Source organism: Malania oleifera, chromosome 12 (assembly GCF_029873635.1).
Source record: "Malania oleifera isolate guangnan ecotype guangnan chromosome 12, ASM2987363v1, whole genome shotgun sequence".
Lineage (NCBI taxonomy): Eukaryota > Viridiplantae > Streptophyta > Magnoliopsida > Santalales > Ximeniaceae > Malania > Malania oleifera.
This window is the reverse complement of record NC_080428.1, coordinates 69,981,911-70,053,999: the sequence shown is the minus strand read 5'-3', so window position 1 is coordinate 70,053,999 and position 72,089 is coordinate 69,981,911. Positions and strand designations below refer to the sequence as shown.

General features: G+C 36.0%; 1 protein-coding gene and 1 long non-coding RNA gene across 2 annotated transcripts in view; both read left to right on the top strand.

Moving 5' to 3' along the window:
- LOC131144573 (uncharacterized) overlaps nt 1-519 on the top strand; it is a 1,726-nt gene extending 1,207 nt beyond the window's left edge. The window contains exon 3 of the long non-coding RNA XR_009133843.1: nt 1-519. This exon is cut by the window's left edge and continues 43 nt beyond it. This is a non-coding gene — a long non-coding RNA (uncharacterized LOC131144573).
- A 36,187-nt stretch (nt 520-36,706) lies between these two features.
- Nucleotides 36,707-69,743, top strand: LOC131144547 (alpha-amylase 3, chloroplastic). Its single transcript, XM_058093249.1, has 13 exons — nt 36,707-37,085; nt 37,325-37,455; nt 37,670-37,724; nt 37,812-37,934; nt 38,096-38,216; nt 38,893-39,248; nt 46,833-47,473; nt 50,149-50,338; nt 55,780-55,886; nt 57,933-58,182; nt 59,149-59,271; nt 65,224-65,391; nt 69,064-69,743. Exons 1-13 carry the CDS (start codon nt 36,732-36,734, stop codon nt 69,220-69,222), a joined length of 2,778 nt encoding a protein of 925 aa, XP_057949232.1. The 5' UTR covers nt 36,707-36,731; the 3' UTR covers nt 69,223-69,743.
- Nucleotides 69,744-72,089: the final 2,346 nt, after the last annotated feature.

Below are 72,089 nucleotides of genomic sequence, written 5' to 3'. Positions count from 1 at the left end.
CAGGTGTGTGCAGAACACACAATAGGTACCGTCCAGCAAAAAACGCCTAGCTCACTAAAGTTTGCTCCACACGCAGAACAAAAGGGGCTGGCGAGTTCAAATCAAAACATGGACCGGAAAGTTCCAACCAAAACATTCTCTCATCTACATTTCCAGATCTGCCATAACATGTGTTAATAATGTCGAAAGAACTTGTGTGCGTATGAGTTTGTTTTGATGATTTCCAAAACACCAGTGTTAATGTCGAAATTATTGGATGAGAAGCTTCATAAAAAGCTGTGATAGAAACATTAATAGGAGCTGGGATAGATGCTGTGATAGGAGTAGTGATAGAAGTTGTGATAGATAGATATGCTTCATAAGAAACATTGATGGATGACTCGCCAGAAATTTCAATGAGTTACTTTGGTAAAATATCTTCTGGTTATCAGTCATTATTTGGAAAATGATTATCGCTTGGATTAAATATGTTTTATTGCTTATTCTATAAATTTAACATTAAAACGCTGCTCATTTGAATTGTTGACTTCCACTTTCTCTTGCAACTCAAGATTATTCATGGAAATTTAGTTGTCCCGAAAGCAGGCTGAGCTGATGATTCGATTATCAAGAATTCTGTCCGTCGGGCATTAAATTAAGGCCAGCTGTTGTTCAAACGTTGATCATGCTTAATATATAAATATATAGTTGAAATCGCCCAGCTTATGCAGAGGGCAGAATATATACATACTTTGGGCAAGGCGTTCTCTGATTCTACACTCCAAGAGCTTTATTTCTATTGCACCTCTGTTTTGATTGAGCATAATTGTAACCGCAAGACGAGTAAAATGAAAGGTTCACTGGGTTTTTTGTGGCTTATTTGGAATTTGAGGCCTACCATATAGGTCTGTGTGTATTTTAAAGCCCAGTTGTACTTATTTGGAATTTGAGGCTCACCGTGGGTTTGTGCTATTTTATAAGCCTAGTTGGGCATGTTATGAATTTGAGGCCCATAAAGGACTACTCTTAAAAGGTTAAAAAGGGAAAGTTGGTAATCCTCCAAGTGATAATTTTTTAAAAAACCTATATTAACTTTTGAGTGTCATTCATTTAAAATTTAAATCTTCGTTATGCTCCAATTTGTAACATAATGCCTAAAATACTTTGAAAAATAAAAATAAAAAAATTCCATATGGTTCCCCTTCTCAACCCTTTGTTTTCTAATCTCTTCACCTTCCAACATTTTAACTCCTTATTCTTTTCATCTTCCCCTTATCATAGTATAAAAAACTCACACTTCTTCTTTTTTGTTCTCAAGTTATGATGACCTACTCATCTACTCATATGCGTATGGACATGTGTGATAATTTGATTAAAAGCTAACATTGTACAAAAAAATATTAATGATACATGAAATCAGGCAAACTCTTTGTTAGTTGATCTCTAATTTTTCCTTTCCTTTTCTTTAACTGTTAGATTGTATTCATTTACGTTGCGAATATATATAGCTCAAATGCGAATATATGTATATATATATAGATCAAACTCGATCCTTTTCTCTCCTTCCTATTCCTTCCTTTGGGTCGATAAATAGTGGATGAAACATTAAGAAACAAAAGGTAATTAAAATAATTAAGACCTAATAGAACACGCTAATTCTTACTTTTGTTTAAAGGGAATACATCTATTTATGTTGTCCTCAATATGTTGGGGGAGTCTAGAAGTACTTTAATTCAGCAATTCATGATCCTAACATTAGAATTGCTTGCAATCTCTTAACTATTTTTTTTAATAGGCATTTTATAAATAACCACATACTTCTAAATTTTGTTCTAGAAATCAATTTCAAGACAAGGCTATTTAATATCTTTGTGTAAGAATTTTATACCTTTGGGAAGAAGTTCTATTTTACACATGGAATTGATGAAATGAGCAAACTCAGGATGAAAATATGAAAGGACTGTTTTTTTTAATCTTATTGTGCTAATTATATTCTTTTTTAGGACTAAGTTCTTGCTTGTAATGATAATATTACTTTCTAGATATTAAGCGTATAGAGTAGTAGCTAAAAATTTGGTTAAAAAGTTGATATGGTTATGTGTAAATCAACTATAATTCACGAAATTTTTGGTCTTTATAAAGATCCAATTAATTACGAATATATATAATGATTAATCATATAAATTGTCAAAATTTCATTTTATAGCATAAATTGTTATTATCAATACTACAAATTTGCATCTTATTGTGCTAATAATATTATATAATTTACAAAGAGTTTGATTCTTCTAATCCCAAGAAAATATTAATTATTGTTTTTAAGATATTCATAAACTATATTATTGGGGCTTGCATCAAATTTTACGATTTATTTGGTTAGATCTAAGTGTTAACATGTCACCCTATGATTTATTTGGGAAATTTTTTAGGAAAAAAAAAAAAAAAAACTACAAAAGGCTCCAAACTTGACCTCTATTTTAAGATTTTAAACTATTTCAAAATTTTCTTACATTCAAATTTGACATTACTCAATCACTCTAGTGTGGGAGCAATACTGAAAATAAATAAATAAATATGAACTTCACCTTATAGCGCATTCAAGTGCGATTCAATTTTTCACAATCCAATAGGGCAATTATCCACACTAAACACAACATAGTTGTGCCTGTAATTTGAAATGATTTCATATAAATATAAATCTAGATCAATTAATGGTTTAAAGAATGAATCGCTAAACCAAATTATGTCCATTCGTAAGTGCATGCAATACAAGAGTGGTTTAAAATCACTCTCTTTTTAGTGGTCTCAAGTTCGCGTCTAGGAACGTCGCAACAGGTTGGCGACTCTGTTGGGGACTTGAGAGTCGAGCCAATGATTAATCGAAGATTATCCTTGAATTCGAATTCAATAAGCCTTCTAAGTACTTCCTTTCATTTTGTATAATTTGAATACACACATATGTTATGAACAATATAGAATTAACTGTAAATACTTGGTTTACTTTGAAAAGGCATGTGAATACTTGTGAATATTTTCCATGTCAAACATATGATTGGTTGTGAATGACTTGTCAAGCATGTGAATGATTGTGAATAATCTGACAAGCATGTGGTTAGTTATACATACTTCTAAGCATGTAATTATTTGTGAAAGCATGTGATTAACTATACATACTTTTAACCATGTGAATATGTTGCTTGGAAAAATGTGTGGATGAATGTGGGGTGGAGGAATTAAGTTAAAATTGGAGAAATTCACACACTCTCACTCTCTGTACCCGGGCCTTACCTACTAAGATTAGATAAGAGTGTAATAGAGTTCGTCCTTTTGTACGTAGCTAAAGCTTGATGGGACTTGTGAACCACTCCACTCAGTTCAGGTTTGGTCCAGACCTCTGTGAGGGAAGATGAAATTTTAATCTGGGGACCTTTTGTAGTAGGGATTAAAGCCTAACAACACATAATCATCTGAAGCTCTTTGCCTAGGATAGGGCCCTAGAGAATCCTATGTATGAACCCACCTCGGGTTGGGATAGAAGCTCCATCCTTCTCAGCGTGATCTCGTGCTTGTACTTTGAGTAGTATGATATTATCATTGACATATTGCATCCATGTAGGCATTTCATTCACTTTACCAAGGTTCCGGAAAAGACCGGATTCATTCATGGAGGATACAATAGTTTACTGGGAGACTGAGTCCACAGTATGGTCATACTCCGAAAGTCAGCAGGAACAATGGGGTGATATCATGAACAAAGAGTCAGTGGTGAAGCTGCCAGCCAAAGTCTATATATACACCCGATTGAACCCTCTAGATGAGTTGAAAATTATCTGGAAAGGATGGACACCACAGTGCCATTTGGAATTCTTTCAATTATACAACCATATCGATTTCCTATTACATATATTAATGAATCCTCAGATGGTGAAAGCATTGGTAGACTTCTAAAATCCCCCGTATGTATGATTTACAATAAATGGAATAGACATGGCTCCGATGATGCTACTACATCTAATGAAACAACGATCACCGTACTAGACCTATGTACCTGATCCTAGAACGTCCTTAGCAAGAGTGTTGTATAATGTTGTCGGGATCAAGATTCAAAGGACTACAGAGGAAAATAAAAAAGTCACTTGGAAATGCTTGAAAGCGCTGCTAGAAAAGGAGAAAGGTAAAGAGGCTCAGTTGCATTTGTTAGCTCTCGCCATATACGACGTGATCATATTTCCTCAAGAGTTGGGCACCATGATCCTAGAATATCATTGAAGTCTAGAATTTGATATATATATATTTTATCACATCATGGTGATCAATAATAACCCCATTAGTCATTAAGTGTGGATCTTGCTAATGCCTAATGCGTTGGGATTGGATCATAGGATTATAGGAAAAATAAGTAGAAATAATTGCGAAATAAGGATGACCTTGTTCTTGATGAGGTTATCCTACATAATTATTATTTAATTACTTTATTAATGATATTCACTGCACATCAAAATATATTTATTCTATTTTTGTGCCATTTGAAATCCGTGAAACGACCTGCTTCAAATTTCAAAATTCAAATCATCAAATTAATAAGATAATTATGATAAATAGGGATTAATATTTTTCAAGGCCAACTGTTTTGAGGCTAACTAAGAATAAAAAAAACTTGTTGATTTTTTTCTAGGCCATCAAATAAAAGAACACAAAAATTAAATGGTGATTGGAAGTTTGGTACACATAAATGAAATGAAATATGGAAGAATGAAATCAAATTTATTACTTAATTTGGTCTCCCTCTTTATTCAAATTTTCATTTTAATTTATTTTTATCCAATTCCATTCCACCATAATCGCTTAGAATTGCTAGACTTGGAAAATGATAACCCTTGAAAGTAATTTGCATCGCAAAATATTCCACAATTACTTGAGTTGTTCGTGAATTACTTGATTTATTTATAATACAATAACAATTTTGTAAGAAAATGCTCAAAGTGCATTGAATAACTTCTTTAAATTTTGTATGCATGGGATCATCCATGAAACTTGAAGTACAAAATTGTGAGAGAGAAAAAAATTAATAGCTAAATAGTAAACTTTTTCTAAAAAAATTAATAATTAAATAATAAATTTTTCCTATAAAAGGAAAAGTACAATGGTCAATCCCACTTGGTAAATTAGAAATCTATAAGCCCAAATTTTGTTAAACTAATCTTAGTTTTATTCATATGGTTTTTGTTAATGTGACATTTTATCTAAGCAATGCTTTAAATTTTGAGACTAATTTGATGCCATTGCAAACTTTTTTTTAAAAAAAAAATTAAAGATCCTTGATGTTAGACCCTCTAGCGAGAGCAATCAGCTCTAACTCAATAAAGAGGAGGAGAGATCCACGCTAGTGTCTTAAACGCTTGGAGTGATATACGTGAGCACTTTATGATTCATGAGCGATTTACGCCCCCGCGCCATAAAGACAATTCAACTCAAGGGTTAACCCATGTCACTATAAAAAGGGAGGGCGTATAAACAAGCGAAGGTACCTCATTCGTGACACACATTTACTATTGCATTCAACTTCTGTGAAGCATTTCCTTTACTTAAGCATCAGAGTGATCCTCTGGAACACACCTTGAGTCCTCCAAGCCTGTTTTGCTTTTACTCTTTTCAGGTCATCGAAAGTCGGAGAGCAGTCTTGCAGGTCATTACCATTTTATCCCGCAACATTATCGGTATAGGTTATTTAAATATATCTTATTCATTAACAATGCAATGGTTTGTTTTTTACCACCACCGGAAAAAAAAAAAAAAAAAGTTTTCACTCTTTATTTTATTCCTTTGCACAGATAAAATCTGTTCATTCAATCCACAAATTGTTTTAGTACAAACCAAGAATGATTCATCCATCACGTGTCGTGCTCATTGTTTTGTATTTACGACTCAAAATATGGAAAAAAAGATATGTAAAAATTAAAATTAATAATAATTGAGTTTTTTGCATGAGAATGAGAGGCATGCCCAAAACATCTTGAAAGTCAATCTTAAGTATTAAATTCCAAAAAGGTTAATACATTAAATATCAAAGATATATGTATTTGTATAAAAGGCACACTTTTTGCATCATTTTACTTGTAGTTTACGCATTTCGTGTGTGTGAGATTTTTTTATATAGAAGGAATGTCATAAAATATGAATTAATTTGTGAAACTCTTGAACTTCAACCTTTTCAAAATAATACAGAGTTGTATTTTAAATCTTCAAAATAATTTTAATTTTGTAATAGTATAGCTTTCTCTCGTCATCATATACATAATGAATTCAAGTGAGCAACATTTTTTTTTTTTCGGTTTTTGCTATTTTTGAATGACCAACCAATTGTTTACAATTTTTATTTATATTTTCTTAAAAATTTTTAAAAAATATGTGTAATTTATTTACATTTTTTTTCAAAAAATGGAAATTATGATTCAACCCTCGAGGGTTAAAAATGCTCACCTTACACTTTTTCTTCTAATACATTATTTAAAATATTTTACAAAATTTATGGATGTTTTATTTTAGTTTTATTCTAAATTCGCATGATAATTTTCTTTTAATTATTAACTTGAAAGATTTGTGAACAAGATGTTAAATGCATAAAATTAAATCTGGCACTAAGATAACACATTATCACGACAAAAAATGTTTATGATTTAATTATCAAATAAAATTGAAAGTTTTGATTCAATGCTTTGGTAAATCAAAAATTATGCAAACTCATCAACTAATTGACAATTCAGTTGACCAATGGTACGATTCGATCATTTTACCTAAATTGTTTCTCATAATATTATCATTTTTTAAAATAAAAATAATTTTTTAGATTTTGATTTAATGTGTGCAGTCACACTGTATTTATTATAATCACCCCAAAATATATGTACAAATTGCTCGTCACTTTAAGATACATTAATTTATATATCAATTCAATTTAGGTAATTATTCATTCATGAATATTAAAAATTATAAAATAAATAAATAAAATTAGAATTGAACAAGTTAGTAAATAAAAATTTTAATTCGGTTTAGTTTTAGATATTTTTGAACAATCATAATAACAAGTAAAAGTCATAAATTCATAATATTCAACAGTCCATTTTTAATTTTTTGCCACGCATTTAGGCATGGTAAATTAATTAGCCGGTAAAAAAGGAAAAAAAAATTTGCAGAGTCGAGTAAAAAGGCTTCCTTTTATATTTATTAATAATTTTGTAAGGAGGGATCAAAAGAAGTTCGCATTCACAGAGGGAATAATTTGGGGAGACGGGGCGGAATTGGCAGACCACTGGAATGGTACAATTCCTTAATATATATTAGCAGTACCATTCCCACACAGGAACAGCTCTCAATGGACACCTCATCTGCCCATGTGCCAACTCAGAATGCTCAAGAATAATTTCAGTTATACATACACGTGTAAAGGTTACATTCGCTGTGGCTGAAATCTGTTGCAACAATATTCTATTTTTTGTTATATATATCCTGTAGCCTGCAGCAATGTAACCGAGCGCAGAGAATTCAATACAATTCTGTTTCATTTTCCTTTCTCTTCCGTTTTCTGTTTCCACTGCTGTTTTATCACTCTCTACCCTCTCTTCCATCGCTGCATCAGTGAAAACCCTACATTGCAAAGGATTTCCCCCATTACCCCCGGAGGAAGACCAGGCCATCTTCTTTGAAGTGTGCTAGCTCCAAAGCTGCTCTCCCATGGTTGGAGCTTCTGCAACTTCAAGCCTCCTTCGCTTCGCACCGTCAGAGCCAGCTCTACCAAAAGGTATGGATTCAATAATTTGATGCCTGAGCTGCTCAGTTTGGTTTATAACTCCTCTGCAAGTATCACATGCACTTTTTTTTCCCCCAGGAATATGCAATAGAGACGCCCTTGACGAAATGGCAATGACAGCCCTCTAAACAAGGCACAACGGGCAGCACATCCGGGTGAGAAGTACTTCCAGGAGCTTTTCACAACCTTACAAAAGAACAAGGCTTTGAATAGAAGAACATGATTACTTCATTTCACCCCCGGGGCAGAAACAACCCTCAAACTCGACTTGGAGTGAGAGATCTGTGCACGGTGTTGATGAATAGTACCACGAACAGTGTTAAGAAATGACGGGCGACCTGACCTCCAAAGGGATCTGAGTGGGCAGCGGCGGCGGGGGGGCCTGCCCTGAGTCCAGGACAGGCGACGGCCCGTTCGCGTGACTCGGCGGGTGAACTGGACCCGCGTCTGTCTCTCTCCAACTGAGTGTTTCTCGACCTCCATGGGCAACTTACCGGGGATATAGCCAGCGATCGTCTCCCACCGGCACGGCGTTCCTGCGGGAATCAGCAGAAGTTCATTCTGAAAGGCCGGTCCTCCGCGAGACTCCACATGGAGTACTGCCTCCGCAAATCTGGTGTTGTTCCATGTGGAGTCAGTACTCCATGTGGAGTCTCGCGGAGGATCGGCCCTTTCAGAATGGACTTCTGCTGTTTTCCGCCTGAACGCGTGCCGGTGGGAGACCATCCCTGGCTATCTTCCCGGTAAGTCCCCATGGAGGTTAAGAAACACGGAGCGAGACAGCAGCGGGTCCAGTCCACCCGCCGAGTCACACAAACGGGCCGTCGCCTGTGCTGGACTCAGGGCCGTCGCTGCCGCAGCCCACTCAGATCCCTTTGGAGGTCAGGTCGCCCGTCATTTCTTAACCATGTAGAAATGTGTTAAAAAAACAGGTGAGTGCAGAACACACAATAGGTACTGTCCAGCAAAAAACGCCTAGCTCACTAAAGTTTGCTCCACACGCAGAACAAAAGGGGCTGGCGAGTTCAAATCGAAACATGGACCGGAAAGTTCCAACCAAAACATTCTCTCATCTTCATTTCCAGATCTGATATGAATCATGCCATAACATGTGTTAATAATGTTGAAAGAACTTGTGTGCGTATGAGTTTGTTTTGATGATTTCCAGAACACCAGTGTTAATGTCGAAATTATTGGATGAGAAGCTTCATAAAAAGCTGTGATAGAAACATTAATAGGAGCTGGGATAGATGCTGTGATAGGAGTAGTGATAGAAGTTGTGATAGATAGATATGCTTCATAAGAAACATTGATGGATGACTCGCCAGAAATTTTAATGAGTTACTTTGGTAAAATATCTTCTGGTTATCAGTCATTATTTGGAAAATGATTATCGCTTGGATTAAATATGTTTTATTGCTTATTCTATAAATTTAACATTAAAACGCTGCTCATTTGAATTGTTGACTTCCACTTTCTCTTGCAACTCAAGATTATTCATGGAAATTTAGTTGTCCCGAAAGCAGGCTGAGCTGATGATCCGATTATCAAGAATTCTGTCCGTCGGGCATTAAATTAAGGCCAGCTGTTGTTCAAACGTTGATCATGCTTAATATATAAATATATAGTTGAAATCGTCCAGCTTATGCAGAGGGCAGAATGCGTTCTCTGATTCTACACTCCAAGAGCTTTATTTCTATTGCATCTCTTTTTTGATTGAGCATAATTGTAACCACAAGACAAGTATTTAGAGAAGAAAATGCCACAAGGGGTAACCAAAATAAATTATGCAATTAACAAATCATGTTGCCTAGAATGCACAAAATGTCATAATTAGAAATTTATGACTAAAAGATGATAGATCAGTTAATTACTTCTCACACTTCAATTTCTTTAATATATTGTGACTTATTGTAATTGTTGGGCAAAAAAACCCAATAAACCTGCATTTTTCTATATCATCATACTAAATCAATATTTATTTAAATATATTTTAGAAAATAAATATTGAACACTAAAGTGGAGAAAAACGCTTATATATATGTTAATATATATATATAGGCACCCAATTTTGTCCGACCATTATATCGCAAAACCTTAGGTTTTTTACATTCATTCTTTTTAATCTAATTCTGGTATCATCTAAGATGCTTGCCTAGACGTTATTGATTATTTCAATCTCACGGCTTAAAATGAAAGATTCACTGGGTTTTTTGTGGCTTATTTGGAATTTGAGGCTCACTGTGGGTTTGTGCTATTTTGTAAGCCTAGTTGGGCAATGTTATGAATTTGAGGCCCATACGCGACCTAATTTTAATTTCAAAGCCTCTAATATTAGTGTAGCCCATTCACTACAAAATCCCCTTTGCAAGGCAGCCCCTCTTTTCCCCACCTACTCTACTCTATAGCCACAAAACCCTCTTAAGGTTTTTGCCTAGATCTCTCATTTTGATAATTTCAGTCTTATCGCCTGAAATGAAAGCTTCATTGGGTTTTTTTGCGCAAATTGTTTACATTCTCTATTGTGTTATAAATACATTATTCATATATATATATATATATATATATGTATGTATGTATCTATATATATAACTATTCTTAAAAGGTTAAAAAGGGAAAGTTGGTAATCCTCCAAGTGATAATTTTTAAAAAAATCTATATTAACTTTTGAGTGTCATTCATTAAGAATTTAAATCTCCATTATGCTTCAATTTGTAACATAATGCCTAAACCTTTTTTAAGAAAAAATTTATTTCATATGGTTCTATTTTCAACCCTTTGTTTTCTAACACTCCGCTTTGCTATCTATCTGCATTTGTAATCCAACTTTTGTATTACGTATATCACTCTGCCATTGTTGCCTCCTCCTCCCCCATCCCGATTTCCTCTTCAAATTTTTTTTTCTAATACATAATTATCAGATTAATTATTTTTTATAAATGTTAATATATATATATATATATATATATAATCACTGTTGTTGCCAATATTATTGTTAATTACTGTTAGTTGCGGAAGGCCAACACCGACAGAGGCTCTTTCCAAATTATTCTCGGGAACAATTCTCAATATTCGGGGGAAGGATTCCCCGTCACACTATTTCCTCAGAATACTAACGGTGATCAAGAGGGAGGGTCGCTGTCAGCCCATACCGCCGTGTGCTCATTTTCCATGATTAAAAAAAAAAAAAAGGGTCGCAAATACCCGTCACCGTCACCGTCACCGGCTGGCGGCATGCACGTAACGAAAACGGCAAATGGGCCTTGAGTCCCTGCTACGCAGAGAAAGCGTAGACAGAAAGAAAAACAGAGCGAGAGAGAGAGAGAGGCAGTGGGTGACATTAAACGCCTCGCCTCTGAGGGAGGAGAGAGAGAGAGAGAAGATCTCTAAGCCTGTGAGGCAGGGTATGCCAAAGTTCAGGGTCAGGACATGCCCCCAAGCTTGGATTTGGCTCAGCTCAGAGGCAATAGGCATGGTAAATTAATAAAAAATTGACGGTTGAAAGAATTGCGAACAAGGTGTTAAATGCATAAAATAAAATTTGATACTATAATAACACATTATTACGACTAGGTATATCAATTGTACAGTCACCCCATAACCATACAAAAATATGTGTACACCTTCACTTTAAGATACATTAATTTATATATCAATTCAATTTAGATAATTGTCCATTCATGAATATTAAAAATTTAAAAGTAAATCAATAACTACAATTATAAAAAATAAATAAATTTTGAATTGAACAAATTAATTAATCAAAATTTTAATTCGATTAGTTTTAGATATTTTTTAACAATCATAATAATGACTAAAAATCATAATAATAATAATAATAATAATAATAATAATAATAAATTAACTACCGGCAAGCACGTTATTCTCATTTTTTTAACAAAAAAAAAAGAAATAAAAAATAAATATAAACACAATTGATGCACGCAACCCATTGCCCAAACGAAAAATTTGTTTATAAAAAGAGAAAAAAGAAAAAACAATAGGCGGCGAATATCCCCTTCACTAGCTGGCCGCATGCATGTGAAAATTGAAATGGTACAGAGCTAAAAGTGCTCCGATCCCTCTAGAAAGCTCTTTCCATCCCCCAAGCCTCCAATATGGACCCCCTCCTATTATGGATAAATTACAATTTCTACCCCTAAAGTTTTCCCTATTGTTAATAAACACCTCTGAACTTTCTAACATACTCAAATAAGCCCATCTCTCTCTCTCTCTCTTACGAGGTCCATTGGCAAAAGAATATTCAGCGGTAAGGTTAATATAAAAATTGATTGGATCAACACCCTAAAAAAAAACGTGCAATTGATTGAGAGTGCAGAATAAATTAATTTAAGTTTTTAAAATCAATTTGAGTGTAAGCTTTATGTGTCTCAACATATAAGATTTATAACTTAATACATTTTCAAGATTTTTTAAAATTATATATGTGTTAAGAATTACACTTGTGAGTTTGTCTCATATTGCAAAATTTTAATGAATGATAGGTATTTGTATACATGGTTGGGTCCAAGACCCAATGAATTTAAACTTTTGGATTAAGTTGGTGCTCACCTATGTGTATCAAACACACCTATGGACTCTTTTGGTATTAACACATTACAAGAAAAAAGGTTATTAGTGACGATTTTAAACCGTCACTAATAATCAAAAAATCGCCACTAATAGTATTAGTCACGTTTTTGCCGATATTAGCGATGGTTCCAACTTTGTTACCATATCTGCGGATACTAATACTTATTAGTGACGAAATTATAAAACCGTCACTAAAACTATTAGTGATTAGTGACGCTTAATAAACCGTCACTAATGTTACGCTTTTAGTAACGATTACTAGAACCATCACTAACGATTATAAAATCGTTACTAATATTAATGTGCCTTTTGTGATGAAATTAAACGTAGAAAATGGTGATTCTATAGTGACGGTTTTAGACTTTTAGTAGCAATTAATAAATCATCACTAAAAGTTCGTCCTACTATTATTAGTAACGGTTTTGTAAACCGTCACTAATACTTTGAAATAATTCTTTTTTTTTAAATTCCTGTAGAAACCTGTAATTACATTTTAGCATACATAAAATTAAAGCAGAATTACTAAAACACTAATAAATTATTCAAAATTCAAATACATATATAAAAATATAAATTCAAATTAAAAAAATAAAAAATAATTATGTTCAGAAAGTCCAGAATACAAGAAAAGTCAAAATTAAAGTTGTAGTGCATCAACCCGATTGTAGTGTATGTCATCGTCGTAGTGGTCTGACAGTCGCAAACCCTACAAAATCATTTATACAAGAAATTAGTATACAATATCTTCGACCGAACCAAGGGTCAGACGCCCAAAACTCTTGGGTTGTCCTAATTTTTGTTGTGGTTAATTTAAGTTAAATAGTGTTAATTTTCCTAAACAGTTTTAAAATAAATTTAATAATACCTTGTGTATCCCCAACGGTTATAATTTTAACCTTCTCTATATATAGAGGTTCATTTGCTTGGATTATGAAGTAATTAGCACTTTGATTAGGCAAAAAAATCCTCTAAAATTTCCTAAACCCTATTTCCTCATACAAGCCCTATACACTCATATACTATCATTCCTTTGAGAAATCTAGGTTTGTGAGTGTGTTATTCATTGTGTGCTATTGTTAGAAACCCTCATTTGTTCATTACATTGTTGATTTTTGGATTGAGGGTTGAGCTTAGTTTTCCCTCCATATTTAATTTAATAAATCTTTTGAGTGGGAAAACTTAGAGCTTGTGGGTCTTTGCACTCATTGCAAGACACCTTAGCTCATATTTTTTGTGTGCAAAAATATTTTTACAAGTTTAGATCGGAATATCTCCTTGTGCTTTGATATTGAGAAAACTATTTTTGAGATATTCTAAATTTCCATTGGTTTGAATCTTTAAAACCCTAAACTGAGATTGAGATTTTGTCATTACTTAGTTTCAAATACTTGCTTGTAGATACACTCTTATACTTGATTTGAGATAATCACTTTTCTGAATGTTGATTGCACATATACACCATTGAGCTTATTGTTCTTACATTATTGGTGTGCTTTGATTATAACTAGTGCAAATATGCTTGATTGAGAAGCATAATATTTGTACACAAATTGTGTTGTGATTATGTTGTATTCCATGCGTGGCCTGAGCGGACGGTAATCCAGCCCAGATGTCACGCCCCGAACCCGCAGATAGGTCTTGGCTGTCAATATAGTAACCTAACTTGTCTCTGTATTAGATAAAACATATATGATACCACACCAAAAGAGGGTCCGACCCTGTGGGGTACACGGATGCCCATACAATCATAATATACACATCCATACTCATCAAATACATAGCGAAATACAGTCTTTATATACATGTACAGTACCATAACCGAGTCTATACAAAGCTAGGACATACATTCCCATAATTACAAAACATACCCTGGGTGTCTACAAAACCATCACGACAACCCAGATATAAAAACTCGTACTTAACAGGCACTAGCAGCAACTAACGACACTCCCCCTCCTGCTTCCAGATGCTAGGATGCTAATTACGGCTACCTGTAGGACCTGAAAAATATTTGTACATACATTCAAAGCGAGACACCTCACAGTACGGAAGAAAGCAGGTTACATCAGTGTGTGGCATACCAGTGTTATTTTACATAAAACATAACACCATACAATATGATACAGTTTAAAAACATTTCCATACAGTTCCAGTATTTTCACAAATCCATTCCAGTACATACGATACCCAAACATACAGTCAGTGTCGTCACACTAATACGCAACTACTCTATGAAATCTGAAGCTTCACAGTGATTATGTTGCCAATACGGTGTAACTCACACTAATACACAACTATTCTATGAAACCCGAAGCTTCACAATGATTACGTTAACCAATACAATGTAGCTCATAGCCCTCGGTGACCAACCAGAACACACAGGTGATATTTTACACCCTCGGATATAGAGCCGGACACTTTCGCCCATGGTTTTGATACCGGTACATGGCCCAGCATACGGTAATTAGCCGCCACATAGCTGTTTCGGCGTACGGTAATTAGCTGCCACTAGCTGATTTCACAAAACTTGGAATCATTTTGAAACTCATGTTTCTATACTCATTAGCGTACGGTAATTAGCCGCCACATAGTTGTTTTACAAAATACTTGGAACAATTACATACAACCATACATTCCACACTTATTTGGTTTACGACAAATCATATCGTTTTCCAATTCAAGTATACAATTTTATACAACTATGGATAACAATCATCTCAATAATACAATTTAAACAAAACAAATAGTTTTCCAAACAAAGTAGAGATGATACTTGAAATCCTCAAATTTTTCCGAAAACTGTAACCCAAAAATCCCGTATTTTACCCGATAGATTTCCCCAAATAAGTTACCAAAACATACATACAATCGTAGCCTACAAGCTTACTAATCCCGATTTCAAAAAATAACTGATATAAACTGAATCCCCTTACCTTAACTTGAATTTCATTATGAACTCTACGATCCCCAAAACTACGAACCGAGACTCCAAAACCTATAACTCATAGTACAATACATGCTTACAACTCATACTACTACACATATTTCGAATCAAAAAGGAAAACCAAGTCTTACCTCTATTTTAGTCCAAAACCTGAAATTGCTCGAACGAGATTCTGATCCTCTAGAAACGTAGAGAATCCTTCCCTAATCCTCGCAGTAACATTGGATTTACAAATTGGGCAACGAACGAAGAAGAAATCTAGAGAGAGAGAGAGAGAGAGATCCACAAGTTCTAGAGAGAGAGAGAGAAGGAGAGGATATTTGAGATTACTTAACTCCAAAGCAACCCATTTGGATATTTATAGCCCTTTGACTCTGTAACGACTCGAAAAATAATGTTATTTAAATAATAAAGAGATAGGGAAATAGAATCAGTAACAGAAGGAGGCAGTCGACTGCGTTCGTCGATGACATCGTACTTTGGGAAAATACCCCAATAAATTTATCGGGGTCGCATCGATGAATACAGGGGATTCGTCGACGAGGGTACAACATGACCTCGTTGACGAGGGTGAGTTTCGTCGACGAGGAAATACCGAGAGGGGTTTTAGGCCATCTGATATTTGTCGACGAGGAAGTAAGGTTCGTCAACGAAATTATTGAAGGAGTCGTCAACGAGATGATGTGGCTCATCGATGAAGGTCGTAGTATAAATAGTGTTTAACTCGGATTTCTACACAGAAATTTCAGTTGAAACCCTCTCTCTCTCTCTCTCTCTCTCTCCTCTACGGCTCCTTCTCCTTCTTTCTTCGATTTCGTCCCGGTGAGTCGCTGGATCGATGATCTAAGGCCATCACGATGTTCCTGGTGGAGTTCCCTTCAAGTCTGCCGGAGCGGATTTTTGGTGGAACGAAGTCGGAATTCATCCAAAATCCAAGGTAAGGTCTTTTATTCGGAATTTGGGTTTTTAGCAATTGTAAGAAATGTAATAGACATAAAAATAGTAATGTTTTGTTATGAGATTTATGATTTTCAGGGTGTCGAGTGGAGAACCCTGCGGGTGTTGGACCCATTATTGTAGGAGATTTTTAGCAGGAAACAGGTAATGGAAATATGCTATGCTAGGTTATTTGAGTATGTTTTTAGTATATATAAATGTTCTACCAGAATATTATTCACAGTAGAGACTTATACATTTTATCAAGTATGATTAATATGTTTTAAAATTACTGTGTGGCTTGAGAATATAAATATAGTATAGAAACATGCTTTATAGTTTTTTTCAAAGATGAGTTTTACAGAATATACAGATAGTAAATATTATTTACAGTAGTTATAGAAATTCCATGATTATATAGTTTTACTATGATACCCCATGGATGAAAGCCTTAAAAGACTAGATGTTACTACCCATATCAACAAGGTGCACCTTTCTTTTCTGGAGCTTTCCCATAAAAACTCCACGGTTAAGTGTGCTTGCCTTGGAGCAATATTGGGACGGGTAACCTCCTGGGAAGTTTTCTCAGGAAGTGTGTAAGTAAGGACAAAACACACTGAAAAGGACACGTGTTGATCTGTGGGGCCAGTCATTAGTCTGTTAAGGCCGCGCCCTCTATTATCTGGTCCAGGTGGAGGAGGACAGACGCAGTGCTCTCTGGCAGACCCAGGTTGGGGCATTACATTTACAGTACCATGACCTATATATTTACAGTTAATTACAAAAACACAGTTGATATAAGATACAGTTTGCTACGACGTCATGGTTTATACAGTTATTACAGAATCATGGTAAAACAGATAGTTGCATATATAGAGATGTATTATATAGTATCAGACCCTGTTGGACCATACAGTTTACAGAGCACGGTACCGGAGCTATATACAGTTTATAGAGTGCAACCACTTAATCAGATAATACGTGGTATAAGGTTGATTGCATAGAGCCCACGAGTGGACAAGCTCCCCATCAGATATGGGTAGATGAGGGTTGATTAGACTATAGAGTATAGTGATTTATTCCTGGTTGGTCAGCTAGGGTAAATCCCGCCTACAGGCTGCACAACCCTATCATGAGGGGTTAAATCATGACACACAGTTATCCATAGGGAAGTTTACAGTTATTGTTATGTTTATACAGCTTTATAGAAACATAATATATATGTGTGTGTGTGTGTGTGTGTATTGGCAATATTTTGAGTAGAAACCTAAAGTACAGAAATGTTAAGTAACAGGTAAAAGATGAAGATTATATTACTGGTATTGTACTTTACAGATTCAGTGATACATGACTATATAGTAATAGATTTTCACAGTATTGTAACTCATTTACCACACACTAGCAATAGCATATATCGTCTTACTAAGCATTGGATCATCCCAATTAATTTAGTATTTTTCAGGTGATCCAGGTAGGCGAGCAGACGAGGCTCACAAGTAGAAGGGATTCTGTACTGCCCTGTCAGTAGAAAGTGAGTATTTGTTTAGGAGTATTTCTGTATAGCCCTAGCCAGTTGAGGGTATTTTTGGGAATAGTCGTGCATGTATATTTTGGGAAATAATTTAGCACTCTGGTATTGTATATAATTACATATGGTCATATTTATATGATTTATGCTTCTTGCTGCTTAGGTTGATGATTGGGTTTAATCCTGTATGGTATCAGAGCATTTTAAATGTTATAGTGTATATATATATAAATAAATAAAAAAAAACCCATTTAAATAGCAGGTCATTACAGACTCGGCTGCCCTCGTCGAAGAATTGGCGTCCTCGTCGACGAGTCCGCCATTACCTTCATCGACGAAGCGGTGGCCTCGTCGATGATCCCGAGGTTCCAAATATTCCAAAATTCCTCAGGATCTCCTCGTCGATGAGACACTGAATTTCATCACCGAGAACAAAAGGGACTTCATCGACAAACTCTAACTTCGTCGACGAAGCTTGTCCAAATTACCACTTTACCCTTTTTCGAATACTTAATCCACATATTACGGTTTAGGTTCTTACAACCTCCCCTCCTTACAAAAATTTCGTCCTCAAAATTTGCAATCTCTCATTATGAACACATCCATACTACAGAATACATACACACTCTAAGATGAATGGCCATTTATACGCAGTCCCGTTACAATACATACATACCTACATACTTTCCCTCACTTATGGCAGAGGAATACCATGGTTACATATATACACGGTCTTGGGAGCTCACAATACTACAAGACTCTCCAAGAGACTAACCACACAATACTACTACGATAACAGAGTACTACATACATACATACCCATACCGACTCAGCTATCAAGACTACTACTTAGATTAACTACGGGTACTTTCGGCATATTTTTGTCTCCAATTCCCAAGAAGCTTCCTCAACTGCGTGATTTTGCCACAATACCTTTACTAATGGTATTTCCTTGGTACGCAACTTCTTAACTTTTCGGTTCAGAATTTGAACTGGTATTTCTTCGTACGCCAAAGTATCCCCAATCTCTAAAGACTCGTAACTAATAACATGCAATGGATCCGGCACGTATCTCCTCAACATGGATACGTGAAGTATATCATGGATCCTCGAGAGCGCAAGGGGAAGTGCAATCCGGTAAGCCACCGGACCCACTCGTTCTAGAATCTCGAATGGTTCGATATACCTCAGGCTTAGCTTGGCCTTCTTCTCGAATATCATCACTCCCTTCATCTGAGCGATTCTAAGGAATACCTTACCCCCCACCTCAAACTCCAACTCACGGCGGTGAACATTCGTGTAACTCTTCTACCGACTCTGAGCAGATCTAATCCTCTCCCTGATCAAACCCATATTCTCATACGCCTGCTGCACGAGTTCAGGTCCTAAAACCTGACTTTCACCGACCTCATTCCAATACAAAGGAAATCGACACCTCCGTCCATACAAAGCTTCGAACGGTGCCATCCCTATACTAACCTGGAAGCTATTGTTATAGGAAAACTCCACCAATGGCAGAAACTGAATCCAACTACCACTGAAGTCTAATACATAAGCCCGTAACATATCCTCCAAGATCTGTATCGTCATCTCCGACTGTCCATCAGTCTGGGGGTGGAATGTTGTACTGAAAGTAAGTTTCGTCTCCAGTGCTTCCTACAAGCTCTTCCAAAATCAAGAAGTAAACCTCGAATCTCGATCTGAAATAATGGATGTCGGTACTCCATGCTTTCTCACTATCTCGTGCATATACAGGTCCGCTAGCCTACGCAAAGGGTAGCTAACCTTCATCGATACAAATTGAGTAGATTTTGTCAACTTGTCCACGATTACCCAAATAGCATTCTACCCACGAAGTGTTGGCGGTAATTCGGTAACAAAGTCCATAGAAATGTGCTCCCATTTCCATATTGAAATAGGCAAAGGCTGTAACGGCCCCGTTGGTGTCTGGTGCTCAGCTTTCACCTGCTGACACATTAGACACTGCTCCACAAATTGGGCAATCTCCCTCTTCATACCACTCCACCAAAAAACTCATGCAAATCCCGATACATCTTCGTACTGCCCAGATGTACCATATACAAAGAATGATGCGCTTCATCCAAAATCGTCCTTCTGATCTCATCATCGTTTAGAACACACAGCCTAGTCTCAAACCTCAACACACCTCCGTCAGAGATGTTAAAATCCGCATTCAATCCCTGTTGTACTTTCTCCACAATATCAGCTAACTCTGCATCATTAGCTTGCGCGACTTTAATATGCTCAAACAAAGTCGGTTGGATCACCAAGCTAGCAATGAAAGCTTGATAATCACCAACTTCCAACTCCATGCTAAGGCTTTCCAGATCCCATCTGATATGATGTTGAGCTACAACTGTAGATACTACCGCATGCTCTGACTTCCAACTCAACGCGTTAGCTGCCACATTAGCCTTCCCTGGGTGATAATTGATCGTGCAATCGTAGTCCTTGATCAACTCTAGCCACTGCCTCTGCCTCATATTCAGCTTCTTCTGCATGAAAAAAGTACCTGAGGCTTTTGTGGTCAGTGAAAATCTCACACTAAACATCGTACAGGTAGTGTCGCCAGATCTTCAGGACATAAACAACAGTAGCCAATTCGAGATCGTGCGTAGGGTAATTTTTCTCATACTCCTTAAGTTGCCAAGAAGCATAGGTTACTACCTTACCTCGTTGCATAAGCACACATCCCAAACCCTTCAGGTACACGTCGTTATAGATCACAAAACTGCTATCCCCCGAAGGAATGGTCAATACAAGAGCAGTAACCAGCCGGTGCTTCAACTCAAGAAAGCATTGCTCACAATCACTAGTTCAGTCAAACTTCACCCCCTTTCTGGTCAATCGTGTCAGAGGTCTAGACAATTTAGAGAAACCCTCTACGAACCGACGATAGTAACCCACCAATCCTAGAAAACTCTAAACCTTCTACACACTCTTCAGTCTCATCCAGTCGACCACAGCTTCAATCTTACTAGGGTTAACTGAGATACCGCCCTTAGACACCACATGGCCTAAGAACACGACTTGATTCAACCAGAACTCACACTTCTTCAGCTTAGCATACAACTTCCTCTCTCGTAGAATCTGTAGTACCAACCTTATATGGTTTTTATGCTCTTCTGAACTCCTCTAGTATACCAGAATGTCATCAATGAACACCACTTTGAACTGGTCTAGGTACTCATGGAAAACCCTATTCATTAGATCCATGAACACTATCGGGGCATTGGTCAAACCAAATGGCATAACCAAGAACTCATAGTGGCCGTATCTGGTTCGAAAAGTAGTCTTTGCTACATCCTCAGATCTAACCCTCACCTGATGATACCCTGACCGTAGGTCGATCTTCGAAAAGACCTATGTTCCCTGCAGTTGGTCAAAGAGAACACCAATACGAGGCAATGAATAACAGTTCTTCACCGTTACCTTGTTAATCTCACAATAATCAATGCACATACGCATCGACCCGTTCTTCTTCTTCACAAACAAAACTGGAGCTCCCAGTGCAAAACACTCGGTCGAATAAAACCCTAGTCTAGTAGTTCTTGCAACTACTCCTTTAACTCTCGAAGTTCTGCTGGAGCAGTACGGAGCTTTAGAGATCGGTGCCTTGCCAGGAAGCAACTCTATCGCAAACTCCACCTCACGATCCGAAGGTAAACCGGATAAATCATTAGGAAACACCTCTAGAAATCGTTGGCTACCCGAATATCCTCGAGTCTCAACTTATCCAGCGGTGGTTCCTTCACACAAGCTAGGTACCCCTAGCACCCGTCCATGAGTAGCCTACTCACCTGTAATGCTGATAGAACCTGTGGCGTCGAAAGCACACACAATCCTACGAACTCGTACTTCTGCTCTCTCGGAGGTCTGAACACTACTACCTTCCTATGACAATCAATCACCGCAAAACTGAAGAATAGCAAATCCATCCCTAGTATGACATCAAAACTAGACATGTCGTATACTACAAGATTCGCTGGTAGCAGTCTCCTCTAAATTACAATTGGCCAGTTTCCTAACATCTTATTACAGATCGTTACACTCCCAGTTGGCATAGCCACATACATTCTCTCATCCATAGCTCGGGTTTCAAACCCACATAACTTCGTAAAACTAGCAGATATAAACGAATAAGTTGCTCCTGAATCAAATAAAATGATAGCTGTATTCGAAAGCAGTAACATGGTACCTGTCAGCACGTTCCCAGTGTGTTCTGCATCTACTGGAGTAAGTGAATATACTCTCGCAGAAGCCATGGTTGCCTGGTAGTTCCCCTAAGGCATCTGATTATTTCCACGGTTCTGGCTCTGTGTAGGCGTATCTCTCCTCGGTGCCTGACAGCTCCACGATAGGTGGCCCGATTTGCCATAGTTATAGCAGTTACCCCAGAAAGACTGACATTCGCCATCGTGCCATTTACGACACTTGTCGCACGGTGCGGAGGATGGATCCACCTGATAACTCTGCTGCTCGGTATTCTGTCGATAACCTTAACTATAGTTCTTCTTCTTCTTCCACTGTCCCTGTCGAGGACAAGAAGATAGCAGCCTCTTCCCCTGATCCTGCACCACCTCATCTCCCCGAAGGTCGGTCTTAACTACGGTGGTTTTATCCACCAAAACAAAGAACTCACAGATCTACAACATCCCCACGAGATAGCAGATGTATTTCCTCAAACCCCTCTCAAACCTCCGAGCCTTCTCGTAGTCATTCGGAACCAAGTACGGTGCAAATCGAGATAACTTGATAAATCTGGCAGCATACCTCTGCACTATTAGAGTTCCCTATGTCAAGCCTGAGAACTCATCAACCTTTGCATCCCGAATGGAGACCGGGAAGTATCTCTCAAAAAATACCTCCTTGAAGCAGCCCCACGTCATACAAGATGGACCAGCTCTCTGCCTCTCAAGCAGACTCACCACAGTCCACCAACGCCTTGCCTCCCCAATCAACTGGAAGGTAGCGTACAGGACCTTCTACCTCTTAGTGCAGTGGAGAACTTCCAAAATCCTCTTGGTCTTCTCGACCCAATCCTCTACCACAATCGGATCAGGTCCTCCGGTAAATGTTGGAGGGTGCATGCGTGTAACGACCTGCTTAACTTATCAAATAATAAAATATTTATAATAATAATGTCATCCAAACCCGTGGGTAACAGGGATAAACCTTTCACATACAGCGGAAACCTAAGCAGCAGTAAAATAAATTGCATCCATCAAACCATAAGTATTACATAATACTAGAGTTAACTACATTCCCAAAATACTGTATTTACTTACAATCTCCAAAATATGCAATGTATAAAACTAGGACCCCACAACAAAACAATTTCCTAGTCCTAGTACAAGACTTACCCTCCTAACGAGGTAATCCAACAAACTCAACGGCGGCCACGACCCACCGGTCCTTCTGGATTTCTTGAAAATCATTTAATGTTCGGGGGTAAGACACTTCTCAGTATGGGAAAATAAACTAAATACAGTTGTGTGATAAGATGAATACTTAATGATAATATAAATATACAGTACAATCATTATACCAGAAAACATTCACTATTCAATAACTGCAAAAACATATACTTTCATATTTCTAATAAATCATACTAATCATAAATGTCTGGTATAGCTAATAGTACTGAAAACATACCCAAGATGAATAGTTAGCTGATGTCATGTATTACCCCCCATGACGGGTTGTGCAGCCCGAAGGCAGGACTCAACAATGGCTGACCGACCACTGCCGAGTCAAAAATGTCTGTAAGTATGATGGGCCCACCATACCCTGGTCCGAACTGCCAGGTAGGGGTGCACAAAAATTACCAAAAATCTGAAAATCGGATTGAAATCGGACCAAAATCATAAACGGTTCGATTTTTCGATTTTCAGTTTCGGTTTCGATTTACAAAAATAAAAAAATTCGGTTTCGATGTCGGTTTCGGTTTTTATGTAGAACCAAACCGAATAATATAATATATATATATATATATATATATATATATATATAAGGTTTTAACTTTTAAGTTTTAAATTTTTTATTATTTATTTTCACTTTTCACAATTAGCTTTTCAATCAATTTCAGCCGCCTTCAGGCTTCACCCTTCCCAGTTCCCAATTCCCAAAGGCCAAATCCTAGTTCCCAATTTCCCCTCCCGCCTCCTCCTCTTCCTTCTTCCACAAGCCTCGCCACCTCGATTCCTCACTTCCTCAACTCTGTTCGGGGTTCCTCACTTCCTCAACTCTGTTCGTCTGTTCAGCCTGTTCCTCACGAGTCATCTCTGATCTCTCTACACTGACTCTACAGTCTACACTCTATTCGACCGTGCGTGCGCAGCGACCAGCGACTAGTGTGCCTCTCGCCTCCGCCTCCTCCTCCTCCTCCTCCTTCCTCCTCATTTTTCTTCCTCTCTTCTCAGCTCTCTGTGACTCAGTTCTGTCGTGCGTCCGTTGTCACTCCGGCCAAGACTCACTCGTCCGGTTCTGCCTCCCTCTCGGCTCCCGTGGTCCCTTCCAGCCGTCCCTCGTCCGGCTTTGCCTCACTTTCAAAGTTCAGAGTTGAGAAAAAGGTTTTTTTTTTTTGTAAAAAATATCGATTTAAAATCGAAAAACCGCAACCGAACCACCACATTTTCGATTTTCAATTGGAGCATATTTTTGGTTCAGTTTCGATTTCGGTTCGAAAATCCCAAAACAGACAAATTCGGTTCGATTTTGGCCAAAACCAAACCGCACCGAACCGTGTACAGCCCTACTGCCAGGTGGACGTATACACTCTATACTGAAAGCCACATCGACTATCCATCTCCCACCCCCTCGTGGGGTGGTTAGCACCAAATTTGATCATATATATCTTATCTATATAGCTACGGTACCATGCTCCTGAACTGAACTCAACTAACATCCAGGTTCTGATAACATATAATACATGATAATATAACATTTAACATATAGATTGATAGCATTTCTATAATTTCATAAATACGGCCTCGCGCTGAACATTTCATAAATACGGCCTCGTTCCGAACATTTCATAAATACAGCCTCGCGCCGAAATCATACATAAAAAATGACCTCGCGCCGGCTATCAATCACGGCCTCGTGCCGAATATCTCGTACATAACATTATGAATAATAAATCATTATCATGTATTTTCAACATCATTTTGTACTGTAATAATACATATTCCTGAAAACATGCTTCATTCATAACATTGTCATATCATAATACCTTTCACGTAAAGTAATTTTCATGCCACACATTTGTTGTATAAAAACCATATTTCATATTCTAAAATTATAATTTTTGGCATCTCATACATATATATACATTTCAACATAATAGCAGTATTTTCTCAAACGTGCATTTCCTTCGTAATATACAGATATAATACGTGCCTTCCTGAAAATAAATTTACTCATAAATAATAATAATTTTTATGAAAAATAATTGTTTTAGTGTATTCCCTTATCTGACACTGAAAGAAACCCCCTAATATTTATAGTCCTGCACTCGCAGGGTTCCCCGTTCAACTCCGTGAAAACAATAACTCACAGAACTAAGCTTTGGTATTTTCATGTAAATATCATTTTTTATAACTGCAGTATGACCAAATTTGGCATAAAAAACCTTACCTCAACTCAGGGATGAATTTCAACTTACTTCCACCAACGATCCGCTCCGGCAGATTTGGAGAAAACTTCCCTAGGAGCGTCGTGGTGGCCTTAGATCGTCAATCCGGTGAACGATGGAGCCAAAATCGAAAAGAGAAGAGAGAGAAACTGTAAGGAGAGAGAGTGAGTGATTTTTTTCTAAAAATCTGCGTTAAAAATTCGAGTTTTACTATTTATAGGGTCGGATTTGTCGACGAGACACGTCACCTCATCGACGAACTTGCACCTTCATTGACGAATTTCAGACTTCCAAAAATCCTCTCTCGGTATCTTCTCGTCAACGAAACTTGGCTTCGTCGACGAGACCCTCTTATGTCCTCGTCGACGAATCCCCTATGTTCATCAATGAGGACCTAATTAATTTTCTTAGTTATTTTCTCCCAAAATGCAATGTCACGTTCATTGAGGAAGTCTATTGCCTCCTTTTGTTTCTGTTTCCATTTCCCTTTCTCTCTATTTAAATACCATTTATATTATTCGGGTCATTACAATGCGTGTGAACCTCTTGACGGTACACCCTGCATCGGTAGGAGAGCTCTCGTGTCTCCTAACACTCCACTTGATCTCTCGCATAACCTGCCTCGTCAACCCACGAGGCACATAAGGAGTCTCATCACTCGCAGTTCCCTTGGAACCGCTTTCCAAGTTATTATCCTTGGGCTCCATTTTGAAAATAGAATAGGAATCAGTTATGATTCCTATATCGTACACAGTTAACACAATTAATCACCCAATCATGTTAACTACCAATCCCACGGGTCTAGGACTGTCCAGTCACATTGACACGAATCCATCAATGGTTTGCCGTCATCTTTCTAAAATCGTCATTCCAGGAAGGACACAGAAAACCACCAATGAGTCTTTGTCTAGTAATAACACAATCCTCGACCTATACTACCAATTTCCTACATCCTATACTCTGGTATGTACACATAAATACACCTAACCAAGTCTACAAGACCTAACAACCTGGTTAGCTCTAATACCAAGTTGTCATGACTCGAACCCGCAGATGGGTCCTAGGTGTGAATATAGTAACCTAACCTGTCTCTGTATCAAATAAAACATACATGATACCACACCAAAAGAGGGTCCGACCCCGTGGGGTACACAAATGCCCATACAATCATAACATACACATCCATACTCATCAGATACACAATGGAATACGATCTTTCTATACATGTACAGTACCATACCAGAGTCTATACAAAGCTAGAACATACGTTCCCATAATTACAAAACATACCCCGTGTGTCTACAAAAACATCATGACAACCCGGATACAAAAATTTGTACCTAATAGGAACTAGAAGCAGCTAACAACACCCCCCCGTGCGCTTCCAGATGTTAGGATGCTAATTACGGCTACCTGAAGGACTTGAAAAACATTCGTACGTACATTCAGGGTGAGACACCTCTCAGTAAGGAAAAAAGCAGGTTATATCAGTGTGTGACATACCAATGTTATTTTACATAAAACATAACATCATACATTATGATACAGTTCGAAAACATTTCCATATAGTTCCAGTATTTTCACAAATCCATTCCAGTACATACGATACCCAAACATACGGTTAGTGTTGTCACACTAATACGCAATTACTCTATGAAACCTAAAGCTTCACAGCGATTACGTTGCCAATACGGTGTAGCTCACACTAATACGCAAATACTCTATGAAATCCGAAGCTTCATAGCAATTACGATGCCAATACAGTGTAGCTCACACCCCTTGGTGACCAGCCAGAACACATTGATGATATTTCACACCCTCGGATATAGAGTCAGACACTCTCACCCATGGTTTTGACATCGGTACATGGCACAATGTACAGTAATTAGCCGCCATATAGCTGTTTCAGCGTACGGTAATTGGCCGCCACTAGCCGATTTCACAAAACCTAGAATCATTTTGAAACTCATGTTTCTATACTCATCAGCGTACAGTAATTAGCCGTCACATAGCTGTTTTACAAAATGCCTGGAACAATTACAGACAACCCTACATTCCACATTTATTTGGTTTACAGCAAATCATATCGTTTTCCAATTCAAGTATACAGTTTTGTACAAATATGGATAACAGTCATCTCAATAACACAGTTTAAACAAACAAACAGTTTCCAAACAAAGCAGAGATGATACTCGAAATCCCCAAATTTTTCCAAAAACTGTAACCCAAAAATCTCGTATTTTACCTGATAGATTTCCCCAATAAGTTACCAAAACATACATATGATCGTAGCTTACGAGCTTACCAATCCCGATTTCAAAAAGTAACTGATATAAACCGAATCCCCTTACCTTAACCCGAATTCCACTATGAACTCTACGGTCTCCAAAACTATGAACCGAGACTCCAAAACCCAATAACCCACAGTACAATACATGCTTACAACTCATACTATTACACATATTTTGAATCAGAAAGGAAAACTGAGTCTTACCTTGATTTTAGTCTGAAACTCGAAACTGCTTGAAACAAGATTCCGATCCACTAGAAATGTAGAGAATTCTTCCCTTAGTAACATTGGATTTACGAATTAGGCGACGAACGACGAAAAAATCTAGAGAGAGAGATCTACAAGTTCTAAAGAGAGAGGGAGAGGATATTTGAGATTACTTACCTCCAAAGCAACCCATTTGGATATTTATAGCCCTTTTGTCATGCCCCGAACCTGCAGATGGGTCCCAAGTGTGAATATAGTGACCCAACCTGTCTCTATATCAATTAAAACATACATGATACAATACCAAATGAGGGTCCGATCCCGTGGGGTACACAGATGCCCTTAAAACATAAACATACACATCCATACTCATCAGATACATAGTGGAAGACGGTCTTTCTATACATGTACAATACCATACCAGAGTCTATACAAAGTTAGGACATACATTCCCATAATTACAAAACATACTTCGGGCGTCTACAAAAACCATCCTGACAACCCAGATACAAAACTTGTACCTAACAGGCACTAGCAGTAACTAACGACACCCTCGCTTCCAAATGCTAGGATGCTAATTACGGCTACCTGATGGACTTGAAAAATATTTGTACTTACATTCGAGGTGAGACACCTCTCAGTAAGGAAGAAAGTAGGTTATATCAATACGATACGATAAAACATAACACCATACAATACGATACAGTTCAAAACATTTCATACAGTTCAATATAGTTCCAGTATTTTCACAAATCCATTCTAGTACATACGATACCCAAACATACGGTCATTGTCATCACACTAATACGCAACTACGCTATGAGACTCGAAGCTTCACAGTCATTACATTGCCAATACGATGTAGCTCACACTAATGCGCAACTACTCCATGAAACCCGAAGCTTCACAGCGATTACATTGCCAATACAGTGTAGCTCACACCCCTCGGTGACCAGCCGGGATACATGATGATATTTGACACCCTCGAATATAGAGCCAGACACTCTCGCCCACGGTTTTGACACCGATACATGGTGCAACGTACGGTAATTAGCCGCCACATAGCTGTTTCGGCATACGTTAGTTAGCCGCCCTAGCCGATTTCACAAAACTTGGAATCATTTTGAAGCTCATGTTTCTATACTCATCAGCGTACGATAATTAGTCGCCACATAACTATTTTACAAAATACCTGGAATAATTACATACAACCATACATACCACACTTATTTGGTTTACAAAAAATCATATCATTTTCCAATTCAAGTATACAATTTTATACAAATATGGATAACAATCATCTCAATGATATAGATTAAACAAAACAAACGGTTTTCTAAACAAAGTAGAGATGATACCTAAAATCCCTGATTTTCCCGAAGACTGTAACCTAAAATTCCCGTATCTTACCTGATAGATTTCCCCAAATAAGTTACCAAAACCTACATACGATTGTAGCCTTTAAGCTTACCGATCCTGATTTAAAAAAGTAACTGATATAAACTGAATCCTTACCTTAACCCGAATTCTAACTACGAACTCTACGGTCCCCAAAACTACGAACCGAGACTCCAAAACCTACAAACCACAGTACGATACATGCTTACAATCCTTACTACTATACATATTTTGAAACAAAAATGAAAATCGAGTCTTACCTCAATTTTGGCCCAAAACTCGAAACTGCTCGCAACGAGATTTTGATCCGCTAGAAATGTAGAGAATCCTTCCCTGATCCTCGCAGTAACGTTGGATTTATGAATCGGGCGACAATCAGTGAAGAAATAAAAAAAGAGAGAGAGAGATCTACAAGTTCTAGAGAGAAAAAGAGAAGATATTTGAGATTACTTAGCTCCAAAGCAACCTATTTGGATATTTATAACCCTTTGACTTGGGTGGATTCGTCGACGGATTGGCGTCCTTATCAACGAGTCTGCCCTTACCTTCGTCGACAAGATGGTGGCCTTGTCGACGAGCCCGAGATTCCAGATTTTTCCAAAATCCCTCGGGATCTCCTCGTGGACAAGACACTGAATTTCGTCACCGAGAACAAAAGGGACTTCGTCGACGAACTCTGGCTTCGTCGACGAAGCTTGCCCAAATTACCACTTTACCCCTTTTTCGAATATTAAATCCATATATCATGGTTTAAGTTCTTATACCTTTGACTTGGCCGCCCTTGTTGACGAATTGGCGTCCTCGTCGACGAGTCCGCCATTACCTTCGTCGATGAAGCAGTGGCCTCATCGACGAGCCTAAGGTTCTAGATTTTTCAAAATTCCTCAGGATCTCCTTATCGACGAGACATTGAATTTTATCGCCGAGAACAAAAGGGACTTCGTCGACGAACTCTCGCTTCGTCGACGAAGCTTGTCCAAATTACCACTTTACCCTTTTTTGAATACTTAATCCACATATTACGATTCATGTTCTTACACCAGTAAGATTGGTTGTAAAGGTTGAGGTAAGCCCTGTGCTAATTGACCTGGTTGTATTTAGGTGCCGCTCCACCTGTTAAGTGAGCCTTAGTGGAATCTTTGTGCTTGTGAGTTAAGGTGGGGATGTAGGCAGCATTGGCCCAAACCCCGTTAACATATTTTGTGTCGGCTCTCTGTTTAATTTCCACACTTTCAATTCCGCACATGTATGCTAGTACTTGAACTGCTGTGAATGTTTTATTTGCTTTAAATATTTGCATACATATTTGCTTGGGAGAATTAAGTCTATTTTAGAAAGACCCTAGGTTGAGTAATACTATTGCTGGATTAGTTGAACCTAGTGGAGGAATTTTTAAATCTCCAATTCACTCCCCTCTTGGGATTGCACCAAAGTCAACAAAAACCAAGTTGAGCATTCCATGTAGGGGAAGGTCAAGTTAAAATTCAATCTGTATGTACTACTAAAACAAATTTACAACCTATTTAAGTATTTCATTTAAATGAAAGACATACACACCTTGGGTGCTGACAGAACCCGACCTTCTACTTAAGTAAACTAGGAACTAATTGAGAACCCGCAAGAACGTAGCATGGGCTCAACATCATAATTGTTGATTTTTAAAGCCTGCAAGAAACCCATGAAGTACTGACAAAAATCTATGCAAATCATGCTGAGTATTACATCATCAGTTAAAATTTAAGTCGAGACACCTATATCACCCAAAACTTTGATCATTTCTTGGGGCTTTTGTCTTGATTTCTCCAACTAGTGAAGCCCAATTTGTAGGGTGCTTAGAGCTTTTGTATACTGTTGCAATGAAACCAATGAACAAAGCTATTAAAAGAAAAGTGTCCACTTGTTTAAAGCATATATACAACAATCATTATGCAAATCTCTTAAACAAAAAGAAATAAAAAACCACAACAATTCACCTTAAGAGGAATGAACGTGGGTCGCTTTGGCTTCCCTACATTAATACATGGAAGATTTGCTGAATTACGATTAACAAAATAATAGTAAATGGTCACTTCAAGTGCTTCATCATCTCCATTCTTTCCACCTCTCTGTTTCAACGAAAACCTAGAACAAAGGGAGGACAAGACCACTAAATTAAATTCACTAATTTAATATTTTCTTGGTTTTTTGAAGGAAAAATAGAGATTATGGTAAGTGAAACATAAGAATCCCAAAAAAGTAACGGAATCCATAATAGGGAATGAAAAACTTCTCTCGAGGAACTACTGAAAAAATTTCAGCAATGACGAGAAGAAGAAGAAGAAGAAGAACCTGACGGAATGACCTCAGGCAAGCGGCGGGAAGCAATGGCGGTGGCGGGAATGACTTCAGGGGGGTTCGACCCGGGAGATTGGGGAAAAGGGAGATTGGGAAAGGAGGGAGAAATGTGAGGGAAAATAGAGGCAAGTTGGGAAATCATGCAGAGAAGGTAAATTTAATAGGTCAGGGTATTAGTGACGGTTTACAAAACCATCACTAATACTAGATTATTAGTGAAGAATCCTCTAAATTGTCAGTAATACCCTATTATTAGTGATGAATGCTCTAAATCGTCACTAATATTTTTAACTAAATTATTTTTATATTTCTAAAATTAAAACACTATTAGTGACTAATAGCGACGAATCTTGGGAACCGTCACTAATAATAAACTAATAGCGACAAATCTTGGGAACCGTCACTAATATAGTTAAATAAATTATTTTTTTATTTTTTAAATAAAAAAATATTAGTGACGATTTTAAAAACCGTCGCTAATAATTGGCTATTAGTGATTAATCCTCTGAATCGTCACTAATAGTGTTAAATAAATTATTTTTTTATATTTTTAAATAAAAAAATTTTTTAGTGATGGTTCCTAAGACCATCACTAATAATTGGTTATTAGTGACGACTCCTTTGAATCGTCACTAGTAGTGTTAAAAAAATTATTTTTATATTATTTAAATAAAAAAAACTATTAGTGACGGTTCCTAAAACCGTCACTATTAATTGGCTATTAGTCACGAATCCTCTAAACTATTCCTAATAGTGTTAAATAAATTATTTTTATTTATTAATACAATCATAGTAGTGTCGGTTACTTAATCGTCACTAATAATTAACTTTTAGTGACGAATATAATCCGTCACTAATGTAACGACCCGAATTTAAAATGAAATTTAAATAATAAGGAAAGGGAAATGGAAACCGGAAACAGAAGGAGGTCGTAGACTTCGTCGACAAGAAAATACCGAGAGAGGTTATGAGGTAGCCTAAATTTCGTCGACGAATACAGTGTCTCGTCGACAAAATTTGTGAAGGACTCGTCGACGAAGGTCGGGCTCGTCGACGAAATCCTATTTTATAAGAATGAAAAATCCGGGAGAAATATCATTTTGTACGAAGCCTCTCTCTCTCTCCTCTCTCTCTCTCTCTACGGTTCTCTCTCCCTTCTCTCTTCGTTTTCGGTCCCACCGGTCATTGGATCGACGATCCGAAGCTACCACGACGCTCCTGGCGGAGTTATCTCCAAATCTGCTGGAGCAGATCGTGGGAGAAAGCTAACTGGAAATCATCCCAAAGTTGAGGTAAGGCTTTTTAAGCCATATTTGATTTTGCGCTAGTTATAAGAAATGTTGTGCGCATGAAAATACTGAAGTTTAATATTGGGGGTTTTCAGTTTGGAAGTATTGGTCAGGAAACCCCTCAAGTGTTAAACTTGAATGCTTTTGGGTAAAAACTTTCTACTCAATACATGAGTTTTTGACAGTTGAGGAAAATATTGTATGCTTCGAAATACTAAACTTTAATTATGGGATTTTTCATTTTCAGGGTGTTGAGTTAGGAACCCTGCGGGTGCGGGGCAGTTTTATTAGGGGCTTTCTAGGGATCAGGTAAGGGAATAAACTAAGCTAGTTTCTGTTTTTAAGAAAATGCTTATATATATATACTTATCATTTGATTTATGGAAAACGTATATATTTACATATATATGTTTTATATTTGCAAAATATTGTGAAAATGGTCGTATGTTAAATATGTGGAAAATCAGTTGTGTGGCATGAGTAAAAAATGTTGTGAAATACTGTTTTTCTGGAAACATGAATGATATGGATTTTTATGATGGAAAACCGGCGTATGGGCCGAGATTTTTATGTGATTTGCCAGCGTGCGGGCCGTGCTATGTGATTGTGATTTGCCGGCGTACGGACCGTGTTATGTGACTATGATTGTCGACGTACGGGCCGTGCTATGTGATTACTGTTTGCCAGCGTACGGGCTGTGCTATGTGTAGCCGACGTACGGACTGAGCTATGTTAAAATGTGTAATACCGGCATACGGGCCGATGATTTTCATGATACATGCATATATGTGAAATGATATGATTGATGTGAAAATAAATGATATAAGATATTTATGTATCACGCTTTCAGTATATGTATATGATATCAGAACCTGGTTGGCTTGGTTTAGGTTAGCACTTGCACGGTACCGTTGCTATATGTCCATGGTCCTCGTGATCATGATATTTGTGTTAACGCTGCTGTATGGAGTGGTGTGAGATTGGATGGTCGATGTGGTTATGTTCGAGAAGTGTGCTGTTATCGTCCCTAGTGTACGGACCAGTCTGGGTAGACCCATCGGACCTACAGACTAGACTATCGACTTGGCAGTGGTCGGCCAACCATTGTTAGGTCCCGCCTTTGGGCCACACAACCCAATCATGTGGGGGTAATACATGACAACAGCCAACTAACCTACTAGGGATTGTTTTATGATATTATTATTATGATATGAGATGAGATATATTATGAAAATGCAGTATGTTTTGCCATGTTGATTTATATATATATGTTTTCCCAGATTTGATGAAACAGTACTAAATGTGTTATATATGATATGTGTTGAACATGAATTACTTATGTTGCCACACACTAGTATTAATTTATTTCCCTTACTGAGAGGTGTCTCACCCCTAAATTTTATTAACTTTTCAGGAGCCCCGGATAGGAGAGCCGGAAAAGCCCCGCAAAATTAGTGTTGTTTATTTGCCCTTTGCGAAGGGTAAGTCTTGGTAGGGACAGTTAGATTTTTGAGGGAATTGTCCATAGATTTATTTTTGGGATGTATATACTAAGAGTTAGTGGTTGTAGTACTCTGGTATGTATTGGGCACATTATGATGAGATGTATATAATTTTATACTTTTTGCTGCGTAGGCTTCTGCTGTACGTTTTGTTATATCCTTTGTACCCATGTGTCTAGGTGGATGGTGACCTGCTGAGCTGGATTGTGGGATATGTAGTATTGATCTTATGATGTTGATAATATAAAAAAAAAAATATGAAAAATGAGCAGGTCGTGACAACTAATACCCCAAGAATTATCGCTAATATTTTTCCAAGATAATTTTTGCTCAAAAAATGGTTTCCTACGATAGATTAAGCGAGAAAACTGATTTTCTGTGACAAAATTATTAGTGACTGTTCTTATATTGAATCCTTCACTAATACTTTCGTCACTAAAAAATTAGTTTTTTTGTAGTGACAAGTGGTATCAGAGCCGACTTGTTAACAATTTGAGGACCAAGTGTGTCATCGAGGCTAATAAGGATCATCTAAGGCTGGGATGGATCCGAATAGGGTCAAGAGGTGGGAGGTAGGATTAGTTCGGAGGCACGTGGAATGCAATCCAAGGCATGTAAGACGCCAGTGGTAAGGCCCACTTTAGCAACTATTGGGGAATTAAGGTTACTCCTATGAGAGAGACAATTTCCATTCAAAGGGGAGCAGTTGGAACTCACAAGCGAGAGAGAGATTGTTGAGAATTCCACTTGTAAGTTTGTCCCACATTGGAAAATTTGAGTGGATGATGGGTGCTTATATACATGGTTGAGGGTAAGACCCAATAGGCTTAAACTTTTAGGTCAAGTTGGTGCTCACCTATGTGTATCAGGTATACCTATGAATTCTTTTGGTCCTAACAGTATGGAAAGAGGATAAAATATATTTGCTTTTCTTAATATTTTAGAAAATTTATAAATTTTTCCTGAAATTTTAAAATTCCAAAGACCTCATTTGACATTTAATTTTAGGACATTTTACAATCCTCAAAGCTCTTAAAGTCTGTTTGGATTAAAAATTTTAGTTGAAAAAAAGGAAAATAAAAAGAAAACTCATTTTCCACTATATTTTTTCAATACACAAAATACTATTAAAGATGAAAGTTTGTTTTAAAACCTCTCATTTCCTTAAAATTTTGAAATTTTTTAAAAAGTAATTGTCTTCTTGTCAAACCGTCAACAATATCAGTATATTTTACTCTTTTGAATTGAGACATTGAAACTTGCTCTTACTGCCTTCTTTTATGGTAGAATGTATGGCATGACCTTTCATGAGAGTGAATTTTTAAACTTGTGGAGTTAAATTTGCCAAAATATATGCCTCACATAAGCGATGAGATAACTTTCGACATTAACAATTAATGTTGCATTTGAAAAATGCAAATTAAAGATAGAGACTTAAATTAAAATGTATTATTGTATAATTTTTTTTAATGATGTGGGTACTCCAGCTACCGGCGAACCATTTAGACCCCCTGGTGCGACACTAAACCTACGGATCAACGTCCTCCTACCGTCGGTCTCATTGATCAGGGTAAAGTCCAGATGCGGACACGACTTCCATTTGGAAGGTCGGTACATGATTGTCTCACCATTCTTTTTTTTTTTGGGATCTCTAAGTCCTTCTAAATACATGGAAGAATAAACAGCTTTGATGAATAGTATGTAGGATATAAACCAACTTTTGTGTTATGTATATCACTCGAGTTTATATACATGTTTATGACTTATATACATAGATGCATATTAAAAAGTAAATCAGTACGATAGATTAATTATGATAAAAAATTGAAGAAAAACATTAAAATTAAAATTAGTTTAAAATAATGCGTCGGGATTGTAATAATAGTGGAACCATCGTAAAGATGGTTAAGAATTATCAAAATTATAAATATTTAAAATTATTATTCATGAAAATGTTAGACTATTTATTAAAAAAATATATATTGTGTTTACAAGTATATATTTCAGATTTTAAATTAAAATTTATATTAAATTTCATCTAAATTAATACAAATTCAAATTAAACACTTCTTATAAACTTAATTCGGATTATTTCATAATAATTACAAATAGAAAAACCCAGTTGTCAAACATCATGAAATATGGGAAGTTACTGTTATTTTGGAAACTTTAGGGGGGAATTTCGCAATTTGAAGTTAAAATGAAAAGCGAAAAAGAACTTTCAGGTTGCAACCTAAAAAATAACTAAAAATATGTGAACTCTATAAATGTCTGCAAACACGCCCTCTCTCTCTCTCTCTCTCTCTCTCTCCACTGCTCCGTCAACCTTCTCACCGGTTAAACAAATGTCGACTGTTTGTCTCTACCCTCTCTTCCATTGCTGCATCAGTGAAAACCCTAGATTGCAAAGGATTTCCCCCATTACTGTCCGGAGGAAGACCGGGCCATCTTCTTTGAAGTGTGCTCCCAAGCCGCTCTCCCTTGGCGGGAGCTTCTGCAATTTCAAGCTTCCTTCGCTTCGCACCGTCAGAGCCAGCTCCACCGACACGGCTATCGCGAAGACTTCTGAATCTGCGGATGTCTACTTCAAGGAAACTTTTCTATTGAAACAAACGGAAAGAGTTTGATCTCTATCACTTCTTTTGTGATATTTTAATTTGATTTGATTTTTTTCCTGACGTTTTCTATTTCCAATTTCTGTTTGGATTCTAAGAGATGTCGAGTTTTGAATTTCAGTTCTGGAAACAGAAGCAGCCGAGAATACAAGACTCGAAATTTTGTTTTCTTTTATTCTCCGCAACTGAAAGAAGAGTTCGGTTTGGATGCAGTTGGATATTTACTAATTGATTTGTAATTGTAGGCGGAGGGTAAAATATTTATAAGATTTGATCGCGGGAAAGGTAAACAGAATTGGCAGCTCTCCGTCGGATGTAACCTTCCGGGGAAATGGGTTCTTCACTGGGGTGTTTCCTACATAGACGACGTCGGCAGGTGCTTACTGTTTTCCGATCATGTTTTAATTTCTGAAAATTTGATTGGTTACTAATACGAACAAACCCACAATTTAAGCTAAACATTTGAGTTTTCATTTTTGATTATCCAGGATATATCATATATGTTTCTTTAATTTTGTTATACTGTTGAATCGAAGGGACCAGCCATGATTTTCTCACGATATTCTAAAGTTTGTTTATAATATTTTTAGTGAATGGGATCAACCTCCTGCAGAAATGAGACCTTCTGGTTCCATCGCCATTAAGGTATGGGATCAATAATTTGATGCCTGAGCTGTTCAGTTTGGTTTATAACTCCTCTGCAAGTATCACATGCACTTTTTTTTTCCCCAGGACTATGCAATAGAGACTCCCTTGAAGAAATCATCTGCCACTGTGGAAGGAGATACATTATATGAAGTGAAAATAGATTTTAATCCCAACAGTGCAATTACAGCTATAAATTTTGTTTTGAAGGTTCTGGTTTTCAATACTTGGCTATTGAGATGGCTGGTTCTTTTTGTTAGTTATGTTGGCTCTTTGATAGTAAATCAGCAATAAATCTTTGGTATGACTGTTTTCCCTTTCTGCTCTCTCTCTCTCTCTCTCTCTCTCTCTCGGGGGCCTTGGCGCTGCAGGATGAAGAAACTGGAGCTTGGTATCAGCACAGAGGGAGAGATTTCAAGGTGCCTCTGATGCAGTATCTTCGTGAAGATAGCAATATTGTTGGAGCAAAAAAAGGCTTTGGGATATTTCCAGGTCTTTATATTCATATGTGATGTGTATTTCACACTTTAATTTATTTATATCACATTTTAATGCTGTAAGGTTGTCCAGTTTGCTTTAATTTGTGTTTAGTTTGGTTTTTGGTGCTGATGGTCTGGGACTTATCTTTTTAATCAAATATCCGAAACCTACTTGAGTCCAATTATTCTACTTGTTGTCAGTGGTCATAAATTTTTAAAAAAGCAGGATGTTTTCTGAATAAGTTCCACACCTTGGAATAACTTGCAGCGTGAATGATGGTTATATTTGTAAACATGATTTAATTTTAAGATGCCTTGTGTACGCATGAAGTCCGCATTACTGTCTTTATCTTGAATCTGGAACCTTGTCAAACGAAGGCAACACCACTTAAGAATTGATCTGGGAGGTTTTGGCCATGGATGGGTGCTTGTTACTTGTTAGGATCTCCTGTCAATTTCTGTTCAGCAGCCATTCTGCATGGGGGCTGACTGAATGAACTTAACATAGCAATGATATTTAGACTGAATCTGGAATAGGATGTAGGAAAAGTTCATTTGCTGTCCTAAGCAGTTGTTCACATTTGTCAGAACTTATTTTGTGTGACAGACACTTTCCGCAAAGATGAATTTTTCTTTCTCTTAAATTTATGTGCTGAATTGACTCGCGTCTTCCTCTATTCCTATTCCAGGGGCTTTGGGACATCTGTCTCACATGCTTCGTAAAACAGAAGGATCTCAATCTATAGAGAGAGAAGTCAGTACTGAACCCATAGATTCTCATAAACCCAGTAGGGGTCTTGAAGGGTTTTATGAAGAGCTAGCTATAGTAAAAGAAGTTCCTCTTGACAACTCACTGAGTGTTTCTGTCAGGAAATGTCCTGAGGCTGCCAAGAATATTCTATACTTAGAAACTGATATACCTGGAGATGTTGTTGTTCACTGGGGAGTTTGCAGAGATAATGATAAAAAATGGGAAGTTCCAGCTGCTCCATATCCACCAGGGACGAGAGAATTCAAGAAGAAGGCTTTGCGGACTTTATTACAGGTATAACTAAATATATAAATGTTTGCTTAAGTTTCATCCATTTCCAGGGAATGAAACTAAAGGAATGAAACTGTTGCTGGTACTTTGGTGTTGTTCTAAGTGTCAATTATATACTTGTTTATTGAATTGGGATATTTTTTTTTCTTCTCTCTGTTTGCAAATCAATATATAGCTAAATTTTTTTGTTGCACTCTTTTGTTGGGGTAAAGGATCCATGTTACCAACTTCAAATAGTTGGGACAAAGTCTTAGTTATTATTGTCATTGTCATTTGTAAGACTTGGTACTATTTGGGGCGCCTTGCATAGGAAATGTGCTAGTTCAAAATGTTTTACTTTTTGGCTCTTCACCTATCCAAAAAACTAAGATTTGGCACATTTGTTGTCCATGGTATTCCAGTTAGTTGAGACAAGACTTAGTTATTGTTATTGTTACTTGTGTGAATGGCATATTCCTATGCATCGCACAATTGCAATTATCTACTTGAACATTGCAGAGTTTTATGATGAATGATGAGAGTGCAAGCTTGTGGTATTCATATCCCTGGTGGAGAAACTTGGATCTCCACAGGGAGTTTCTTTCCTCGAATTAATAAAAAATAAGCTCGTGTTTTAGATAAGCATCCTTCATGATGTATAAACATATTTGTGTCTGTTGGTAAATAATTTATTATCTTATATTTGTCTGTTTTTGGTGAATGATCTTATTTTCCAAACAATTAAACAAATAGGATCTTGTACCAATCATGCACTTCAGTTATGAGTACATTGTCTGTGGGTGTAAAGCTATTGCAATGAATCCCCTATATTTTAAACATTCCAAATATTTTATGAAGTCATAAAATATTTTTTGAACATTTCGTTAGTGAAGCTAAATATAGATCATTTAATAGTTTGTATGATAGATTAGATTCAAAAGAAGGGGAAAGAGATATATATTAACTTGCTAAAGTTAGAGAAAAGAAGAGTAAGGACTTAGGAAATGTAAAATGTATAAAAAGTGAGGATGATATTGTCTTGGTTAAGGACGAAGACGTTAAATAAAGATGACGAAGTTATTTTAGCAAGTTGTTTAATGAAAACCAAATAGGAGGCTTAAACTTAGATTTGACAAATGAGGAAAAGACTAGAAATATGAGATTTATTCGCAAAGTTAGAGTTAGCGAAGTTAAGTTTGCATTAAAAAAGGTGAAAAATGGGAAAACTATAGGACTGGATAACATCCCAATTGAAGTTTGGAAATGTTTAGGTGATAATGAAATTATATGATTGACTAATTTATTCAATAAAATTATAAAAACTAAGATATTGCCAGATGAATGGAGGAAAAACACTTTAATACCTATATATAAAAATAAAGGAGATATTCAAAATTGTAATAACTATCGTGGAATTAAACTTATGAGTCATACGATGAAATTATAGGAAAGGGTAGTTGAACAAAGATTAAGGTTAGAAATGAAGGTCTGAGAAAATCAATTTGATTTTATGCCTAAGAGATCTACCACAAAAGCTATTTATCTTTTAAGAAGATTAATGGAAAAGTTTAGGGAAAAAAGAGGGACTTGCATATGATATTTATTGACCTAGAGAAAGCACATGATAGGATACCTAGGGAAGTTTTATGGTGGGTTTTAGTAAAAAAGGGTATATGTAGTAGGTATACTGATGTCATTAAGGATATGTACGATGGAGTAATGATTAGTGTAAGGACTATAGATGGAGAAACTAGAGAATTTTCAGTCACCATAGGTGTACATCAAGGATCTGCTTTGAGCCCTTATCTTTTTGCTTTAGTGATGGACCAAATGACTAAGATTATTCAAAATGAGGTTCCATGGTGTATGTTGTTTGCAGATGATATTGTATTAATTGATGAAACTAGGAGCGGTGTAGAGGCTGAGTTAGAATTATGGAGAGAAGCTTTGGAATCTAGAGACTTTAAGATAAGTAGAAATAAGACACAATATATGAAATGTAATTTCAGTAATGGTAGGAGGAATATTGGAGATAAAGTTAAAACTTGATGATGAAGAAATAAATAACACTTGTAGATTTTGATATCTTGTATCTATTACGCAAGCTGAAGGAGAAATTGAAGATGGTGTAATGCATAGAGTTAAAGTAGGTTGGGTAAAATGGAGAAATGCTTCAAGTGTACTTTGTGATCATAGAATACCTTTAAAATTAAAATGAAAATTTTATAGGATGGCTATAATACCAGCTATGCTATATGGATCAGAATGTTGGACTATGCTATATGGATCAGAATGTTGGACGACGAAAAAACAGAATATCCAAAAAGTAAAAGTTGGCAAGATGAGAATACTTAGATGGATGAGTAGTATAACACTGAAAGATAAATTAAGGAATGAACATATTCACAGTAAGTTAGTGTTAAAATGTGGAAAAGAAAACTGAATATTCCACACTCATATGAAAATATTACATTCCCTTTAAATAGATGATAATTCTCATTTAATTACTATGGATATTTACAACTTACTGAAAATATCCTATTTAAAATGGGAAGCAGTAAAATATGAAAAACTATTTACGGAATCGGATAACAAGCTAGCCAAATCCTCTAGGATTGTGGAACCAAAAATAGCTAACAAATAAACTGATTTGTTAGCTGTAAATCTCCTAAAGATCAGCCTCTAATAAAGGCTGACAGATATCTAATAATTCTAACTGATTTGTTATCTATAAATCTCCTAAAAATCAGCCTCTAATAAAGGCTAACAGATATCTAATAATTCTACAATTAGGTGTAGGTCCTATAGAAGATAAGATAAGGGAGGGACGACTCATATAGTATGGACACTTGCAACGTAGGCCACATAATACGCCAATGAGGAAGAGTGAGTTAGTTATTGTGGGGGGCTGTAGAAGAGGTAGGGGTAGACCTAAAATAACTTGGAAGGAGATAGTGAGTTAGGATTTAATAGCCCTAAATCTATCAAAAGAAATGGTCCATGATCGCATAAATTGGCGGATAATGATTCATATAGCCGACCCTACCTAGTAGGACTTAAGGCTTCATTTTGTTGTTGTTGTATAAAAATTCAAATGCTACATGTATCATGAATAACCTTGTCCACAAACCACACCATGCAATTCCAAAATTCACAAACACCAATACCAAACATATGCAGAATCTCCAAATGCAAATTGATGACAAATATTATCAATTCAACAATAAACGTAGAACTTTTATATTGTTTATCGCTACAAATATCCATCAAATTATTTGTTTTCAAAACTCAATGTTTTAGAACTAGAAAAGTAGGATATGAAATGCGCACACATGTAAACACACATAAGCGCACAAACATATCATCAAATGCCAGTTCAAGTAAATTTTATTATCTTAACAACAAAATAGAGAGCAGAAACTTATTATCAATTCAACAATAAACGTAGAACTTTTATATTGTTAATCGCCACAAATATCCATCAAATTATTTGTTTTCAAAACTCAATGTTTTAGAACTAGAAAAGTAGATAGAAATGCGCACTCATGTAAACACACATAAGCGCACAAACATATCATCAAATGCAGTTCAAGTAAATTTTATTATCTTAACAACAAAACAGAGAGCAGAAACTTATTTATTCTTAATGAGACATAGCAAAACAATGACTTCTAACCAAATACAAGATCCAATCAAATAAAATTTTTACTTGATCAGAAGTATGCTTTACTGTTACTCTTACACTAAACGTCCAAATAAAGCATCTAATAATCTGAATATCTTCTAACATTTTATTTTTTTTGACAAAGTAGATATCATTGCATATCAATAAGGTATATATATTTAAATATTGCAGGTACATGCATAGTTTTTTATCACTTGAAGATGTTCAAAGTTCAATTATATGTGCAAGCATTAGTAGATCACATAGTGTGGGCAGAACTGAGATAAAAAGATTATACATGAACCGTAATTTCAGAGAGAGGGGAAAGGGATATGAAATTTACATCTACATTTGGAAACTCAACACTTTGGAACTTCTATACAACTAAGATTTCTGATTGGAATAAATTAAACCTGCAAAAAGAGCTATACATTTTGTTAGTATTTGAACTTTTATAAATAGTAATGAAGGTAATGCACATGATGCCACCCAAAAGTACATCCACAATCTGATTGCCACAGCACTTACCCAGTGTCACGAGCCAGCTTATTCAGGGGATTATGCTTGCCTGTGATCGCTTGTATTGTGTGCATGGGAAGGGTTACCATCATGTAAATAGTAGTATATGTTTTGTTCATTGATTGTGTCAATGCCTTGGTATAAAATGGGAGTATGACTCCTCGGTTAGTTTTATGTTTCCTAATGCCACAGCTAAAATATCATAGAAAGCTCTTTAGGGGAGGGTGAGTGTTCATTAGTCATTGTAAAACTCACTGGCATTTGTAAACGTATTCAGCCTACTTGGGTTCCTTGCTATACACATGTTGCCTATGGAGATTGTTGTTCGGTGAATTACGTTGCTTCAATGTTTACCGTGTGATTCTCATTTGCTTACATTACTGCTTATTGCTTCCACTTACCTTGCATGTTGAGAATGTGTTCTTGTGGTTAACCGCAGTATATTTTGGCTGATTAGTTAAGCGACAGTGCTTTAGTGAGTGCTGCACAGCCCCTCACAAGGTGTGAAGTCTTCAGCCCATGACACTTAGCCAGCTCATGTGTCCTCTCGTTCCAACTTTAATCCAAAAACTGAACAGGTATAAGAAACTTGCAAAAAAATAAACCTTCAGAGTGAATTTCAAATTGTATTACTATCAGGACTTGCATTAGACAGTTACTAAAGATAATTCACATGACGCCACCCTAGAGTACACTTTTAATCTTACTGCCACGACACTAACCCGGTCTGAACCTCTCTACTCTACTTTAATCCTAAAAGTTAACCGGTATAAGAAAAACTGCTGTACCTGATGCAACACACAGGACTGTAATGCATGAAGTAGGTTATGCTCAACCAGTGTCTTGGAATTATATTTGTATCCTTCAACTACTTTTCCTGGATCCAAATATCTAGAGTAGGTTACCCAAGCAAATTAAAGCCACTTGTCCATTGCAGTACCTTGTGCTATGTGCAGGACATTTTCTTTGTAGATTATGTAGTTGAGAGTGGCATATATTGAACTGATTAGACACAAACTTAAGCTAGAAACTGTATTCTGTGTGCAAAAAAATCTGGGAATTAGATTGCCTTAACAGTACCTCGTTGGATCTAAATCTCAGAAGTGGCTTACCCAAATCAAAATAAAAATATCCCTCGGTAACTACATTAGCTTGTAATTTTTTGACAAATTTATGTCTCTTTTAAGCAAAATATGAGAGGAGATAATCAGTGAAATATTAACACTACATAACTGTGGTACTAACTTAAAAAGAAATGACATACTGTTCAAAAGTGACACAATTGTAATAGATTTTCTTTGGGACACTCCGCATCTTTGCCCCTACCTAGCTGCAGATCTTGGGCTGAGGCAGGTGATCGCCCCCCAACCTCCAAAAATTTTTAATATTATTATAATTTTTTTAAAACAAAAAGTTCTTTACTGTTATACTGCTGCCTCTCTAAATTTTTTGGGCCATTTACACATTTATTAAGATTGAGCAGCCCAATAGAAATGTATCCTAATAAAAAAAATTGAGTTTCATGCCTTGGAAGTTTAATGTATGCTGTGTTCTTCTAGGCCTAAGGACTAAGTCATGAGCTAAGAATATAAGTATCCACAAAAGATGTTTAAAATATTCTTTGCCTTTTATGTTACGTAAAATATTAAATCGGTCTCAATATATTAAAAATACAGTTCGCTTTAACTTCTCATTTTCCTGAACTTTAATACTTTAACCTAAATTACAATAAGTCATTTTAATAAAATTTTTACTTATTTCTCTTCAAAGATTGGATCTTAGAGATGGGCTCTAATATTGGTAATGATATATGTATATTTTAATAGCATGTTTGTTCTATACTTCTATGTAATTTCCCTTTAATGAACCTGTTTTATTTATTTATGTTTATTGTATATAAATGTGAATTTTTTGTATAGTACATCATTCATTTTAATTTTGTAATTCAATGACTTCCTATATTTTTTTATCTAAAAAATAGATGTTGAATCAACAATTTCTTCAGGATGGAGTGTTTGCAAAATATTGAAGTTGAATATTTAAGTATAAAAATTAATAGTATGAAGATATTTAAGGCTTCTATAATATTATTAATACTTTTAATAAATAAGATTTAAGACTAAAAAGCAATGATAAAAGTATAAAACATTAGACATCATAATTTTTGGCAAGTTCACTCTTGCCCCCACTCACAAAATCCTGGATCCACCATTGCCTCTACTCACAAACAAAATAACAATGGCTACATAATTTATTCATGACATATTCCTAAAGCAGAGCAATGCATTCTAAAATATAATGCAAAGAATAAATGTTTGCGCAAAAAATTACTTACAGTAGCTTATTTTATGGAGTTGGGTGAGCCACTTGACCCAATTTTCTGTTTGGTTGGGTATTTGATTTCTCCCCCCTTTTTCAAGTTATGATGCAAACATGCAAAGTCTCGGTTTAGCATTCTTATTGTAATGCCTACATTACATGTTCGTTCATTTGTTTAATGCTTTATTTTGCATACCTGTACTGATGTATCTGGTTGTGTAACTTAAAATTAATTTTTGTTGCTGTTTTTATGGCTTTATATGTCCAAATGTTGACTGTCATTTTCAAGTTGCCACTCAATCACTCGTACTCCTGCATTTTATTTGTTTTCCATTTTAATAATGTTGATTAATGGTCTTCTTGCCACTTTTGGGTTTTATTATTTCACTTAAAAAATCCCCCAAAAATAAACTTTATTTTTATTTGACTTCCAGCAATTTTGCTACAATCAAGGTCTAGATTCTGCAATTCGAGGCCCAATGGGAAAATTTTCCTTCAAAATATATTGAGTACAAATATGTAGCATGTCTGCAATGAAATTAAACTTAAGAAACATGCTGTTGAGTTCAATTTAAGGAGGAGAACATGGTTGAGATTTGTCTTTCGAAGTGCTGTCGTTGAATACACAACTGGTTATTAAAATAGACAATATAGCAGGCACTTGGCTTGCATTAACCAAGTAATGCAAGAATGAAACCAATAATCTAAAATTGATGTAACAATCCAATTCAAAATAGTTGAATCTGAATCCCCTTCCCAGAATGAAACCAAAAATTAAAATCAAAGAAGAAGAAGAAGAAAAAGAAAAGGATTAAAGAGAAAAAGAAGGTGCCTTATGGGTTTTTGGCCGGGAAAGACAGCAACTTAGATGGATGCAAACCACGAGAGATGGAAAACAGGGATGCACTGCAAGAAGACAGAGGGTGAGGGATGTTTGAAAAGAGGGGAGTGCGCAGCTTATTTTGAAATTGCTAAACTTCTGCTTTGCTTTTCAAACAATTTGGATTGGTTCTTGTGTTTACTCAATTATGATTTGATGTTGGTCAAGAATGGGTTTTTTGTCCCTTCATTTTATTTGTCAGTAACTTGGCCATTTTGTTTTGCAGCCTAAAGAAGGTGGGCGTGGATCTTGGGGATCATTTACTTTGGATGGGGAACTCACTGGATTTCTTTTTGTGCTTAAGATAAATGAAAACACATGGTTGAAAAATATGGGAAATGACTTCTACATTCCCTTGTCTAGTTCAAGTAGCTTGCAGACTCAACCTAGACAGGGTCAATCTGAGAAAACTGCGGGACCAGTGCAAGTAGCTAGCCGTACTACATTTACAGACGGGATCATCCATGAGATAAGGAATTTGGTAAGTGACATTGCCTCTGAAAAGATTCGAAAAACAAAATCGAAAGAAGCTCAAGAAAGCATTCTTCAGGAAATTGAGAAGTTGGCTGCAGAAGCTTACAGTATTTTTAGAAGTGTTACTCCAACTTTTACCGAAGATACTGTTGTGGAAACCGAAGCAGTGAAGCCCCCTGCAAAAGTGTCTTCAGGGACAGGCTCTGGGTTTGAAATACTATGCCAAGGATTTAACTGGGAATCTCATAAATCCGGAAGATGGTACTTAGAGCTCAATGAAAAAGCTGCAGAGCTATCTTCACTTGGTTTCACTATTATTTGGTTACCACCACCTACAGAATCTGTGTCACCAGAAGGGTACATGCCAAAGGATTTATATAATCTAAATTCCAGGTACTAATCTTCATTTTATGTGATGATTATGTAATTTTTTTAATCCGATAATAGTTCAGCTTTGGCTACTTCATTGCAGCTTATGCTTGCAAGGATTATTTTCTTTTTTTCTATGTCTTCATATCTTTCTGTGGCGTTTGGTTCATGGGATCCTTCCGGATTCCCGTAAATGTGATGGCCATAGCATGTTTATTTTGGGGCCAGAAAGTGACATGGTGGAAAGTCACATTCCCTTTATAATGCAAATCAAACAAAAATACTTCCACATCTCATTCTCGGAAGCAGAATTCCTGGAATATGTTGTCCTAGATGACATCTAGCAAAACAACACCTTATTTTAAAATTTATTACCTATGCCCTGCATGCATGTTATATGTGTATTGTTAAATAACTTAAGTCAACTGTTTGATTGCTTGACTTGTTGGGCTTGAGAATATGTTGTATGGTATTATAGTTACCAAGAAACATGATACATATCTGTTCCAGAATACTGAATCTAGAGATCCAATGTTTTAATTCAACAATTTCCACGACATATTTTTATTAGTTGAATTGGACAACTATCACATTATAATTCTATTTTTAGTTATTATTCTCTTCAACGTTTAGAAACACCTCAACATCCTATCCAGAATATACAAGTGCTTTTACATGTTTTTGCCAGTATATCTATTAGTATAACCCTAATGTACTGCATTTTAGAGCATGTGCTACACCATGATCCTGTTCATGTTAACTGGAAGGTTCTGCATTCTAGGCAACATCGATATGCTTCATCATTAGTTCACTGGCTCATCAATTCATTCTCCTTATGAACAGTACATTATAAAAAAAAATGTTCTCTGTATGAAGATTAACTATTTATACTTCCTTGTTCTTCCAAAATCACATGCATTGTTCCTATTGGCGCATCGTATGGCTAATGTTTGAAAGCTCTCTCTTTTTTGTTTGTTAAATGCATTACAGGTATTGAAATTTATTTTGGTTATCCCTTTTGGCATTTTCTTTATTAAATGTGGCGATGATTGCACATCATACTTGTCTTGTGGGTAATTAGTGTGCCTTTGTAGAAAAAATATTTTTAAACCATTTCTTTTATTTTCTGTTCAGATTAGAATTTTTTCCCTTTGTGAAAAAAATAAAAAATATCATTTTGTCGCGGTGTAGGGCCCTTCTTAGACGAGGAAGCAAGAAGAACATGGGTTGAGGTAGTGAAAAAAAGATTTAATGAAATTGTTTTAACAAAAATGGTTTTCTTTAATATTTTTAAATGGAGAAAAAAAATTGATGGAGCACATCTGAAATTGTAAAGATGAAGTTTAATAGAACATTTTGGGATTTTTTTCTTTTGTTTGTTGTGGAGTTTAAACTTTACATGATCAACATTGTTAACTAAGATGGCTGCTATTAAAAAAGGAAAAAAAAAACATTGTTAACTGAGATGAGTCATCTCAAAGTTTTTAAAGGAGACAAGTAACATCATTATTATTGTGGATACAAATGGCACCCAAGAAAAGGGAGGGGGTATGAATTGGGTGGTAAAAATTGTCTTGTTTAAATAATGAATAGATGAGATTATGCGACCATTCAATTAAACCATAAGAAGCAAGGTTATGAAATTAAACAATCAAACTACAAGAAGAGAGGCGCACATAAATTTATAGTGGTTAGTCAATTGTGATCTACATCCATTCCCCAAGCAAACTTGCTTAAGAATTTTTATTAGTTCAATCCATTGATTACACGGAGAATCACTCAGTCAGTACAACTCATCATTTTCACAAATTCTCTCTCTTGGCTTCCAGCCAAAGTTAGTGCAATTTGCACTCAGGACACCCAACCCCCTTGGGGACACTACCCTAATTATAAAAAGGAAAGTACAATTAATCAAGTGGTTCTTTTCTAGCTCACTTCAAGAATATTCTTGTTCAAAATCAGTGAGACTAGACAGACTTATGATAGTCTCTCAAACTATTTGGAAGATATTAGAATTATGCTCAATCAAAACAGAGATGCAATATAAATAAAGCTCTTGCAGTGTAGAATCAGAGAATGCCTTGCTCAAAGTACGTATCCTGCTCTCTGCATAAGCTGGACGATTTCAACTATATATTTATATATTAAGCATGATCAACATTTGAACAACAGCTGGCCTTAAGTTAATGCCCAACGGACAGAATTCTTGATAATCGAATCATCAGCTCAACCTGCTTTCGTGACAACTAAATTTCGATGAATAATCTTGAGTTGCAAGAGAATTTAGAAGTGAACAATTCAAATGAGCTGTGTTTTAATGTTAAATTTATAGAAAATGCAATAAAACATATTTAATCCAAGAGATAATCATGATTATTGCTTCAATAATCATTTGCCAAATAATTACTGATAACCAGAAGATATTTTTCCAATATAACTCATTGAAATTTCTGGTGAGTCATCTATCAATGTTTCTTATGAAGCACATCAATCACAACTTCTATCACTATTCCTATCAACACTTCTATCACAGCATCTATCCCAGCTCCTATTAATGTTTCTATCACAGCTTTTTATGAAGCTTATCATCCAATAATTTCAATATTAACACTAGTGTTTTGGAAATCATCAAAACAAACTCATATGCACACGAGGTATTTCAACACTATTAACACATGTTATGGCATGATACATATCAGATATGGAAATATAGATGAATTGAAGGTTCTTGTTAAGAGATTACATGAAGCTGGTTTGAAAGTCCTCGGAGATGCCGTCTTGAATCACCGCTGTGCGCACTATCAAAATCAGAATGGTGTTTGGAATATTTTTGGTGGCCGTTTAAATTGGGATGATCGTGCAGTTGTTGCGGATGATCCACACTTCCAGGTTTAAGATTTTTCTTTTGGTAGTCTAGTACAGCACTAGGTTTCATAGAATTATCATGGATATTAACCTAAGCAGCATTTTAGATAGTTACTTGATTTGGAGCTTAGGATATTTGTACTGCTAATTTTAACTTATATTGCCACGCATTTGTGTTTTGCTTCTGCATCCCTCATGTAACCGGAAAACTGTCAATGCCTTTGGTTTTGCTTTGCTGTTTAACTAATACTCATATATGTTTATCAAAATTGCTTTGTCTCTATTGTTGTAAGCCAAGCTTGTAGTGGGGCATTTCCCCCAATGATTACCCTGATGCAAAACTGTACAACAAAAACAACGACAACAAACTACCAACCTATAAGTTCACATTGATCGGGTCAGCCATATGGATCTTTTTCCATTCTACATGGTCTCTGGCAATATTGCCAGAAAGTTGGACCGCTGTGATGTCCTTATGCAGTCCAAGTTATTCTATGTCTATCCCTGGTTATCAGATGCAAAACTGCAAGTAGCATATTTGGATATCAAGGTGGATGAGCATACAAAGACATCATGTATCAATGCACACATTTGATGGTGAGATACTTGTTTGTTTTTTTGGATAGAAAAAAAAAATGAAATTTTGTATAATGAGAAAGAAAGTTCAAGGAGCATAAGAAATCCTCCTTCGAAGAAAAAGAGGAAAAAGAAAAAATTATAGTTAGAATAACACAGCCATCGCTGTAAATCCTAAAAGCACCCCCTTACAACCAGCTGCACCAAAGCCAAAAGAAGAATCCCATCCTAGAGCTTAGAACATGTCATCTTCTTCTTCATAAAGTTATGATCATTCCATTCCAACCAAATATCCCACAAGGCAGCAAAAACCCCACACCTGTAAATGGAAATTGCCAACAAATCCTCTGCCAATTCCAGACAAACCCAACTCTCTCCAAACAAGCTAAGCAACTTATTCCAAACACTCCAAGAGAAAGAACAATGCATAAGTAGATGAGAATCTGAATGGTCAAAACGGAATAGTAGAGACATCTGGAGATAGAGCCTTAGAAGGCCCCTTACTCTGCAACATATTGCTGGTATTAACTCTATTAAGAACCACAACTGAATAAAATCCTTAATCTGAGCTGGACTTTGGCCGTCTAAATACTATGATGAAGTGGAGAAGATATGTTTTCATGAAGCAAATACTTTTGTTTGTGATGAAACTGTATGTTGGCAACATGGGGAACATGAACTTCAGTTTTGGAATGCCTAGGTTTATCATTTTTAAGATGATTTTGTGACTCATGGAGTAGACTTATCACTGAAAGCACATTCTTCTTGGCTAGGACCCTAGAATTATATATTAGTACTCCAACTTCAGACGGTGCTTGTAATCTCAATTGGTGTAATTTTTAACTACTTAGGCTTAATTTGAATTGTTGGCTCCCAATCTATTAACTTAAGCTTTTGGGTAAAGTGGTAGTCTACCATATTATCCAGAACAATGGTTACTGAGTGGTTCTGGGTTCGGTTCTATTTGCTTGCTAATGTAGGTCTGTTAAAAACTATCTTATTCCTTATAATAGGTCTTATTCATTGTTTGTTTGTGTAACGCCCTGAACCCTTAAACCTGCGTCCGGCGCGTTATATTGGATAAAATCCTTGATAATCCATAATTAACATAACATACGCAGCGGAAAACATAAATAAAATCTCTATATAACACAATATCAGAGTTTACTAATTTCTATCTATAATCAAAAGTATCCATCCAACATCTGCATTCCCATATATACATACATCTCCAAAAGCATTTCAGTATTTTCACAACTATCCTGTTCTCAACAGGATTAAAACATAAAAACTTAAAACATAAATATTTACATTTTCCCAAAGTGTTTTGAAAATATACCCTTTCTCTTTAAGTCCCTCAAAATGTTAAATACCCTCGAGCTCCCTAAGCTCGACCTTGAGGATGTCCTGAAAAAGAAATAATCATATTCGGGTGAGACACATCTTAGTAAGGGAAGAAATATACATATTAAAACAGCGTGTGGCCAACATGAGATAGATAGATATCATTTTTATTTCATTTGCAAATCATCATATAATATTGAAATCGTTTTCTGAACCTAAACAATCACATGCAAATATTTAACTCACGAGATTACCCAAGGATAGGGGTGATTACCCGCCCATACAAGTAGCACCCCTCTGCTCTGATACTTAGGTAATCCTAAGGTTACAATTAAAACATATCAGAGCACTCATCTTACTCAGTAAGCCCTCAAGTGGTAGATTAATCTCGTACTCACACAGTTCAACAATAGTTTACCGGCAAAGGCCCTAAGGATAGGGAATCCTACCCGCCCATACAAGTAGGTTCCCTCTGCCCTAGTGTGTTATGTAGCTACTGCCACATCTGAAGCTACTAGTGCACTCGCCTTACTCAGCAAGCCCTCAGGCGAAGAGTATGCCTCGTCCAATCATAACATGTTCTACATATATACATACTTCTATTATCATAATACATCATTCTGTTCTGTCATTATACATTCATGCACATTCATTCTTGTTCATAACTTAACTTTACATTTCGTTTCACTTTAAGTGACTTTTTCCCATTTACATCATTTGCCTTTGTCATTTCATTTCATTGCCATTTCATTAGTCATTTCATTGCATAACATTTCATTTCATTACTTCGTACTATAGCTAGTCTTTAGCCATTATCAGTTAGTCTACGTAGAAACGTGCTAAATCTGCTAACACAGCTCCTTTTAGCTGTCATCAGTTAGTCTATACAGAAGTGTGCTAGATCTGCTAACATGACTCTCTTTTAGCTGTCTTACATTTACATGGTTGCATTTAACATACACAGGCAACATTGTCCATATCATATTTTATTCTCATTATTTTACTTACTTAGTCTGCATCTCATACATTTAACATATAATTTGCACAGATTCTCATGCCACACAATTTAACAATAAAATTCATATATATTTCTCATAAAATAAGCCAACCCACATTTAACATTTACATGCTCAAAATACACTTCATTTCTTACATAATTCTTTAGAAATTTGCTTTTACTTTCGTTTGTTTATTTTTACACATACATAACTATATCGACAATCCTAAGCTTAGAAAACATAAGTTTCATGGTTGGCATTTTAAACCCACATAAAAAAAAATATATATACATAAATAACACATGTTCATTTATAATTTATGAAAAACCTGATTTAATATATAAATTTCTCCCTTACCTTGTTTCTTGAACTACGCCAACAGGGATCTCGAAAAGATGCCTATGGCGTTCATCCGGATCCTGAAATTAAATTCTTAGTTCCAATAAATTATTCTTGAATAAAATATTATTTTAAAAATTTCTAGGCTCATAAATTCTAAATAATTAAATATATCCTTAAATATAACCAAATTACCAAATTTTTCAAATTAATTAATTCATTTCCCCAAAATATTACCCATCTAGCCTTCCCTAGACTCCACACACCTCAAATTAACATTTAAACTAATATTTAATATTCCCACTTAATTTTCTAAATTATGCCTGCGGGGCCCAAAATTATACCCGCGGCGCTTACCCAAGCCCTGATTCAAAAACCCTAATTTCATTTAAATTATTCTTAAATAACGTACTATTTAAATATTTTTTAGGGTCAAAATTTTCAATTTACAGTTATACCCGCATATTTAACTAATTTGCCAAAATTTTCAAATCCCACTCTCACTTTGGAGTAGGGCTTAGAAAATCCTAATTGAAAAATTACCTACGTCAAAATGACGACGACGACGACTAGGACCATGTGGTGGTACCCGTTCGCCGATTTAACGGCAGATTTAAAGTAAAATTGAGAAAATGGGGAAAAATTACCTTTCCCCAGGAGTAGTGCCTAAGTTGTTCTCACGACCAATCTGCTCCAGTAGAAATGTCAGCAGCGGAACCAGGAATCCAACGGCACCTTCCGTTTCCCGATCCGCTGCAAATTTACCGAGAAATTGAGAGAGACGGAGACGGAGACGGAAGTGGCTGCGACTGGCAGGAAAGAAATTTCAGGGGGGTGGGGGGCGTGCGCTGCTTCTCTGCTTCTTCTTTCTTCTCTTCTTATCTTCAGTGAAAGTAACTTTACATATATATATATATATATATATATATATTACATTACTTTAACTTTTATATATACATATATATATTATATTACTTTAACTTTTATATATATATATATATATATATATATTATATTACTTTAACTTATATATTTATATATATATTAACTTACTTATATATATATATATCTTATTTTAATTATTATATTTTTTTAAATCCAATGTAAAAATATTTAATTTAACAACTAATAATTTAGTTACTTAATTTAATTTAATTTTAATTTTTTTTAATTTTTTTAAATTTTTTTTCCACGTCATTCCTTTTATTTATTTGTTTGTTATTTTATTTATTTATTTTTTTCTAAATTATTTTAATCCTTTTAAATTTCCGGGTCTTTACAGTTTGTCTCTCCACGGGCAGTCAGGCTGTGCGTGAAGGATTGTTAAGGCTTGCTGTACATTGTTGGCCAACAACTTAATAGCTTAATATTTTAGGTCAAATGGTGACTGAAGATTAGCCTTTTGGCTGGCTGATCCATCTTTTCCTTACTTGATGTGGCTTAATAGCTGAAAACTTGAAATTTCTGAATAGAATACATGACACTATAAAGTAGAACTTCCAGCTTTGCTAGTTTTGAGTTTACATTAGCTTCTTTTTATATTATCCTCGTCTCTATCAGCCTCTTAAACAAGGACTACTCTTTAGTAAAAACAATGGTCAATAGAGCTGTGTTTCTTATCTTTAAAGGTAATGACGATGTCATTCTTGATGCTAATTTGTTTTCCTGGAATATTAAACATAAAATTTAGTAAGAGGGAAACACGCTCAGGTCCTGAATACTATCTGTTGATATAATTTTCAGTGAGTTGTTTCCCAGGAAAAAAACCTTAATGTTCTTGGGCCTCAGAAACAATAAAAACAACAGCATCAATCAATTATCTTGCATGGCTAGTGGTTGTTGTAGCAGAACTAGTTGTAATAGCAGCTGATATCAAGAATACCATGAAATCAACAGAACTGGCACAATATGTATTCCTGTTGTGGGAAGCTTTTAAGTACAGCTATGACAGCAGAATGACTAGACTTGCTTGGAAGACTTGCTGGAGTTGTAGTGGTTGCTTGGATTTTTTCAGTTTATGCTTATGTATGCTGTTTGTATCACGCCACTTGGTGCTTTCTACTTTTATCTGCTTAATAGATCCAACCTTGATACTTTCAGGAATGCCTTCCAGATTAGGAAATGATACATGCATGATCCCAACCATGGAAATATGTTACTTCATATTTGCGTTTTGGATGTGTAAAATACCTTCTTTTTGTCATACAGGGTCGAGGCAACAAGAGTAGCGGAGATAATTTTCATGCTGCTCCAAATATTGATCATTCCCAAGACTTTGTGAGGAAGGATGTCAAGGAATGGTTACGCTGGTTGAGGTTGATAATCTACACTTTCCACTTTTATCTTTGAGGGTATCTGATAATTTTATTTCCTTTCTATTGGTAGACATCAAATATATTTATGTTAAAATAAAAAATGGAAATGTGCATAGAGGATGATTGACTGAATCAGCCAATTTTATGGCCGTAATAGTCACATTGGCATTATCAGCTGAGCCCTTATCTGTTGAAGCCATAACAACAGCACCTAATATGGCACAGAACACAAAATATGGAGAACAGTGGCAACACAGAGCTGCACAAAACAGTACAAACCTAAACAGCAGGTCTTAGGGCAGGCCACAGGCCAAACCAGCAGTAAACAGCACACACAGACTGAATCAGGTGGAAACAGAGTAGTCTATAGTGCTATACATGGCAAGCATATACCAGCATTTGGGAGAAGCTGCAACATAGAGCACGAAAGCGTTGATGAGGAGCCATGGCCACAACAGAGCAGCAGCAAGGAACCAGGGACTACAGCAACTAAACATGATTCTTCAAAGAGCAAAGATGGATAGATGACCCACAGCAGCAGGAAGAACCAGGAGAAATAATAAGACACACAAACTGGACAGACAACCAGCTGAAGTGCAGCCTACTGGATCAACCAGCTCACGGTCAGTAATTGCTGCACTCTGAACCTGCTACAACAGGCTGTGATACAACCTGAGCAGATCACCAACGGAAGGGCAGCATGCTTCTCAACAACCACAGCAAGTACAGGCTACAAATGGCAATGACAGCCCTCCAAACAAGGCACAACAGGCAGCACATCCGGGATCTTTGATGGGCAGTTCATGAATAGTAGTGATGGGCAGTAGTTATGAAAGAGAGATCTTTGAACAGTATGGATGAATGATACTCATGATTCATGAACAATTAATGAACAGTAGTTATGAGCAGTAGATAGTGTGGAAAAGAGGTGCGTCCAGAGGGAGAGAGAGATCTGTGAACAGTATTGATAATTATTACCCATGAACAGTGTATGAATAGTAGTGGTGGACAGTAGTTATGAGCAGTAAGAAGAAAGTGAAGAAAAGAGGTGTGTCCAGAGAGAGAACGAAGGAGTTGACTGATGGAGAGAGAGGGTGTGCATTTCCCACACTATTCGTAGGTTTTATTAAAATATTTCCCATGACTAACATACTCTGTATACAGTAATGTAAATGACATAAACCATAACCTGCTGCCTGTAGGAACCCTTTACAATATTTTTGTTCATTTGCATGTATCTTCCAGTTGATACCTTCAACTTCAAGTTTATCTTCTCATTTCTCAAAGCATGTCAATAACTTGTTTGAGAGAATGTTTTGGTTGGAACTTACCAGTCCATGTTTTGATTCGAACTCACAAGCCCCTTTTGTTCTGCATGTGGAGCAAACTTTGAAGCAACTTTAGTGAGCTAGGCGTTTTTGGCTCCTTGCTGGACAGCCTGCTGGCTGTGTCTATTGTGAGTTCTGTGTACACCTGTTTTTGTAACACATTTCTACATGGTTAAGTTGGTCATAATCCCTAGATTTATATGATGTGGTGCTGCCAGCAGGAAAAAAAAAAAAAAATTAATCAGTTTTTTATTTTGTTGATTTAAAATAAGCAATTGTTACCCTATTTTATATGCTTACTTTTGAAATGGGCCATGAATCTTTGTTGACATGTATGGTAGGGAATTTGCACCTAGATATGCACATATATTTGCATTAAAGTTGTGCTTCCTCTTTCATTTTACTCCGGTTTGTCTTTGTTCTGATATATGGGATTTTGTTCTGTTATTTATTTCTTGTTTGCTTGTTTTTGCAAGAATAATTTTGATATTTAATCTTTCATTCCAAGCTTTTCATTTTTAGTAATTTATATCTTTCTACCTCATCTTAATTTGATGCGACTTCCATATTTGTGCTTTTAAAATTCAGTGGAGCCTTATTTCTTATTCTTGTTCTATTTATGTGCATTTTCATTGTTTCCTACCTTATTTTTGTTATCCTTGGATAATATAATATTGAAATTCAGTTGTATCATGTGATTTTATTATATGGTCTGCAGGAAAGAAATTGGATATGATGGATGGAGGCTTGATTTTGTTCGAGGTTTTTGGGGTGGTTATGTCAAGGACTACATAGATGCAAGTGAACCTTACTTTGCTGTAGGCGAGTATTGGGATTCTCTCAGCTATACGTATGGTGAAATGGATCACAATCAGGATGCCCATAGGCAGAGAATTATTGACTGGATTAATGCTACTAGTGGAACTGCTGGTGCATTTGATGTCACGACAAAAGGGATTCTTCATTCTGTAAGCGTACACCTGGATGATTCTTGTATACTTGAATGCACTATGTGAATTGATTCTGTTCATTGTTTTCTGCATAGCATAAAAGTTTGTCGTTCTATTATATTCCTGATAGCATCTAAATGATAACAATGACATGAATAACTGCATCATAATTTCCAATTTCAATTTTTGGAAATTTCGGAAATTCCCCAACTTGTGGTAATTACATGATGCCTGTAGTTATTCCACAAATTTTCTTCTTGTTTGCCATGAAAGTTGAATTGCTTGTGAGATGGTATATATATGTAAAATATTATAATGTGTCAAAGGAACCTGCTGTTGCTAGTATGTTTCATGAATGACGACAGCCTCAATTCTTTGTGAACAAGTCAAGAAGCCTGTTGGAAATTTTAAATGTGTGGTTATTGTTGTGCAAATCTCAGCAATTGCTTTTGTATGGCAGAACATGGATGCACATCTCAGTAAATTTTTGACATATCAATGGAAGAGGGTTTTAATAGTATTTTGAATTTTCTAAATTTTGTTGATATTTTTATATTTACAATTGGATGGGATCTTTCATGTATGCTTGATGTGAAGCTCCTTTTCGTCATGAGGCTGCCTCACTCTGTATTCTTCTTTATTCGTTGACACCTTTTCTCCTTTTCCCGATCTAAAACAAATCTCAGTATTTTCATTTATATATTAATTTGATGAATCATGTTAATATGTTTGAGAATTTTACTGGCCTGTATGGTTTTTTTTTTTTTTTGGAATTTTGGTTGGACAATGTTTCAGATTATCCTTGAATGGTAAAGAGCATTGCAAATGTGAAAAGTCTACTGCCCTCACAATGCTCTTGCATTGGCAACACCCTCCCCAGCACCATTTTAAATGCATATATGAAATTGATGTTTATTTTTAATTTTAATTGAAAGCTAGATTGGAGTTTATATTCTGCTTACAAGGTAATATTCTCTTGCATAGACACTGGAAAGGTGTGAATATTGGCGATTATCAGACCAGAAGGGAAAACCTCCAGGGGTTGTTGGTTGGTGGCCATCTCGTGCTGTTACGTTTATAGAGAATCATGATACCGGTTCTACTCAGGTCAGAATCTTTTCCATTTTCTATCCCCCATAATTTTTCTGCCATTTTGTTGATTGACATTCAAATAGTTGGAAGAAAGTTCAAGTTGAGACAATGAAAGTGGCATATTAGATATTTAGATATTGTGCCATTTCCTGTTACATTAAAAGTACAATAAATTTGTTTGGTATATTACACCAGCAATACATTAAACTTTTGTTCTGGTCAACCCCGTCTTGTTTCAGAAACTAAATTCACTACTAGACCATGACATTTGCTAAGCAGTCCCCTATACATTTACTTGTTCGTAGGTTGTGTGATGGAAAATGATATAATAAAAACAACTAGCAAATGCTTGTTTGGCCTTGACTAGTTTACTTAAAATTGAAACAGTTATAATTCCATTGAGGAATTAGTAATTGAAATCATATTATAAATTGATAAGTAAATGAATGAGCAATTATGCTATCGAAAAAAACAAAAAGAGAGAGAGAGCAATTTAAGAAGCATTGCATTAAATGTTCGATTAACATGGGAGAGACCGTTTTTGTCACTTGGTCATATGACCTGGTTTTGAGCATAACATCCTTACTATTGGGTCCAGGGTTGTCCTCTATTAAAGTCAACACCTAAATCAAAAATTTTTTCCTTCCAAATAAATAATAAACAAAGTAAAGACAATTTTTTTTTTGTGTATATTTTTTTCTACCAAAATGCATGTTGCTCGACTCCCAAACTCAACATTTCTCCCTTAATAAAGTAATAATATCATAATGAATCATTTAAAATAATTCAATAATTAATAAATAAATTTATATAATATAGTATTTGATGAAATAATATTTATAGTCTTTCTAAAATTTTAAAAATAATAATACTGAAATATTATATGAAATATATAATTTATTTAACAAAATAATAATACTTTACATACTAACAAAATTTAAAGAAATCCTATAGTAGCATAACATTTGATATTTCATATATATCATTAGTAGAATGTTTAATGTATTATAAAATATTATATTTAGCAATATTGAATTATTGAAATTTTAATATTTGCATGATATTACTTTATTATATTTCTATTAAATTTTCATTGTTAAATCTGTTGTACATGTATTCCACTATCATGATAAATTGTTACATTATTACTATAATATTATATTATTGTTTTAGTTTTACTTTTATTTAAGTAATAATATTGTTTATGGTATTTTATGATGAGTGAATTTGTTTGTTTGTTATATATTATTTTAATATTTAGTATATTTTTGTTTGTCACCTATTAAAGTATAAAATTTTGTGTTTTAATTTTTCAATTTTTCAAATTGACATAAGGAGATATATTGGTAACTTAACATAAAATTGATTGCATTCCCTTGTTTTCATTGCATAAAACAAACATTGAAATGGAATTGACATAGCCTTCTAGATTACATTGCTTGTACCAATCAAAATTTGGAATTACTTTATTTGTTCCACTCATTCCAACATAACTTTCATCATGTGTCGATTCTGTTTAGCAAACCAAATGGCATGTTATGGGTCTAGTCTTGAGCATTTTGCATGAAGTGGCCACTCTTAAGAGTCAAGGCTATGTCTCAAGTTAGAGTTTTACAACCCTAACACATGGTTTTGGCATATGATTTTGACTTGAAATGAAGGTTGGTTAACTTGGATTCGACTATACGGTTGTCATGGGATGGTTCCGGTTTGTCACTGTGACGTTGGGGTTAGTTCGGGTAATACTTATGGTGGTGAACATGAATACTTTGGAGAAATGGATTTTTGGGGGAACACAAGGTAAGCAAGCAGAGCAACCTACCTCCCTGGTATCCTTCTGAGTACTAAGCGAGCGCCCTAAGGAGTGCTTAGGGGTAGACTCTTGACATCCTCGAGGGGTGTCTTGGGCTTCTATGCAAGATTAAGAGCCCCATAGACGGTCCATTTGGGAATGAGATCGCGCGGTACTTTTAAGTAGAAGATTTTGATGTTTTTCCCTCATTGGGGGTATCAAGGGGCATTAATCCACCTTGTCTCTTGCTCGAGTTGTGTATGTGGTCACTTCTTTTAGTCTCGGCTAGTGGGTGGTAAGTGATAGGTGCCTTGACATGAGGTTGTGTTGGGGGGATGAAAGTTACCTTTAGTGCTGGTAGAATGTGAGTTTTATCTCCCTTACTATTCGAGTTCGGGATCCTCAGTGACGACCTTAGTTGGTTCAAGGGCTGTTGAGCCATGAAACTTTACCACTGGGTTAGCATTTGAGTGTTTCCTACGATGAGGATGAGGATGAGTATGGTTGGGTTGGACTTGGTGGTGTAGTCTTGTTGCAGTCCTCTTGTCATGTGACTTATTGCGGTTAATGTGGAGAAAGTTGGCCTTCAATTGTCTATCTTGTGAATCTTAGGAGACTTGATTATGTTTACCCCTTATGAGAGAAGATGGTTGAATGAGGGGAACTAAGATGAGTATACCTTGTGCCCTTGAGGCGGGTATTGTGCCCACACTTTGGGAGTTGTCTTGTTGTGGTTGGCATTGGAGCTCGGATGTTTATCCGTTGAGATTTTTTAGCGTCCTTGTTTCACAAGCAGAGGTGATAACCCTAGATTTGGTGGAAGTGGAAGATTGTAGGAGTTTTCTCAATGGTGCCTTTCACGGAACTTGTGATGTTCAAAACCATAGAGAGACGGAGGTGACATATTTATATCTATAGGGAAGGATGAGTTGTGAGCACCTTAGACAGATAGTTCTTAAGCCAAAAGTGTGGCTCTGTGTTGGTCACTGTGGTGGCGTTTATCCAGTGGTGTATGGAATCAAAGGGGACAATGAATTTTGCTCATTGAACTTCTTTGGAACTAAAGAGGCTATTATGATTTGACCTTTGGTGGAAATGCGATTAATGGTTGCAATTGTGGAGTTGACGAGAGTGCGATTTTGCTGTTGGCCTTTCAGCCCAATCATTACCCGTGCTAGAGGGCATTGGAATGAGTTCTGCTAGAGGGACTTTGCGCCATATTGCCAACGAGCACATGAGCCGTATTGTCTAGAGGGCCTTTCTGTTTGTTGTTGTTTTGTAGGTTTATGCAACATGATTGAGCTAGAGGACCACCTTTTAGACGAAAGCTTGAGTTTAAGCTACAAGGCAGTGGTATCAGAATGTTATCCACAACTATGGTTGAGATCGGTTTGTTAGAGGACTTGTGATTGGGAACTTGAGATTGAGGATTGTCACCTGACGTGTGATTCAAATTTTGAGCCTAAGGACGCGAGAAAGTCTTTGTGGTTGGATTTGAACTGGATGGTTAACTTTGGAATTGTGGGATGCATGAACATGTTGGTTACCTTATGAGGAATTAGGTCGTGAACCCTAGATGTTGAGATTGCTCATGTTTTGGGGGTTTCCTTGGGGTGAACTCATCATTGGAGTTGCATTCATGAGACTCCTTGTGGGGGACTTGCCTTTGGAACAATATGCCAGTGTCAAGTTTGGATGTCTTGTTGAATATGGTCACCCTGTGGTTTCAATATCGATTGTACTTGGAGAAACTTCGGAGTGTGGAATCATCTTTGGAGTTGTGCCTTGTTAGACTCCTAGGTGAGAACTCACTTTGGAAATAAGATGTTAATTTTGAGCTATAATGTTTATGATGGTCATCCTTGGAGAACCTTTGAGATGGAATCTATCGGAATTGTAAGATTAGTTTGGAACCTTGAGTTCGGATTCAGATGTTGAAACCTTTACAATTTTGAGAAACAGAGAAGTCTTTGGTTTGATTTGTGGTCAGACAAGGGTTTCAGAATTTTTTGATTCTCCTATTGCGAGAAGGGAGTTGTATCGTTTGTCAGAAGATGGTACAATATAGAGTATTAGAACTACGTTATGATGGCTGTTCGTTGGGCTGCATTGAGATGAGCCTCAGTTGGTTTCAGAATAAGTTTGGCTTTGGGAAGGGGTTTGCCTCCTAGAATCAATGGGTGAATGCTCTCATTTGAATAAGAGTTTGAGTTTTGAGAGACAAGGTTGAGAATATGGATCCATATAAAGGATTTGTACGCGTGAGTTCTTAGAAGGGTGTTGCCATCTTCAGAATTGTTGGTATATGGGTTGGCGGTCAGCTTATGATTGGCCATGGTCTTGGACGTGATAAGTCCCATATTGGATAAAAAACCAGTGTGTGGTTGGCAGAGGAAGCTACATTCAGTTTGGCTTGAGTTTGGATGAAGATCTTGTGTTTAGAGATGTGTTCCTCGAGTGTCTTCAGATCAAATTAGGGATCAAGTCTACCATGTGATTAGAGACAAGTCTGGCTGCTGTGATAAGCTTTCGAATGTGGATTATCTGAAGCCTCCTGCGTTGGGTTTTTGCAAGCGTTCCTAGAAATCAGTTTGTGTATGTTCATCAATGAGGACATTGATAAGATGGAGTGAGGGGAAAATGTTAGGGTCTTAGAGTTTTGCGATCCTAATGCATGGTTTTGGCAAATGATTCGACTTGGAGGGAAGGTTGATTAACTTGGATTCGACTATATGGTTGTCATGGGAATGGTTCTGGTATGTCATTATGACTTTGTGGTTGGTCCGTATGGTACTAATGGTTATGTTCTTGAACTTAAGATGTTTATCATTAAATCCTTGGTGGTTACTCATATATGAATGGGAATACTTCAGAGACACGAATTTTGGGGGAAACACTAGGTGACCTACCTACCTAGTATCCTATTGGGTACTAAGTGAGCACCTTGCAGGGGCGGGCTCCTGACATCCTTGAGGGGTGTCCTGGGCTTTTGTAGGAAATTGGGAGCCCCATGGACAATCCATTTGGGAATGAGATTGCTGCAATACTCTTAACTCAGAGGTTTGATGTCCCTCCCTCCTTGGCCATTGGCTCTCCTATTGGGCAATGTCATTCTAGATTTTGTTGGACTATTGAGGGGTGTTAAATCCTTCGTGTCCTGCTAAAAGTGTGTAAGATATCACTTCCCCTAGTCTCGGACTCCTGGCTAGTGGGTGGCAAGTGATAGATACGTCGACACTAGGATGTGTTGGGGGAATGAGAATTACCCTTAGCACTGGTGTAATGTGAGTTTATCTCCCTTATTGTTCGAGTTCATGTTCCTTAGTGACGACCTTAGTTGTTTCAAGGGATGTTGAGCCGTGAAGATTTGACCATTGGATTAGACACTTGAGTGTTTCCTCAGATGAGGATGAGTACAACTTGGCTGGACTTGGTGTACTCTTGCCGCCGCATGGGCATGACTCCTTGACACTTATGGCAGATCTTGGTAAGGTTGACTTCTTTTGGTCATTGAGATCTCCACGTCCGTGAGACTATGCATAGAGTCATTGACCCTTAAAGATTTCACTATTTCGTCAAGCAATGGCTGCTTGATTGTTAATTGTTGATTATTTTAAGTAACTATAATTGTGTAGGTAATATATTCTCCACTCCATCCCTTGTCATCGTCTTTCATAACTCTAGCCTTTCTACACAACTATCATCCTCCCTCCCTTGAACTCACCATTTACCCCACTTTTTTAACTTTTAAAAAGTAGCATGAATCTCAATGTTCAAAAAAGAAATAGGCATTTATTTTCTCATTATATGTCAAGCTCATCACTAGGGGATGTCCTCATGTTTCTTGCTCACTGCTCAAGAAAAAATTATCACAGAATTCTATACAACTTGGAGACATCTCAAACGCATGTTTGTGTATGTTGGAGTGACATGTACAGCAGCCTCCATGTTTAGTGTCCCTTTATGAGGTGTCAATGCTAATTTGTCCATGCGACTCAAATGGAAGCTATTTCTTGGACAGGCTTAATCTATTGCTTTTGTGTTTTTGGCAGAAGGGAATACATACAGGCCTATAAAGTTTTTAAAAAGATCCAGAATTCCATTTACTGTTTTACTTATGGCATCATTTTTTTTTGTGAATGCATTACCTAACTCATCTTTTTGGTCCACTGAAGGGTCATTGGAGATTTCCTGGTGGAAAAGAAATGCAAGGTTATGCTTACATTCTGACTCATTCAGGAACACCGGCAGTTTTTTATGACCACATCTTCTCTCAATATCGATCTGAAATTTCAGCGCTTATCTCTCTCAGAAACAGAAATAAGATCCACTGTAGGAGTACGGTAAGTATCAAACTACTGATTTTTCTTTTTTAAAAGATTAATTGGCACTATAGCAAGTTCAATGAAGTTAGTACACAAGAATATGAATGTTCAATTGATTCATGCTGCAGAGTAACAGAAGACAAATTTACACAATGTTGTGTAAGATAATTATCCAAATGAATTATGTATGCACTGAAATTTATTCACTGTGGCAGTGGCATTGAATTAAGCATCTGTTGGTGTATTCCATCTGGTAGAGAAAGTTGATAAAATCAGTTGATCAAATTATCTCCATTTAATACTTGATGCTTCTTGAACTCAACTAAAGTCTATTTCCCATAACATACTAGTGATTTGCAGTGTCTAATTAAGTTCCCGGGACTGGGAGGGGGGGAGTGGGGGCTGCATTTACTCTAGGTAAACATACATTTATATGGGGGAGGGATTTTCAGATTGCTCGGTAAGTGCATATTGCTAGCTGTATGAGAGGTATTGAATGTCCATGAGCATTTATTTTTTAAAAAAATTTCTGCATTTTTGCATGCCAACAAGTGTTTTGTCTCTAAAATTTCCAAGCATATATTGTGGCACTACAATATATGCCCATATCCCCATTCTCGATCTCATAATGCACTACAAGAAAATTGGTTTTTAGTGATGGAAGTATTAGTGACGGTTTGAATTTCGTCACTAAAAGTGCCCTAATACTTCCGTCACTAAAAACCAGTTTTCCCGCGCAAACCATCATGGGAAAATCATTGTTCGTGCAGAAACTATCTCGGGAAAATATTAGCGACGATTTTTGGGGTGTTAGTGACGATTTCAATGCGTCACTAAAAGACACTTATTAGTGATGGTTAATAAACCGTCGCTAATAGTATTATACTAGTAATAAAAAGTCAACAATATTAGTGATAGTTTGAAAAATTTATCACTAATAATGGACTATTAGTGACGGTTTATGGAATTCGTCACTACCAGTGTTGTATTAGTGACGATTTAAAAAATCTTCACTAATAATTTTGTTTATTTAAAAAATATTAAAGCAATTTATTTAATTATATTAGTGACGGTTCCAAAAATTCGTCGGTATTATTCTATTATTAGTGACGGTTTTCATAAACCGTCACTAATAATGTTTTTATTTAAAAAATATATAAACAAATTATTTACTATATTAGTAACGGTTCCAAAAATTCGTCGCTATTAGTCTATTATTAGTGACGGTTTGTGAAATCCGTTACTAATAGTGTTTTCATTTAAAAAATATAAAAATAATTTAGTTAATAATATTAGTGATGGTTTGAAAAATTTGTCACTAATAATAGGCTATTAGTGACGGTTTATGGAATTCGTCACTAATAGTCTAGTATTAGTGACGGTTTATAAAACCGTCACTAATAATTTTTTTTATTTAAAAAAATATTAAAACAATTTATTTAACTATATTAGTGACAGTTCCAAAAATTCGTTGCTAGTATTCTATTATTAGTGACGGTTTATGAAAATCGTTACTAATAGTGTTTTTATTTAAAAAAAATATAAAAATAAATTATTTACTATATTAGTGACGGTTCCAAAAACTCGTCGTTATTAGTATATTATTAGTGACGGTTTATGAAAACTGTCACTAATAGTGTTTTTATTTAAGAAATAAAAAATAATTTAGTTAACAATATTAGTGACGGTTTGGAAAATTCCTCACTAATAAGAGGCTATTAGTGACGGTTCATGGAATTCGTCACTAATAGTATTTTTATTTAAAAAAATATAAAAATAATTTAGTTAACTATATTAGTAATATTTATAAAATTCGTTGCTAATGGTTTGTTATTAGTGATGGTTTAGTAAAATAGTTACTAATAGTTTTAATTTAAAAAAAAAAAAATTATTTATGAACAATATTAGTGACCTGCGCCTGTTCCCCCAATCTCGCTCCTTTCCCTCCAATCTTGCTCCTTTTCTCCTTCACTCCCCAGCGACACCCTTTCGCCACGGCTCTGTCGTTCTCGTCTTGCCGACTCGTAGCCCCTCGCTGGATTCCGAGTGATTGTGGTCGAAGCTTTAGGGTTCTTCAAACCCTAGCTTCAAACCCTAGCTACACTGTTCTTCGATTGGGTTTTGACTTGTGATCATTGGGTGACTTGAGCTCCTAACTCGGCTAATATATACAACTTTCATCAAATTTGCAAAAGTATATGTACTTTCATCAAATTTGCAAAAGTATATGTTCTTGTTTTGTTAAAATTTTTGTTTTAGGAGTACAAAATGCTAAGTCAGAAGTTCAAAATTCTATTTTAAAATGTTTTGTGCGCAGAAGGTTTAAAAATGGAATTTTGAATCGACTGTGTGTGGATGTATGGTTATGTATAAGATTGGTGTGCTCGAGTAGAATGCATTTCCTGCATCTTGTTCACTGTTTTCTGGTTTATGGTTGTTTAGTCCGTGAGCATGATTAGGGTTGTTCTTGTCCTAGCCTCTTTTTTTTTTTTTTTTTTTTTTGTGTGTGTTTGGTCACTAAAATAGTTAAATAAATTGTTTTAATATTCTTTAAATAAAGAAAATTATTAGTGACGGTTTTATAAACCGTCACTAATACTAGACTATTAGTGATGAATTCCATAAGCCGTCACTAATAGCCCATTATTGGTGACGAATTTTTTAAACCGTCACTAATATTGTTAATTAAATTATTTTTATATTTTTTAAATAAAAACACTATTAGTGACGGTTTTCACAAAATGTCACTAATAATAGACTAATAGCGACGAATTTTTGGAACCGTCACTAATATAATAAATAGTTAATTTTTATATTTTTTAAATAAAAACACTATTAGTGACGGTTTTCATAAACCATCACTAATAATAGAATAATAGTGACAATTTTTGGAATCGTCACTAATATAGTTAAATAAATAATTTTAATATTTTTTAAATAAACAAAATTATTAGTGACGGTTTTGTAAACCATCACTAATACTAGACTGATATTGACGAATTTTATAAACTGTTACTAATAGTCCATTATTAGTGATGAATTTTTCAAACCGTCACTAATATTGTTGACTTTTTTTTACTAGTACAATACTATTAGTGACGCATTGAAATCGTCATTAACACCCCAAAAATCGTCGTGAATATTTGCTTGGGATAATTTCTACGCAAAAAGTGATTACCTGCAATGGTTTGTGTGGGAAAGATGGTTTTTAGTGATGAAAATATTAGTGAACCGTCACGTCACTAATACTTTTAACTATTAGTGACGGTTTTTCAGAACTGTCACTAATAGGATACTTTTAGTGATGAAATTCAAACCGCCGCTAATACTTTCATCACTAAAAATCAGTTTTCTTGTAGTGTTCAACTGTGTGCACAGTTAATTGTTAAAATTAATAATAGCCTAGTCTGCATTGAGGGGTAAAATTTTGACCTAGAAGACCTTACAAATGTACAAAGCCAAAATGAAGGTTGTCTTGGGGCTTCCAAGCTATGTGAATCAGTGAGGGGCAAGCTGTCTCCTTCCTGTTGATTCATTTGTTATTTGAAGTCTGCTTGCAAGAATAGGAACCATAAATATCTTTAGCATCTTAGAATAGTCTTGTGTTTAACTTGTATTGGCTTGAAAAACAATGGTAACTACTGTTTTGCTTCTCCCATGTTTTTGTTCACCTGTGTGTGCATATTTCAGGTTCAAATAACGAAGGCTGAGAGGGATGTGTATGCCGCCATCATTGATGACAAGGTGGCAATGAAGATCGGACCGGGATACTATGAGCCCCCAAATGGGTCGAAGAAATGGTCTACATCCATTGAGGGAAGAGATTATAGGGTCTGGGAAGCATCATAAAATTAGTATGACCGCGATGTTTCTGTGTTTTACAGATTGCCTCTACATGGAATACTAGAAATTTGTATTTACGAGACAGAAGGAAGACAAGGTGGTAAAATTGTTGGGAGTTGATGCAGTCAATGAACATTAAACTGGCAGCAACTTATACTAGATAGAATATATATTCATGATCAAAGAAGCCTGGTTCTTCTGCAATTGTGGAAAATTGTTCAGGCTTGTCTGGTGTTGGGTGCCAAAAATAAATGAGAAGGTAACCGCGTAAAACTAAAACTGGGGCTGGTGCATGCACCTTGGGCATGGTAAGGGGATGCCTTGTACACATGTTATATTCATATATAGGGTAATAGTTTGTGAAAATGTTTCTGAAATAAGCATGATGAGGTATTGTTGTACCTTGCATTGACACTGTAAATTGTGTTGAAAATTTTGTTGAATATAGAAGATGGTGATATTGTACGTGCTTTGTTTAATTGTAAAATGTTTGGAAATAGAAATTATTTGCGTTCTCTTGGGACTAAGAGCATTGATTAGCCATTAGTCGATCTGATGTTTGGGTTGCTGGATCACAATGGATTGTGATTGGAAATCTGGAACGAAATAAAAAATTATGGAGTCATTTCATTCCATTTTATTCTGTTCTTGCATACTGACTGGTGCAAACTGCAAGTGCATAGTATTGTAGTTTTATAATATAATGATGTGTAGAGTATCGTCCTTAGGGATTGATGTCTTAATTTTATCAAGTACCGAAATTTTACTAATCTTGATTTTATTTTAAAAAATTAATAATTTTAGACTGCGAAATTTAAACAAAGCTACTTTAAATAAACTATTCAGGAGAATTTAAAACTGGATACCGCGTGTCAAATTGATGATGGTGAAAACTTCTAGGAAATCGATTTCACCTAATTTCTCACTATGCTTTACTCATTTAGCTAATTCAACTTCGTTTTCTCTCTTTGTTAGCAAATCGCCAATTTTTCCAAAAGCCTCTTTTGATAGTCAATCAGAACCTATTCTTATTTATTATTTAACATAAGAGCATGCAAATTAATAACGCAAGAATGCAGTAAGACCCTCGATTTTTAATGCTACGCAGGTTCATACAAATCTTTCGATCTGTATATTCACCTACGTTGAATTATCCAAGATCTATCCTATAATCCCCCCTTTTCGGTAGCAAATCATAAGACTAAAATCATTTAATTAATGACCAGTTAATTAAAAGCATTAGGCACAGAATAACTCAAACAAACATTAATGAAAAATACTTCAAATTAGCATCAAAGAGCAAGCATAGTTCGAAACTGACTACATTGTTTTCCTAAAATTCAAAAATTTAGTTCATTCCGAAAATTAAATCCAACATAACAGATTTCACCATATTTTCTTCAATTTGGAGCGTACGGAAAAGATCAACACTCGCCGCACCGCCGTTGCACGTCACGAACACCCCGAACACCGCCATTGTTCACCTCCTTCTATTCTGAAAAGATATTATTTTTGCGTGCTTCCAACTCTTCTTTGTTGGTTGTGTGTGTATCTTCGCAGCACCCCCAAAAGAAAACCACAAGAAAACTCCCAAAAAATAATTTTTTCAAGAAATTTTCTGTGGTTTGGCCTCCCTTGTGTGTCTCCCCAAGAAAAATATATATATTTTTTTTCTCCTATGGTGCGGCCTCTTTCCAGCCCAGCGACGCTGCCCCCCTCTTTCTCTTCTCGCATCCTGCTCTCCCCCAAGGAAACCCCCTTCTTTTACTTTTTCATTCCTTCCTTTCCTTTTGACTTTTCTTTCTTTGCTTTTCTTTCCTTTCTTTTGTCTTTCCATTCTTTTGTCTTTCCTTTCTTTGTACCCAGTGCCTCACCCATATGAGATGACCCGGCTGCATGGCCGGGTCACATCTCATTTTTTTATTTTTTTATTTTCTTTTTCTCTTTTTTTTCAAAGGTACACGAACTGCCCTCCTCTTTCAAGCCCACTTTCGACCCTCTTACAGCTCGTAACTCTCAAAGCTTAAAACACAAAAGATGTAGAGCTCTTTTTCAGTTTTTTCCAGAATTTTGAATCGTCTCGATCGAAGCTCGGATGAGAAAGTTACGCCAAGATTACGAAGAATTGTCGAAATAATCTATAAAACGGCGTATGCTAACTTCACATCTGATTTCGATACACAGATTAAAAAGTGTCATTGGTTTTTGGCTTCCAATAGTTGCCCTACAAGAAAAAATACAAAAATTTCATGAATTACTTAATAAAACTCAAATATTATAAATAGAACATAATGTTAAAATATTGAGAGTAATTAGGCATTTAAATACAAAATAAGATTCCCAATGCATGAATTAAAGCACCTAATTACGCAATTTAAGCGCGTAATCACACCCCCCAACTAAAGTTTTGCTAGTCCCTAGCAAATAACGTCAATGCAATTCAGGGTGGTGTTATACCAATTTCAATGAATGAATACTCAGGCAACACAACCATACCCTTTCACATACAGGAATATCACCAAATTACACACAAACTCATTCATACCCAATTCACGCAACTCCGAAGTAAGTCATTCATACAAATCTCATCATTATATAGCCATTAAGAACAATAAACTCACGTAAAATTAACCAGCGAGCACAATTCAAAGTTAATGTAGCCATATAAATTCAAGTATAAATAGGCGAAATCTTGAAGCACGTGTAATGTGTGTGACTCATTACACCCAAGATATCCGTGGACACCTAATGAACTGTCGCTTTGACTCGGCCTAACTGGTATACCCTCAAAAACACTCAAAAAGGATGGGTTCACTCATCGTATGTGAGAAGGAGTGTCATGATCAAACATCCCACATACTGCAAGGAACAAA

Excerpts from the sequence above, each read along its gene's own strand:
- LOC131144547 (XM_058093249.1), top strand. The coding sequence starts at position 36,732 with ATGTCTGCAAACACGCCCTCTCTCTCTCTCTCTCTCTCTCTCTCCACT. Across the intron at positions 37,086-37,324 it reads TATTGAAACAAACGGAAAGA|GCGGAGGGTAAAATATTTAT; the intron begins GTTTGATCTCTA and ends TTGTAATTGTAG. Across the intron at positions 39,249-46,832 it reads CTTTGCGGACTTTATTACAG|CCTAAAGAAGGTGGGCGTGG; the intron begins GTATAACTAAAT and ends TTTGTTTTGCAG.